The following is a 72,089-nucleotide window of genomic DNA, read 5'->3' as shown; positions in this document are numbered from 1 at the left end:
TAATATGCTTTCCCTGGGGACTGAGCAAAAACATATTCTCTGATTACAGTTTTGTGAGACATTTCTAGAGACATTCAAAACATATCGATTTGTTTAATTAGGTCACTATTATTTTTCATAATTTCACTTTTTGACATTAATATATCAATGTGAAATACATTTGGCTATAATTTTATTAAAGGCAGAAAAGTACATTCTAAATGTCTTATTCTGTTACAAGATTGTTGGTACAATAGAAAGTCACCTTGCAGATTCAGCCCTTTGCACAAATGGAATCATTGTTTTGTTTTAATTTTTTTAATTGAATTTGTTACAGTTGTCGATATTTAAAAACAAGAAGCATCAGATAAAATCTAGGTATCTGGCTTCCTTTGACAAAAGAAAGAGCCAGTGTAACTAGACCTACTTTCTCTCGTTTACTCTCCATGCCAACTGTCTGCTCTTTTTTTTTCATACAGTCTCTCAAAATCTTGAATTCTGTCCACTTCATTCAGAGTTACCTGCATGGATCCTGAAGACAACTGAGTTAGAAAATCTCGCTTAAGTTTTCTTTGAGGAATTACAAATGGACTAGAATTGTGATACTTTCTGAGATTCTTCCATAATTCATAACCAAACAATAACAGCCCATGTAGTGTGCTTTTTTTAAGGTAGCATTGCAGAGAGTGAATCAAGTCACTAAATATATCTATCTAAAATTACATCTAGTATGGCTTTGTACCGATAATTGTAACATGCTCTCTTACTCAAAAATAAATCTCAGCAGTTGACAGGGATAGTTCAACGTGGATAGATAATCACCTAACCTTTTTGCCTACTACACTTGACATTCTTTTTCCTGGGAGTAACGTGAAACCGTATGCCCAAGAAAGAAATAATAAGACAGAGAGTGAATATCATTTTATAACAAAATGGCAGTCATTAAAGCTAATGAGATTACAGCTCAGTATACAGGAAAGAAATAATGATCTGGACCCTGAGGTAAAGCGTTAAAGAAATTCATTTTCCTATCACCCCCAAGAATACATTTAGAATGACAGGTCCTAAAATAAGTTGGCAAAATGAAACCTCTCTGCATATGGTGTTGACTCAGAAGGTGATGAGCCAAAGAGACCTTCATCCACGGCAAGCCGGACCTTCTCTGGCACGAGATCATTTCAAGAGCTGCCCCTGACAAAGGCTCAGGCTTTTGCGCCCATTAGGCTCAGTGTGAAAGGTCTCCGTGCACTTGCCAGCTGGCATACAAGACCGTTATCTAAAGATGTGAGCAGCCACAGCACTGGCCCGGCTGCGACTGGAAACCAAAGCGACAATTAATTATGGATGGAATGTGGCCAGGCAAGGCTGCAATTGTAATCAAATGAGACCACACTGAGGAAAAATAACATTTTATCCCGTACTGGGTACCTCACAGATAGATTTATGACTACACTGCCAGTTAGAGATAAAGTAAAAATCAATCAAATTATTCATAGGAGTAACATAAGCATGAGCCAGTAAAACAAAAAACATGCTTCCTATGACTGTGTTGCAAATACTTCATTTATATACCGCTTCATTCGGCAGAAATGCAGATCCACAACCTTTTTTTTTTTTTTTTTAATGAAAGCTGAGAAATATATTATCAGCTGGCACGATAATGAAGAGATCTGGGAACTTTTATATTCAAAGCCTGGGTTGCAAAAATATATTACAGTATTTCCTGCTTACTGCCTTGCTCATATTTTATTATGATAACTCTATTGCCTTTTGAAATGTGGAGCCTGGAAACTACAGAGCATCTACAGTCAACAAATAAAAAAAGCTTTTTAATTATGTCCATGAATAATCAAAAAGAGTGAAAAAAGTGCTAAATCCGTGCAATAAAAAAGCTAAAGAACTTGTTTCTTTAGAAGCACTGTTTAAATCTCAGTCTAGTTCTGTAAAGGAAGGATCATCATTAGATGAACATTCCCTGAAAGATAATCTTCAGAAGACTAACTTGTCAAGCTAAACAGAGAACCACTACCACAAACAGGTTAATGGAGAAGAGTATCTCATGGAGTAGAATTAGTTTATGATCTAGCAATTTTATTTTAAAAACAAAAAAAATCTATTGCATCATCTATTGATGCAGTGAAGGTATATACTTATCCGTTAGTAATGAAAGTAATACATTCTTTTTTATTATTAGAGATTTATTTATTTATTTTAAAGAGAGTGGGGGAGGGGCAGAGTGAGAGGGAGAAAGGGTCTCAAACAGACTCCAGCATGGGGCGCTGGATCTCATGACCCTGAGTTCACGACCTGAGATGAACCAAGGGTCTGACACTTAACCAACTGCACCACCCAGGTGCCCCAATATATTCTTTTTAAAAATCTCTGAGAATGTGATTGTTTTGTGTAGAAGTTTAAGTAACTTTGGCATTTCAAATGAAAATGTATGACAGTCCAACTCCAAAACTTGTAAAGCATCAGGGCAACTGAGACCTTCACATCAACAGCCTCAGAGATTTTGCAGAGAAACTGGAGTCTCTGCCCAAATCCTCCATTCCATCTTACCTTCTACCCCCTTGCATCACTTGCCAAGCTCTCTGTAGTGTGGTGACTGGAGAGGGTTCCAGCTAAGGAAGAGGGAGGCAGAATGCCACAGCAGGGGCAATCATTCAGTAACACTGCTTTCACTCACCACCCCCTTCCCCTTCCAATCCCCCTCCGCTCTCAACCCCCCATTCCCACTGCAAAAGCCAGAAAAGGGGTGGGGGAGATGACAGGACTTAGCCTGTAGGGAGTCACACTTAATAATTGCTTAACCAGCAAGGGGTCCTCTTAAGAAGTGGAACATTAGGCATGCTAATGGGAAGGGGCATGGGTTGGTGGTAAACAAACGAATCTACAAGCCAAAAGTAGGGTGATTTGCATTTGTGGGTCTCTTTACCTTCCCCACTCCGGAGGAGGCTGCCGCTTGGGAGTGGGTTCTAATGAAACTAAACAATAAATATTGCTATAATGGCAATGCTTTTTTCCCAAGGGTCTCTGTTGGTTTAGCGTGGCACAACTGATTTTGGCTTTTTCAGTTGTCCTGTTCCTCATAATTAAGCAATTAAATAATTTGTCCACCTTTAATGGTTTTTTGGTTTGGGGGGTTTTTTGTTTTGTTTTTTTGCTTTGGTCCATTTGACATTAATATCAATTAAAAAGTACACTACCAAGATTCTAGGAAGCAGATGCTTCAAAGGTGGACGGAGAGAAGCACCATGCAGATTATCTTTTCGATGTGAAGACCAGAGCACCCATTAGCAATAGTATTCCTGAATTCCTTTGTCCATGTAAGTGAAGCCCACCTAAAGGTGAGTAAAGCTTCAAGTTGTTTTCCTGCAAACTGAATTTGTTCCTTCTCTGTGACAGAATGATAGAATATTGGGACACAGTTACTTGTATGTTTTTTCTGATGTAAAAAACAAGGTTGAAAAACAAAATTTTCAGACTGCTGAGGAATGTGTGTGTGTGTGTGTGTGTGTGTGTGTGTGTGTGTGAGTGTGTGTGTGTATGTGTGTGTGTTTGTGTGTATGTGTAAAAGTATGCAGGGAGAACAAAGACCACTGTGCTAGAATATGGTCTCCTCATTTCCTTCATAATTCAGCATTCTGTCTTGATTTTTATAGAAAATCTCTTCACCCCTCTTCAGACTGGGATTTTGCCCTCAGCCCCAAACTTATGTATATAATTCCTACCTGGGTCTATGAAGTTCTCTTTAGAGTCCCAGAACCTGTAGCCTCCCAAGAGGCTCCGTTTCCCACCATGGTTGGCAGGATCAAATAGCTTCCTTATCTGTGAGAAGTGTCTCTACACTGGAACTATGCTGGCATTCACATCATTGAATTCTTAGCTATTTCTGCTTATATTAGGGCCCCAGCATCCCACCCTCCATTTCTCTCTCCCGATTCTCAATGCCGCTGAGATTTATTTGAGGTCAGGAAACATCTCATCTGCTTCTGGGGTCTGAAGTACTGTGCATAAAACCCGGCACCAAATAGGTCCCCAATACAGTTTGTCACATTGGATCAAAGTTAAGAGTTTAACGTATATCTGAAGAGCAATTGCTATGTATGTATAACCTCTTTTAGTTTGTATCATTCCGTCTTAGCAAATAGATTTAAGAAGACATTCTCATCTATTCATCTTATTGTCCCTTCAGCACTGTCTTATCACCACAGCCATCCTACATGGGACCTGTAAACCATTAAATTCTTACATATTCAACTCCAAACTTTGTAAAGTATCTGGAAAACTGCAATCGTCAAAGTAACAATCTAGGAAATAGCGCATGGGAACTGTAGTCTCTGTTCTCAGCCCAAACCTTCTGTTCTCCCTAACCACCTACTCCTTCCTATAAATTACTGAGCTCTCCATGCAGGTAGGTACTGAGTATGGAGGAGAGTCAGGGAATCCAAGGCAAAAGAAGGAGCTATTTTATATGAAGTGTGTTGTGTTAAGTGCCACACATACCTTATTTATTTAATCTCAATGTATAAGTATTAATATCCCTGTTTGACACATAAAGAAACTGAGCCTGGGCGCCTGGGTGGCTCAGTGGGTTAAGCCGCTGCCTTCGGCTCAGGTCATGATCTCAGGGTCCTAGGATCAAGTCCCGCATCAAGCTCTCTGCTCAGCAGGGAGCCTGCTTCCTCCTCTCTCTGCCTGCCTCTCTGCCTACTTGTGATCTCTCTCTGTCAAATAAATAAATAAAATCTTTAAAAAAAAAAAAAAAAAAAAAAGAAAGAAAAAGAAAAAGAAACTGAGCCTAAGGATTTTCAACCACGGATAACAAGGTCACAATTCAAACCTTTTTCTTTCTGTGATGTTACACATGAACTAAACTGTTGCATCCTTTTGTTACATTGCTATTTTTTTAACTAGATGATGAAAAGTATTTCTTATTCCATCAACAAGTATTTATTGAGTGTCCGTGTGATAAACATGCATCTAATAAATAAAATATATTCCTGAAAATCTGCTTAGTGCTCTAATCTCCAGAAACATACTAGGGAAAGGAAGGAAGGAAGAAAAGAGAGAGGGAGAAGGAAAGAAGCAAGGAAGGAAAGAAGGGGGGGAAGGAAGGGGGAAAGAAAAGCAGATACCTACTATTGCCAGCTCTTTCTACCAAGGTATTTCAGAGTGACAATTCCAGGACAAAAGGAGAGAATTTCTTATAAACATACATTTAGGTACTGAGGTGTGACTTAATTCTTTAACGAGTAATGTTTAAAGAATTAATGTATAAAGCATATAAAGAATTATATGTTGTCTATTTAAATCATTTTCATTTCCAAAGGTGACATAGTAAGGTTAGTAGTTCAATATTAAAACCGTATGCATTTTTTTCTCACTAGTATATAATCATAAAGAGCATTTCACTGAAAGAAGATTTTTATGTATTGTGTATATAATAAAACCTAACAGAAATCCTCTACGTGTCTATATTGTCGGTTCATAGACTAGTTCAAAACAACAAACCCTTTGTTTTCAGGGAGACCTGTAACAGCCTCAGCTTTTGAGCTGGGAAACCGAACCCTGGGCCTTGACCTCTTACGGCTGGCTCTTTCCACATGATGTTTATCTTGCACAGAGCACTTTTTGCCTCCTTCTATCATTTGGTTACTTCTTGCTGATTTTTCCCTTAGCTTAGAACAAACTTCCTCCCAGGGATGCTTAACCTAAAATGCATGAACACATAAGGTCTCTGTGGGTAGAACTGTATCTCATTATAATCCATTCCTTTTGTAATGCGATGCACTGTATTTCATGCATATAAAATTTTTTTTCTCAGGAGGGGATCATGCCATAAAAGAGGTTAAAGGAGCCCCTCCTCAAAATTCCCACCATGCTCCGGTCTCCTTCCTAAATCAAAACATTCAGCTCTTATTTTCCACCTCCCCTGAAGGGTAGATGCTTCGAGGCAGGGGAACAACAGTGTTCACACTGTATTCCCTCTACCCACATGCTGCTTGTACACCGAAAGGGAACACAAGATATTTGTGGAAAGGACAGATGAATTATATCAACCCAAAGTGGCAAACCTGGCTATTTTATGACATGCAGTGGCCCCATTTGAAAGTTACAGATGAACAAAAATGGGAACATCCAATTGTGATTCAATGCCGTTTGATAGAAAAAAAAAAATCTTGCAAATCTTGCAGTTTATGAAAAAAAAAAAAATTAGGTTAAGACCTGGCTAAGAGAAGAAAGCCCCTGAACGTGGTCCCCCTAACTTCGTGTCACAGTTCCCTAATCACAGCCTGGAAGTTGTCTCCCACTTTATAGCAGGAGAGAGCAGATATAAGAGACTGAACTTGTAAGGTCCAATTCTTCGTGACCACTGCCTTCCCTATGGCTGGACAAGAATGTCCTTGTCACCCAGGGCAAAGCCTGGTCACTGAACTTAAACCACCGGTCTCAAACACTTGGGTTTGTTTTCCCCACTTCAGATGCCTCATTATTTAAGGAAATACATTTTATAGTGAAAAGAAAGAAGGGAATGGGAGGTGAACTAATATTGACTATGAGTGTTATATGTACAAAGATACTACAGCTATTTGAGATAGGTACAATTCTTTTCAAATTATTTTTAAATGGTAAGTAATTTGCTCAACATCATGCAGCGATTAAATCAAAGAGCCTGAGTAGGACCCAAATCTGCATGCTCCAAAAACTAGTGCCTTCCCTGCCTAGGATAGGGGAGAATTACAGGCATCAAAAGCAGATGGTTGTAAAACCATTTTGATACCAATAAATGCAATGATTCCCAAGTGTGTGCTTGGGTCAGGACTGCTGTCTTCCACAATTTCTTTCTGATTATGCTAGCTCATGGTCCAAAAGATTATAGTGAGAATGAAAGAGTTACTTGAGGCAGAAGAACTATGTGCTAGACACATAGTAGGGACCTAATTAAAAGTGGCTCCCCTTTTAACATCTCACTTTAGCATGATTGGCCTTAATCTGCACATAGCGTACCTTCACAACAGTAGGATGTCCTCCAGACATTTGCAAGGCTACTGGTTTAGCTGCTAGTTCTTTCCTCGGTCCTTTCCTGATTTCAAACAGAAGGTTTTGTTCACTCGTCTACAATCTTTCATTTCAGAGACTAATTCAACATCAACTGTTAGATACACCATTATTATACATACTAAGAAAAAATACTGCCTATTAAAGTATGACAAATCAAGCGTAAGGTACATCTCACTTCAACCACGTAAAGATGTGAAAAGCACACTTCTCAGTCATTTAAAAATTGTGCCTGTGGTAGTCATCTTCAGAGTTCGTCCCACCTTGGAACTGGGCTTTTGCACATGACAGTCAGTCCTTGACCCGGTCCACCCTGGAAAGTGTGAATTCCCAGACCCTTCCAGCAATTCAGTCTCCCAGCTGCTGGGCAAGAGAGCTTAGAAGCCCAAAGATAGTCCTTGGAAGAGGGCTGCAGGTGACAGCTGTTAGTGGCAAAACTGTTAGCAAAGAAGCTGGGGAGTGGGGGAGGTTCAGATTCAGAAAAGGGGACCCAGGGTGATCCAGGAGGGCGGGAACAGCATCCACTGCTAGACATATTCAATGCATGACTAAGACAGGGAGGCTGGTTTTCATGTGTGGGCTATGGAGTCAGATTCCCATCATAACCACATTTTACATAGCGAAGATAACCTTGACCTTATTTTAATCTAAAACAATAATCACTTCATGAAATAGCAGAGAATTTTTAAACAACTCGTGTTTTTATGGTTTCTATTAACACATGAACCACATGTAATTTATTGTAATGTTTACAAATCAATTCTACTTTTTTCTAGTTTATAATTAATCGACATCCTTAATGAGAATTATAAATATTCTGATAATATGCAGGTCAATCTACTTGGCCATCTTGCTTCCCATAGATCAGCTAGATAGTTTGTGTCACCAAACCCAAATCTAAGTTTTCATTAAGATTCTGAGAACCGGCTAGGAATATTTTTGAGCTTGAAGGATGTAGAAATGATCTATTTCTGGTCGTCACTAAAGGATGTATGGGATTTGGCATTAAAACCTCTATTATTAAAGAGTCTTTCCTAGAACTATATTGCTGGGCATGCCTAATAATAGTCTAGCCTCGGGGCAGGGTGTAGCAAGGCCAAACCAGGAGAATGCGTATTAGTTCCAAAGACACAGAGTTCAATTAAATCCAAGAGGGAAAAAGAACCAAGGGGCAAAGCCAAGGTCAATTATGGTGTCAGGCTAAAAGACGCCAACTAATGAATGTGTAAGTGCCCTAGTTAATAGTCATGGATGAAAGCCAGAAGAAAATGAGGAAGCAGGAAACAGGGGTATAAGGAGAATGCCCAACTTAATTCTGGCAAAGAGCACCTTGCTGGCCTACGGTTCCTTTAAAAATATGAGGACACTCTTCCTCTGTTGTACAGAGACAAGAAGGGCACTTAGAAGGCACCGTCTATGTAGGGATATGGCAAACTTTGTGCCTGACCGAAGCACCACCTTGTCGCACATGATGTCTGTATTTCTCCTATCTCTGAAAGATGGTGATTCAGATTCCTGTCATCACTATTTCATAGAATTACACTCTACCTGGTAGGCAAGAGTCACAGGCAATTTCCCTGGGAACCTCCAATTAAAGAGCGGAGACCTACTTAAACTTTGATTTCTTGTAGTTTTTCTTTAGCTTAATACCACTATTAAACATCATCTATTTAATAGCCCAAGGAAGAGTTTTTGGAAAGTGTTAATGAGAATGTAGCTCATTGTCATCTCAGTTTCTCAATGACTCAATTATATGACATTTACTTATGCCCTTTGAATGACAACAGTCCCGCCAGCTGCTGACTGAAGGGGAATTTTCCAGCAGCACTTAAATAGACTGTTTATCTTCATTAGGTCTTTGTTAGAATTCTCTCTGAACAGACTTGGAGGCTGTCATTCAACTGGAGCAGCCCTATCCTTGTTTTCTGTGGTTTTCATGTCTGCTTAGCTCTCTCTTCTTTAGTTATCCGTTCAATGTTTATAATTTTAAACTTATATTGTCAACGTGCTTTCATATATTCCATGCATTAACCTTCATCTAAATTTAATGTTTCTACATTTTCTATCTTAAAATTATAACTGCCACATATGTGCAATTCAATTTTATTCTACACTCTACTTCAAGAAGATAAGTAGAATAAACGGTAGAAAAATCTCTTAACCAGGGTTCCTATCAAAGTCAGATGCCTTTGTTGATGTGTTACAGAAGTGGTTTGTACATTGTTTCCTTGGCATAAGTAATGGTAAATTTTCAGACATGATGGGTGAACAATAGGACAGTGTAGTCACTTAAAAATTTGCCTATACACTATCCTTCATTCGTAATTTTTTAAAAAATGTATACAACACTAAATCTATACTGAGTAATCATTTCTTGATCATTTAAATGATATAGTTTCTATTACTGCACAGAAAATTGCAGAAGTGACTAATAATTGAGATTACCATGAAAGCACAGAAGTTAACAGAGTTTTCCACATGTGGCAGTAGGAATTTTGGACTTCAAAAGATAGTTAACAAGTCTTCATCTTTAAAGGATCTTTGAACCAGTGTTAAGGTTGAGTTGGATTCAAACAATAAGAAAGATAATTGGGGGGAAAAAGAAAAGAAAAATATATTTCCAGAGCTGTTGAGAAGAATATTAATCACATAATTTCCAGTGGGGATTCCTGGCCCATACACTTCGACACTGCTTTAAAGAACTCCTTCCCCATTCCCCACCAACAATTTTATTTATATTCTTAAATATGAAGATACATTTGTAAAGGCAGCAGTTTTTTTTTTAATATTTTATTTATATATTTGGCAGACAGAGATCACAAGTAGGCAGAGAAGCAGGCAGAGAGAGAGGATGAAACAGGCTCCCCACTGAGCAGAGAACCTGATGCGGGGCTCGATCCCAGGATCCTGGGATCATGACCTGAGCTGAAGGCAGAGGCTTTAACCCACTCAGCCACCCAGGCGCCCCAAGGCAGCAGTTTTAAATATTCTTCTGACTACTGTGTATAACAAATGAAAGAGATACTTTGTTAAGCTAGTTTTCCATAGCATAAAATCAAGTAGATACTTCCTTATTTCTAAATATATACCGTTTTTAAAAATAAATAAATACATATAATTTATTATATATTTATTGTGTTTGAGGAACTGCTAAGTGGCTAAGTGAGTACTGCCCTTTGAAATTCTTTCCCACTTGAGAGTCTTTGAATTGGCTCTTCTCTCAGCGTGGAATGCTCTTCCCCCACTGAATAACTGGTCCCGGCTCCCTTCCAAGTTTCAGTGTTTCTTATTACATATCAAGAAGGAGAACTCTTGGGACACCTGAGACTCTAGCCTGCAGTTAAGCCTCTTAATTTTGGCTCATGTCAGGATCTCAGATGCCTGACAGGCTGAGCACTGAGCCTGCTTGGGATTGTCTCTCTCCCTCTCCCTCTGTCCTTCCCCTGGTCATGCACGCTCTCACGCAATTGCTCTCTCTCTCAAAAAAAAAAAAAAAAAAAAAAAAAATAGAGGGGCACCTGAGTGGCTCAGTCAGTTGAGTGTCTGCCTTCAGCTCTGATCATGATCCCAGAATGCTGGGGTGGAGTCCCACATGAGGCTCCTTGCTCGGCAAGGAGCCTGCTTCTCCCTCTCTCTGCCACTCCTGCTGTTGTGGGTGCCCTTTCTCTCTCTCTCTCTCTGCCAAATAAATAAGTAAATAAAATCTTTTAAAAAGGGAGCTCTGGGTGGCTCAGTCAGTTAAGCACGTGCCTTCGACTCAGGTCATGATATCAGGGTCCTGGGATTGAGTCTCCCAATCGGGGCTCCTTGCTCATTGGGGAGCCTGCTTCTCCCAATGCCTGCCTCTCCTCCTGCTTGTGCTTGCTATCTCTCTGACAAATAAATAAAATCTTTAGAAAAAGAGAAAAGAAAATCTTCATTAGCTTCCCTTTAAAAACAATTTTTGTTTTTAAAGTAGAGCTTTCAACATGATCTCTATCATGTCAAAGCGCTTTCAAAGCGCTCTTGCAAATCTATAACTGACTGACTCACTCATCTGTAACCATGTTTATACCTACCTTCCCATTTGCCCAATAGAATTTCCATGGGCCAGAAACTTTGTCCTACACGCCTCTGAATCCCTTACCCAGGTACATCATAGACACTCACAAAAAAGAAATTGAGTAAATGTGTGAATGTTTGGTAAGTATTACTTCATTGAATTCTCCAAACAATCCCATGTAATCATTTCAAAGGAACTGAGGCTCAAATAGATTAAGAAGTTTGTCCAAGGTCATTTGAACAGTCAGGCAGCATGAGGTTTAAAGACGCTCCTAACCTTTACGGATTGTTTGCCTCTCAAACTAATTTCACATAATAATATTACTGCACTTCCAGCATCTGCATTAGAAAGAAACCTGAAGAAAGTTCATTTTTTTAATACGGCCCTCGGAACAATGGGCTACCAGGCCCATCCCGCCTCCAGAGCCAGCCCCCCTCTCCATCCCAGTCTGCACAGGTTTAGGTTTGGCCCTCGCCGTTTCTCACCAACTTTGTCCTTGTCCTCCCAACCAGTCTCTCAGCTCTGAGTGACTCCCTCTACCCTCAGCACTCCCACCAGGATGACGGCGCAGATTAAACACTTCCGCAGAAATTTCTTGGTGGCTTCCCCAACTTTAGGATCCAAGTCACACTTGTTAGCTTTGCAACCTCCTTGAGTGCCCGGCTTCTGCTCTCTTCTCCTGTGCATTTCTCGTACTCCCTGCGCTGGGACCTATGCTCAGTGAGGGAGACAGTGACATTCTTCTCTACCCCGTAGTCTTGTATTTCCTTGGAACGTGTTTCCCTGACTTGTCTACCTGATTCACATCCAACCGTCCTTTAGGACTCAGAACAAACATAATTTCTTAAAGGCCCTACCAGAGCTACTCCCCCTATAAGTGCCCTGGCGCTGGGCTCGGGCTGCCATAAAGCCCCGAACATTTCACAGCGTGTAGCAATCGTAACATGTTGCTGTGTTCTTCTTGTGTGTTATTTCCTTTCTTAAAAATCTGGCAGTCCTTGATGGACTCCTGAGGGCGTGTTCTTAACATAGTACTTGGTGTACAATAATCATTCCAAAGTTATTTGTTGAAGGAATGAACTGAAGGGTGGATACATTTTTTTGACATGATTGCAATTAAGTTCAATAAGGAAAAGAAAGGAAAGTGAGAATTGATGAAATGGTATCAGGAGCCCAGGGGATTTGGTCTCTAACTGTGGTGCCAAAGAGCCACCTTGCCCCTGCACCCCACCCCCACCCCGCCTGTGGGAGCGAATAAGGGGTGCTCTTCACTGCATCAACCCAGGCCCCAAAAGAGCTTTAAGGGGCTACGTTCAGTACAGCGGAAGACACACCAGTAAGACAGTCAGCCTGCTTTGGAACCTTGCAAACCAACGGAGAAACACATCATTTTCCAAAGGAATTCATATGAACCACATGACTTCCTTTCATCCAAGAGGTATGACCCGAAAAGTCATCGGCAGTCACTTGAACTGGCCTTGATTTTCAGCTAATAAATTGTCTTGAAAGGCTAAACTGCCTCTAGTGACCGATTTCACGTATTTGCTCTAAAACTCTCCTCTTTGAGACCTAGTTCAAAGACTTGATCAATTGAAGAACAAGTCCATGTTCATAAATTCAAAAGCTGCTTAAACATATGCTTGATTATTATTTTTTTAATCTCATTGTAAAAAACCTCCAGGTTAGAGTCCTCCTGAGAAATAACTTTTTAGTCAGACTCCTCAAATCCTACTTCGCAGATTTCAGAGATGCATAATGCTATATATAAATTTCAGACAGGGATTCCTAGAGAGCAAGGACAGTGCCAGCCAACCACACTGCTCAGGGGACACAGGACTGCAAACAAAAAGCAGGTGAATTTTTTTTTTCTTGTGGGCCTTGAAGAATTATTTTGCTTTGCCTTTGTCCAGGTTTCCATGGAAACCTCTCTCCTGGAAATGCGCAGTTCTTCAGAGCCCTCACGGAGAATGCAAGCAGAAGACAAACCCGGAGCTGTAATCTATCTTAGTGCCATCATGAGTTGACGGAATAAAGGGATATTGTTATATTCATAAAGAAGTCAGTCAACATGAAAATAAGTATAATGAGCAAAAAATGGGTCGGATGATACCTTTAATTTTCTTTCTGCCTTTGGGTAAATATAATGTAGGGATCTAATGTAGGGTTTTCATTTCTTACTTAATACATGAAATACTGAACGGTATAATAGCAGTCCAAAGGTACCAATAACCTGCCTAATAGTTCATTCTTCTATGAACTGAAGCAAAATGAAATGAGCATTTTCAAAACAATATAAGTAGACTCAGAAATTGCTTTTTTTTTTTATCTCTAAGAAACAATTCAGGAAAAAAGGGCAGGTAAAAGTCGTAGAGATAATGGTTTTAGTTCAGAAAGAATTTGATGTTGACGTTGTTAAGAAGGCCCATGCTACTATGAAGAGCCCCTAGAAAGTGTCAGAAGTAGCCAATAAGTCAGTAATATCATGTTTCACAAAGGGCAGAAGAGAAATTCCTCCAAACTCACAGGAAAAGAACAAGGAAAAGAAAACTGCCAGGTGTCTGTGTATGAGAAAGAAGGGAAGCCATGTTTGTAAATCAGCTGGTACACGTGATACCAGCCATGTTCTGCTGTGGCTTCCCCCCAGCCGCGCGTACTCATGGATGAGGCTGGACACCAGGAACACGGGGTAGCGAGGAGAGAAGTGATTCCTTACCTCAGGAAGCATAGCTCCTAGCAGAAGGCAAAGGAGATAGACATGAAAGAGCTGGTTTTATAACGACTCAATTACAAACTACAAGATCTGGTGAGGAAGAGAAGGGCGAGGTTCCATGAGAGGATGGAAGGCAAGAGCCTAACCTTACATACGTCTTTCACAATAATCCCCTGGGTTCGTTAGATGGTGTAATCCTGATCCACAGGAGCTAACAGAGGCACAGGGAAAGTAAGAAATGACCCTCAGGGGTCAATCAGGAACTAAATATTGGAGTCAGGATTTGAGCCAGTGTGGGTCTGTCAGTTCATGGTCTTTTTCCTATGTCATATGATGTTGCAAAATGGCTGTCTCAATTTCATTCTACATGCTGAATTTATGCATCCGAGAGAGGAAATATGTTTGTCAGAAGGTGCTACAATGTGTGTGATGTCTAGATCCCCAGATCCCCCTAATTTATTTTCTTAAGGGTTTTTCCTTCAAGGAATCCTTTGGAACTCGCCATTCTATCAAAATGACTCATTTAAGTACTTATGAATTTGCCTATCTATAGACATAGACACAGCCACTTAGGATTCTCAAAGCCAACCCCGTGCCTGGGCTGGGAAGTCTACGTGTTCACATCACTATGCAAGAGCTAGTGCGGAAGTTTGAAATCCACAGGCTCCCCCGTCAGCCCTCATTCGAATCTTCTCCCCGACCTGCCACTGCTACCCCTCACCCACTTTATTATCCTAGTGCACGTGTGTCACTCTACCTCAATGATAGACAACTTGGAATTTAGAGGACACATATTACGCATCTTTGTGCCATAGTGACAAGCATAAAACTTTGTCACTATAGGTTTTCAGTTGTTACATAGTTAAAAAGCTAAGATTTCATACTACTTTCATTAAATATTACTATTTCAACCAGACTCAAAATTCATAGAAAACATTCAAATTATCAAGTACTTCTGAATTTTTTTCCCCAAGAATCTTATTTCTGTAGGAAGCTTATTAGATACTGTTGTGATGACATTACTCTGCAATCTAACTTGAAATTAAGTTTCAAGTTTCAAGAGTCAAGTTTCCTTTTTCATGAAAAGCTGTAGAGAGGGACAGAATATCAATTCATTTGATATTATCATTAAGCCTCCTAATTCCCTGGAAATAAAGACTTTCATAATTTTTTATTTTCCTTAGCTATTCTGCCAGTTTTCTCCTCTTTTTCCAGGGATGTAGGCTTTGCAGTCTTGCAGGTGGCCTTCCCTATAAAGAACAACTACAGGGTTTTTTTTTATAATCTGTTTTGGTATCCACTCTGATGAAACATGGTACCAAACACCTTGAAACATCATGTGACAATGTCAACAAAATATCCTCAAAAGTGGTGTGATGCTATTACTCCAGATTACTCACCCAAGGAAGAGGAAGGAGCTATGATCTTGCCATTTTGGTAAAAATGAGCACTCCAAGAACACAAGCCCTGACTCATTTCATTAGATGTTCTTACCTCAATTCAGTTCAAACATTTACTGAGCATCTACTATATGCCACATGCGGTAAGAGATACGCCAGTACAAACGTGAATCATGAGAGACATCCTACCCTTAGGTAGGGGGGAGACAAGCCATGGAAATGGATAATATCTTCTAGCATGAGAGGAGCAAGATCTTTCCCCTCCCTCACCTTCCACCATCATGTCCCACAGACAACTCTTTTTCCCCATGGGAATTCAAGTAGAAGAAATTACATAAACTTTAACAACTCATAGACAATGCAATGACTAAGTATATCTGACTCAGAATCTTCCTCATCCCATATTTTTTTTTTCTGAAAATGTCCTACATTCTCCAAGTTTTTCCACCCTAGCATCCATCTGGACCAGAAATTAACAAAGATTCTTGATTCCTGGTCTCTAATTTCTGGAGATTAACATTAGGAGTACAATGGGGATTCACTAATTCTTTCAGTATTTGTTCTTGAAATCCTAGAAACTCCTAAAATGTCTATTTTCCCCCCAAAAGCACCCCAATCCATCAATATCTTGTTTTGTCCATTGATTTTTATCTGACTCTGTATTCCAATATTTCCTAATATATGTTCTTCAAAACACTAGTCCAGGGGATACTTAGGGAAAGAAACGTGATTGTTGAAGAAAGAGTTCTATGGTCAAAAATCTTGCAATACAGAAACTCGATTAATTTTATTTAATTTAGCACTTCTATAACTTACTTGGTTAAAATACTCTTTGACTCTAAAGCTTAGTATCCTGAGAAATTTGTTTTTCATGGAACACATTTAGGAAACAGTACTATAAATTGATACCTTTGGAATTACTGGCCTAAGAACAGAAGCCTTCCATTCTCTGGAGCTAAAACCTTATCATTCATTCAGCAAATATTTATTGACCATCTATTATCTGCTAAGCCCTTAACTCCTTGTTAGTTTAAGTCTCATCCAAACTCTGGGGTCAATCATGTCCCCAAACATGTGAAATATAAAGAATCTCTGCAGAGTTCCAGAGGTGAGCATCACATCACATCCATTTCGTTATTCACTCTATTAGGACATTATTCCTTCGTTCCAGTAGTTGATATTTAGTCATAATTCCTTTCACCAAGCCCTAATCTCAGCTCTGCAGTCATTGGGTTTCCTACTGTCCCAAACACATCTGAGTTTCTCTTTGGCTTCCTATCCACTTCCTTCAGGACTGAGTCCTACTTATCACTTATCCGACACCAAGGCATCCAGGGAAGTAGAACCCGGTCTGTGAGGAAGAGTGCTCCTATCTGGGTCTTTGATATCCAAGCACCCACCAGAAGGCCCCCATGTTATACTAAGTTCATTTTTCTCAGACCACCCATGATCCACACTGTTACTTCATATGTTGGGCTCCTGGAATGGCTCCCAACCATTTCTGGTTTCCTCTGCTCTACAACAACCAAACCCTAATGGTGAAAATTCTCTCTTCCCTTAGTTTCTTAAACCATGTAGCTCTCTTCCATTTTTTCTCCTTCCTCTCTGAATGTTCCTTTTCCATGTCTTTCTGGGTTTTATTTTTAGCCACAGTTTCTTAAATGTAATCTACATTCAGGCAGAGTCTCAGGCCCCAGGCTTTTCTTTCTCTGCACTCTCTCACTGGCAGCTCATTTACCCTCAACACTTCAATCACATAAGTATGATTAAAGGTTAAAATCGGACTTGTCTTTAATCTTTTCTGAAATTTATAGATTTATGATGACCAAATGTGAATATGAATAAAGCATTTATAAGGAGCATGTTAGATAATTCAAAAACTCTAGGTACAAAATTATGTATCCAGAGAAGAGAAGACAATAATCATAAATATCATTTAAGTTGGCATCAAAATTTAAATCAGCCTTTGTTTTCTATAACAATTTTGAAATACAGACATTCCAAAATATCGAATACATCTTTCCTCCAGAAGATGTAAAAATTTTGATTTCTAGTCTGTCTAGCATCATTAAACATTCATCTCAAAAGACATTAAAATAAATACTCCACATATCATTGGTTAATAAACATCTTCGATCAATCAAGAGTTGAAGTTGTGTTCATATACCAAAGTGGTAATTCACTGACTCAGTAACAGAACAACTGATTCTCTTTTTCAGGAGTAGTGATAGATTGTCACAATAATAACTCCTTACATTTGGGGCACCTGGGTGACTCAGAGGGTTAAGCAATTGATTTTGACTCAGGTCATAATCCCAGGGTCCTGGCATCAAGCCCCACATTGGGCTCCTAGCTCACCCGAGAGCCTGCTTCTGCCTCTCCCCCTACTCATGCTCTCAATCTCTCTCTCTCTCTCTCTCTATCTCTATCTCTCTATCTCAAATGAATAAATAAAATCTTTTAAAAAAATAACATCTTACATTCAAGATTTGTTATACCCCTCAATTACTTTCAGGCTACCTATCCTCAGTAGATCCCAATGAAAAATGAGAAGTACAATTTAGCATCTCCATTTTATCATTTGGCTATTAGGTCACAAAAAGTTTAAGTGACTTGTTCAAGATCACACAGTTGAGCCAGAATCCAAATAAGAAAGCTGCTCTCTCCTGTTCCTCCAGTACAAGACTCTGAAACTCTTGACATAGTCTCTTGTAATCACTTCTATGATAAGCAAGCAATGTAGCTGAGAAAAACAATATTGTAACACACAATAGTGTAGCAATGCTGTCCTACGTCACAGGTAAGGAAAGGGGAGACCAAGTCTTATGACTCGGCCAAGTTCAGGAGATATAAAAACCATTGCACAACCAAAGTCACAGAAATACGCAAGGCATTACACAACAAATCTGAACTCCAGAACCTCCTTTCCATGGAGAATGTCAATATAGATGATATGACTACGTTTCACCTGTTCAGTGTCTGCAGCAGCTTCTGAAAAGGTCTGCCGGCTCATGACTTGTCTCTCATGGTGAAGCTGAATTTGTCCATGAATGCATCTCAGAGCAAATTCACAGAGAATAAAATGTCACAGGGTGAGTTATTTAATGAGGTCAATCACTTAATTTCTGGTACTCTTTTGAGGTTACCGGGCTAATAGTAGCTTTTAAAAGTCTGTCCTTTAGGGTGCCTGGCTGACTCAGTCAGTGGAACATGCGACTCTGATTCTGGGGTTGTGGGTTCAAGCCCCATATTGGGGGTAGAGAGTACTTAAAAATAAAATCTTTAAAAACAACTTTAAAAAATAAATAAAAATAGGAATGCCTGAGTGGCTCTGTCAGTTAGGGGTCTGGCTCTTGATCTCAGCTCAGGTCTTCATCTTGGGGTCATGAGTTCAGTCCCCATATGAGACTTTGTGTTGGATGGGGAGCCTACTTTAAAAATTAAAATTAAATTAAAAATAAATAAAAACAAAAGAATTAATTACGTCTGTCCTTTATAAACTTCTTTTCCCCTTTTGCACAACTACTCTTGGCAACACACCAGTAACATCTGAAGTGAACACAGGCTCATGAGTGGATGTATCCTGCCAAATCCAGGATCATCTTGATGAGGGAGCAGAAGGCTGGCTGAAGATAAAGCAGAAGCTGACGCCCTGCACCCCCACCTCCAACTCCTGGGTGGGACATGTGTGGCATTCTTTCAGGAATCTCCCAACTATCTTAATGTTAATGTCTTGTTAGAAGGGAAAAAACAACCTTAGCTTGACAATGGCAAGGTCTTCTTTAGCACAGGAAAGTTCTTTTGAAACCTCCCTTTGCCTTATGCCTCCAACCCCACAGTATATAACCAGCCACCCCTCACAGCCCAGTGCGATGGATCTTTCTGCCCACAGATCCCGTCCCCATGCTTTAATAAACCACCATTTTGAACCAAAGTTGTCTCAAGAATTCTTTCTTGGTCATCATCTCCAGATCTCACCCCACCGAAACTCACCTATACTCCAAAACCCCATCAGTCTGGTATTTTCTTTAAAAAACAAGACTAGAGGGGTGCCTGGGTGGCTCAGTGGGTTGAGACCTCTGCCTTCGGCTCGGGTCGTGGTCTCAGGGTCCTGGGATCGAGCCCCACGTCGGGCTCTCTGCTCGGCAGGGAGCCTGCTTCCTCATCTCTCTGCCTGTCTCTCTGCCTACTTGTGATCTCTGTCAAATAAATAAATAAAATATTTTTTTTAAAAAAAAGACTAAATAAATAAATGAAATAAAATAAAAATTAAATTTTAAAAATTAAAAGTAGATAAATAAAAATATTATACTTTTCAGATGGCATAATGCTTGAAAATAGTCATACATTGTAGAATACATCTATAAAGCATTTCTTATTTATACTGGTTTCCAGACCTTTGGCTGACATTAATTTCAACTCCTCTTCAGTATACACTCATAGTTATTTTATCTGAGTTGAAAAAAACTGGCTTCTGGATTTCTTAACAGTAAACTAAAATCTTATAATACAGACACATCTTATAAATCTTACAATACATGGGATGCCTGGGTGGCTCAGTCATTAAGCATCTGCCTTTGGCTCAGGTCATGATCACTGGGTCCTGGGATGGGGCCACATCATTCTCCCTACTCAACGGGGAGCCTGCTTCTCCCTCTCCCATTCACCCTGCTTGTGTTCCCTCTCTGGCTGTCTTTCTCTGTGTCAAATAAAAAAATAAAATCTTTTTTGATAAAAATACAGATACAACCACATGAAACGAAATTCCCAAAGACCCACAATAATAATAAGTGATTTTTTAACATATTTAATACACTCATCTCACAAGCAGAAATAATGTAATACATGGAGATGGAAGAGAAATGATCGATCAGTTTTCAACTTCTATTTTAACATATGAATAAATACCCAGCTAGTTTTAATATTTATTCTGCATATGTTTAAAAGTTAGAAATTTAAGCATGTACATGATTTTGAAGTAGTAAAAAGGATGGAGCCAGATCCAAATTGCAATCCAAATTGCAACTCCCACTAACCTGGTTAAGTCACTTACAACTTAGCCTCAGTTTCTTCATTTATAAAAATAATGACCATCGAATCCACTCAGAAGGTTGCCACCAGAATTAAATATGATAAATATGATAACAAATTAAATATAACTAATTGCCTATTTTCCAACAGAGAATGTGAAAACCAGTATATAATTTTCACTTCTTTCTCACTGCATCTTTGCTTTTATACCTCTCCATTAGAACCCTATTAATTTTCTGCTTATATCTCTTAAATTTGAAATGCACAAAGCAATCTCTACCTTGTTGCAGTGCAAATCTTATGCAAGTAAAGACACTTGCTCCAGTGTCAAGCACAAAGGGTATATTTTAAGTTTGTTATTATTGTTCTGGGCCCAGAGGGGGGGAAATGTATTTATTGATTTGTCATCTTTCCGAATTCTATCACACTGTGAGCACAATCTTCTTCATATCTTTATTTAAAATGAAGTCTTTTTTTTTTCTTAACTTAAATTTGCAGGCATACTGTCCCCTTCGGGCATTTGCCCTGTATATTTCAATGCTCAAGTCTCTAGTTTGACACCAGATACTCCTCTCCTGCGAAAGTTGCAACGTAAAACAGATCCCAGGCATCCACTGTCTGGGAAAACTAAGGTGTTTTGTGTCTGACATCAACCTAAAACTCTACAAGTGAATGGAACTCATGGTTCTCACTGACAGTTACTATTTCCTCCCCTAGTAATTAATATCCTTCTTTGAAAATTTTGCCTGGAGCTTCTACTGTTAGAACAAGTAATCACAAATGACACTTCACCTGGAACAAGGCATTTAAGGATTTAGAGATTTGTAATAAACCACACCCTCTCTGTAGGACCCACAGAGTTGTAAGGTTTTACTGTGAGGCTTTTCTGGTTGCCTGGAAGTGAAATTAACCTAAAGACATCATGGGGCCGCCTGGGTGGCTCAGTAGGTTAAGCGTCTGCCTTCAGCTCAGATCATGATCTCAGGGTCCTGGGATGGAGTCCCGCTCAACGGTCTGCTTCTCCCTCTACTGTAAGGGCCTATTTAGCCAGAAGGATTCCATCTTGGATTAAACAGTCATTTTGTTGTTTATGCAGTAAAACTTAAACTGTCCCTGTCCCCCTACCCCCCAAGGGACTTACTTAAAAACAAGTCCCAGAAACCAGTCCCAGGTAACAAAGCCCAAATACAAGGGTGGGTCAGGCCAGGTGGAGGTATCCAATCAGTGGGGCACATACTATTTCCCTAGCTACCAAGGAGTGTGGGTCCTACCTTTTGGGCGCCAATTCTGATCAAGGTGATAGGCTAGTTCAAATATCTACTAGGGTAAATTATAATTCAATTGGTCACTTATTTGTGACCTAGCAGGACTGTGCAGCTTTCTCTGTGTGTTACAATTTCATTGACCACCTGTGCGTGGCCAGGCCCAACTGCATGGCCTTTGCCCTTAAAAGCTAGTCTGTGAAGCAGAGAGAGGTCGCCCTCTCTGTAAGAAGCTCAGCTCCGAATGTTTGGTTTGACTCTTGATGCTTGACGCAGAATAAAACTTTGCTTGACCTTTGCTTTGTATCAGTTTCTCTACTTTAATCACGGACCCATTATTGGGGGACCTTTCACTACCTCTCACTCTCTCTCTCTCTCTCTCTCTCTCTCCGACTCAAATAAATAAATAAAATTTTAAAAAATAAAATAAAATAAACACATCATGGAACACTAGCTCATTTTAGTTATACTGGAGTATTTGCTCAGCATTCATTGGTTTATTTCCATCAGTCTAAGTCCATATTTTTCAAATTCCACACTGCAATTGAATTAGGGCTCTTGACAACAGAATTGTATTGTATACAACATTTTACAAGGTGAAGAGAAAATAGGATAATATGGAATGGACTGAAACAAAACAAAACAGAAAATATCAGAGTATGTCACATGCAACAGGGCACAAATATTAAAATAGTATTTTGTAAAACTTTTATTTATATGTACATATGTGTGCATGTGTGCTTGGCCTGGGTGGTGACAGAAGAGGTATTTCTCATTGTGCACCACAGTAAAACATCTTTTGCGAGTCACTGAGCTGGGGTAATGGACACATAGATCAGCCGTCTAGACACTTCAAGGAAAGGCTTATTGCCCAGCTGTTGAAAGTGCTGTCATCAGACACCCTCGCCTATCAACTTCTTCAGGGACTGCCCCTGCTGCAGAGAGCTGCCTTGCAACTCAGATAATGTGTGGCCATTATCTGGGCCCATCCAACAGTTGACACAGAAGGAAAAAGACCAGGCTATTGTGTTCCAAACCAAGACAACTCCAAAAGGCCACTTTAATTTCACAGCTCCTCATGGGGTCAGTGGAGACTGTTGTTCAGATCTGCATAGCAATTCAATCTCTCCCTCTACCCAGCCCTGTTTCCTCCCTCTCTCTTCTACAGATGTTGATCCCAAAGCAGTTCCTAATGAACATTCTACACACTGAACTCCACTGTAGTGCCTTTATCCGGAGAATCCAAATCATAATATCCAGCTGATGGGAGTAATAAGTTATGTGAGTCAAGTTAGATGAAAAGGCCAACCATATAATAAGCAAAGAATCTTTACATACAATAAAGTCCTTAATTTTTTAATGGCCCTGCAAATTCAAAGGCTCCCATTATGACCATAGTCTGTTTACCCTATTAGCTACTAAAGCATTTGATCAAAATGGGCACACCCATTTATTAATGATCACGTTTGTTACCACTTTTCCCCGTAAACTTGCACAGCTGTCCTATCACATGAAAAATGCTAAAGTGACTGTGAATAATGCTTCATTTCTTCTGCCAGCTGTTCATTCTACCTTAGCAGCTCTTGAGTTATTCATCCTTTGTCTTACAAGTATACCCACATCAATGCAGCAACAAAACAGTGTCAAAACCATTAAAGGGCAAAGGGGACATAGCGGGTATTAAGAGAGAATCCTTCAAGACAAATGCCAGGGCACCTGGGTGGCCCCATCAGTTAAGTGTCTGCCTTTGGCTCAGGTGATGATCTCAGGGTCCTGGAATCGAATCCCCCATTGGGGATCCTTGCTTATTGGGAAGCCTGTTTCTCCCCTTCCCTCTGCCACTCCCTCTGCTTGTGCTCTCTCCCTTTCTCTGTCAAATCAATGAAAAATAAAGTCTTAAAAAAAAAAAAAGACAAATACCATGATTTCACTCATATGTGAAAAATAAGAAACAAAACAAATGAACAAAGGAAGAAAAAACAAACTAAGAAACAGACTCTTAGCTCTAGAGAACAAACTGGTGGTTATCAGAGGGGAGGAGGGTCGGGGAGAATGAGTGAGGTAGGCAACAGAGATTAAAGACCACACTTACTGTGAGGAGCATGGAGTCTATGGAAGTTTTGAATCACTACGTTGTACACCTGAAACTAATATAACACTGCATATTAACTATACTGGAATTAAAATGTAAAATTCTTAAGTTTAAAAAACTTAAAATTTTAAAAAGTTTAAAAAAATTTTTAAGATTTTATTTATTCATTTATTGGACAGAGAGATAGAGAGCACAAGTAGGCAGAGCGGCAGGGAGAGGGAGAGGGAGAAGCAGGCTCTCCACTGAGCAGAGAGCCCAATGCGGAGCTTGATCCCAGGACCCTGGGATCAAGACCTGGGCCACAAGCAGCTGCTTAACCCACTGAGCCATCTAGGAGCTCCTAAAATTTCTTTTAAATAAAAAATTTTAAGAAGTGAAACTTTCAAGCTTATTCAAGGAGAAATGTTGAACAAACTGCTTAATAATCAGGCTGTACTTTCTGAAGCAATCAAATTTCTCCTAGCAGGTGCAATATTCTCTTAAAAAGTTAGTTTTCTAGAATACAAAATATTGGCCACAGAGCTTGACTCGCTTCTTGTGATTAATATGTTCAGGTAAGCAAAAAAAATTAAAAGAATATACTGGTTCTGGTCTTTTTTTTTTTTAAATTAAAATATGAGTTGGCTCAGTTATACAGCTGCCACATAGCATATTTCTGCATCTCGACTCAACTCAGACCTCCCGTTTGTTTCCCTCCTCAAGTATATTTTGATGTGTGTCCTCTAGATGGGAACTAATGGTGGTAAGTGGATTGAATGTAAGGGGGAAATTTTTGTTAACAGAAGATGAAAAAAGTCAAAGAATTTTTAAGTAGAAAAACTCCCAAGTAAGGTCATTAGCAAAACAAACTGGATAAAAGTATGTGTTTAAATATTCCCGTCAAATAAAACAACTATATAAATTTCAGCAAAGACTGACATGCTCCCACTTCTTTTTATTTCAGAGGAAAAATAACGGTCACTTACTGCAGTCATTTCTTTTTTCTCCCAGCAAGTGGAATTTCGAAAAATAGAAAGACCTATAAGTAGCAGTGAATCTGTTGTGCTTTCAGAACAATGAGGTTTATTTTCCTCCATGCTTGGAATACACTCACAGCGGAGATGGAACACCAGGTAGGTTTGAATAAGGGGAATGGAGTAATAAGCTTGGACCTGCGTTCCCAGCCACGACACGAATGAATGAGAGGAAACAGCTGCAGCCTAGGGTCGTTCTCTCAATAAATTGATGCAAGGATTCCATGTGACCTGGCATTCACAGTGTCTCGATGGTCAGGCAGGCTTCTTTGTTTCTCATGCATTTTCTATGCTGGGAATGTTTCCCTGGCTTTTCAGCATCCTCCCAGACCTGTCAGTCCACTTAAGAAGTGGAGCAACTATGGGGGCCCAAAGTGGTCCCACCAGCACCGGGGGTGGGGGGGTGAGGAGGTGGGGTGGGCACAGCCTTTCTTTTCACACTCTAAATAAAGCTATTATCTCTAGTAAAATGCCTGAAGGGGCCCCCAGACACACTGGAGGTTAAAGGAAGGCCCATGAAAGATGCACTAGCAGATGGAACTGGGAACTATCTAGGCAGGGCTAGACAGCCTGTAGGAGGGGAGTTCTTTCATTGAAAACTCAGGGCCTGTGTGCCTGCACTCAAGAATTGAGAAAGAAGGGAGAATTTTAGCATGACTGGACTGTAGCAGTACTCAGACCAGTCACCTGTCCCTGTCATAGCCGGAAGATTCACATTATGCCAGATGAAGGACCATGGCTAATATCCATTATATTGAAGGTCTGACCTCAAGATGAGACACATGATTTCCAGCTTTTATCATATGTATTTCTTTTATCATAAGACCATTCTGTTGACTTGAGGACTTGGAGCAACCCAAGACAATTGAGGATTATCTATTTCTGCAGCGAGCAACCCAAGACAATTGAGGATTATCTATTTCTGCAGCGGGATCAATATCTACACCGAGGATGAGATACAGTGTTTTCAAAGCTTCTCTGTTCAGTTACTCTGATGACAACTGGGTGAGTTTCAGATGGTGAAAGGCTATTGCTGCTACTTCTTTCAAAGTGCAAATTTCGAATCACTCTATATGCTAAGAAGGAAAGGTCTAGGACCAACTCGGGTAGTATATTTGAAGATAATCAAAAATTAATACCCCCCCCAAAAAAAGATCTGAGCAAAAAACTTAAATAATTAAGTCATGTTAACTTTAATCACACTATCTGAATAACTTCTGATGTCCTGTTAATTAATGGAAACACATCCACACACTGGCAGTATGAAAGACAGCATTCTACACTCAGATAAACTCATAAATAACAGATATTTTCTGTCGTGATTTAATTCTGAGACAATTTGGCACAGGCACTGGTGCAGAATGATTATTCTAGCTTTGGTCACATTTATTCTCCTTTTACATAATATCTGGATTCCACCCCTCAGAGTCCTTTGGTGATTTTCTTTAAGCAGTTTCCAAACAGCTAAATGAACCATCCACTCCAAGAGAGAAGAGCTTAATCCTTCTCTAATTATATGACCTAATCATGAACTGTAAAAGTAAATGATGTTAATTAGTACGACAGACTGGGAATAAAAGGGGCAGAAGAAAAGCTTTTTTTTTTTTTTTTTTAATTCCTTTCATCCCCCTTCAGTCACTTTCCTGTGAATAGTTTGTCGTTCAAAAGGAATTTTCACTGTAATTTCTCACATCTCTAAATAGTAAGTGTAATCCAGACTGGACCGTTCCTATTCTCTCTGTTGTTTTGTTTGTTTGCTTGTTTAAAAATGTAAACATTCTCAATGACACTAAGTTTCTCTGTGTAGACAGTTTCTCTATTTACATAGAAAAGGAACTGTAGTAATTACAACACAATTTAGCTCAAGAATACCGTGAAAGAGTATATTCATGTTTTGTCAGTGCATGACAAATTATCCCAAATCTTGACTCAAAACAATAAAAACGTGTATTACTGCACACATTTTCTGAGGGTCAGAATGGAAGCAGTGTCCCCGAATGGTTCTGGCTCAGGGGCTCCCGGGAGGTTACAGTCAAGGCTTAGAACAGGGTTTCAGTCATTTCAAAGCCCCAATAAGGCTGAAGTATTCACTTCCCAGGTGGTTCATTCACATGGCTGCTGGCGGAAGGCCTCAGCTCCTCACCACAGGGACTTCTCCACATGGCTGGTATTTTTGTTTGTTTTTTGTTTTGTTTTAAGATTGTATTGATTTATTTGATAGAGAGAGGGCAAAAGAGAGAGAACAAGCAGGGGGAGCAGCAGAGGAAGAGAGAGAAGCAGGTTCTCTGCTGAGCTGGGAGCCCAGATGTTGGGCTTGATCCTGGGACCCAGGGATCACCACCTGAGCCAAGCCGAAGGCTAATGCTCAACCGACTGAGCCACCCAGTCACCCCTCTACAGGGGTGTTTGACTGTCCCCCTGCCATGGAAACTAATTTTCCCTAGAGAGCACAGGAGTGAGCAACACATCTATGACCTATTCCTGAAAGTCACATACCATCATTTCTGCAACATTCACTTAGTTAGAAGCAAGTCATTTGCTTCTACATTCACTTACATTCAACAATCACCTAGTTAGAAACAAGCCCAACCCATACTCGGTGTTTGGGGCGGCGTGGGGTGGGGGGTAGTGGAGCAGAGACTTTTAGGTTCAACCTTCCGAATGTGTGCACATACTTTTTAAAACCACCACAGAGGGGAATCCTATGTGAAGGACAGCTATCTCAGCAATCTCATATACAATATCTGGAATTTCCACCCAAAAAGAATCACTCCTCAAAAAAGTAGATAGATTATTCAGGCATTAAAAAAAGAAGGAAATCCTTCCATATGCAACAATATGGATGAACCTTGAAGACATGGTGCTGAGTGAAATAAGCCAGTCATAGAAGGACAGTTACTGCATGACTCCACTTATATTAGTTTTAAGAGTAGAACAGTCAAACTCACAGAGGCAGAAAGTGGAATGGGGATTGCCAGGAACTGGGGGATGGGGGTGGGGAGGAAATGGAGAAACACTGTTCAAAGGGTATAAAGTTTCAGTTATGCAAGATGAGTAAGTTCTAGAGCTCCACTGTACAATACTGTGCTTATAGTTAGCAATACTATACTATGCACTTAAAATTTTGTGAAGCAAGTACATTTCACATCATATGTTCTTACCAAAATATAAATCATTAATTAATCAGTTAACTGAAAAAGGAAAGGTGGATGATTCACAAGAAGTTACTCTAGGTGGTTTCCCTATGGTTACATGTAGCCACAGGTAACTTGCTACATATGCTAGCACTTCCAGATGATTAAATTTTTGAACATTTTTAATTAAAGTTATTAACTTGACCTACCGCTTGTGAATTTAGTAGGAAGATTTTCTAATGAAAACTCCGTCATAGAGTCACGTTTACAAGACAAATGTATTCACTTCCTGCCATAGGTACAATGAATTACCACAAACATAATGGCTTAAAACCACAATCATCTATTATTTTACAGCCCTGGAAGTCAAACTATAAAACAAGTCCATGGGGCTATGTTCCTTCTAGAGGCTCTAGAAAATTATCTCTTTTCTTGCCTTTCTGGTTTCTGGGGGGTCACCTACATTTCTTGGCCCACAACCCCGTCCTCCATCGTCAAAGCATCTCTTCTCTCCTCTCTGACCTCCTGCCTCTCTACTATAAAAGTGCTGTCTTCACCTCAGACCCACCCAGATTATCCAGGATAATATCCTTATCCCCAAATCTTTAACTTAATCACACCTGCAAAGTTCCCTTTGCTCTGCAAAGTAACATATTCCCAGATTTCAAGGATTGGGACACGGACAACTATGGAGGGAGGTGTTATTCCGTGTACTGTGATGTTTTTAGGAAGATGTCAAAATTCAAGTAAGTTGAGGGAATACCCCTGATGGACTTAGTTAACACCATGTGGAAAAGATCTGAATTAATTTAACCGGTAAATACATAACTAGTGAACAAAATGACTGACCTATCTACTCAGATCATATTTGGCCATCGTGTCCAAAATCAAGCCCTGTGAGAGAAATCATATTTGCTTTCAAAACTTGTTTATCATTAACATCTTGGATAAACTAGAATGAAAGCCTGAAATTTGTGAGGGTAATACTCTTGAGACATCCGTTTCTTTTGCTAGTAGCTCCAATCCCACGCACTTATCTCGACCATTCCACGAATGATGAAGAAATGCCTTGAGAAATGTTTTATTTGGAAATATATTAAGTTTGCCTAAGAGACTTCAACAGTTTCTTTAGAGACTGGAAAACAGCGTTCCATATACAATGAATCAGAGACCTTACAGAATGTGATGGAACCTAGCAAATGTGAAAATAATACAGGTCTTTGCCACCCTGCATACCCGTCCCACACACCCCATTATATATGTGAAGATTCTAAGGATCAAAGAGATCAATATGCCCTTAACTTCTTAGTAAAGCCAGCAAGTGATAGAGCTTGCCCTAGGGGCCAGGTTTTGAGATCCTCCCCCACCTCATATATTTTTACTTCATCACATACTCATCACATGCCCACATTTATCCCTTGTTTATAAAGATAATAAAGTTATGTAATCTACCCGTGGCATGGGACACTGGGAGGAATGGCTGCTATCCACGGAGAATTTAACACAAGCTGGCTGCTCTAATAGACACCTTCACATCTATTATGTGTCTGTATTTGTCTCAATGAGGTGGGAAGCATTACCCCTGCTTCTAAAATAGAAAATGAGCTGGGGCATCTGGGTGGCTCTGTCAGTTGAGTATCTGCCTCGACTCAGGTCAGGCTCTCAGCTCCGAGGGGAGCCTGCTTCTTCCTCTCCCTCTGCCTGCCACTCCCCCTGCTTGTGCCCAAGCGCGTGCTCTCTCTCTCTCTTTCTCTCTCTGTCAAAAAATAAATAAAATCTTTTTTAAAAACTTAAAATAAATTAAAAAAATACATCTGAAATGAGCTAACAAGGTAACCGGAGTAAGAATGCTAGGATATGGCCTGGATCTCTCCTTTTAACATCAAAGCTCAGAAATAAATTCTCACTACATTCCTGAAGAAAGAATAAAGAAATGTACAAGTTGAACAAACAATTTCAAAATGTATGTAATTGAGACACCTGGGTGATTCAGTCGGTTAAGTATCTGCCTTTGGCTCAGGTCATGATCCCAGGGTCCTGGGATTAAGCTCCCTCTTGTGTTCCCCGCTCCCCTGCTCAGAGGGGAGCCTGCTTCTCCCTCCCCCCCCCCCTCTACCAGGCCCCATGTTTGTTCTCTCCTAATCTTTATCAAATAAATAAATGAAATCTTTTTTTTTAAATGTGTGTAATATAACACTATGAGAGGAGATTCCTACCCATTTCATGCATTAAAAATTACAAAATCAAACACTGTTAATAATTTGTTCATTCAACAAACATTCATTGAGCATTAATTGCATACCAGGTGCTGTCTATATAAGATGTGAAAAAGATAAATTAGTGCCACTCCTAATTAATAAGTAAACCATAAAGTTTCAGGTAGTAACATAAAATATTTTAAAGAATAATATCATTTCAAAGGATAGGAAGAGAAAAGGAAGTTGTAGAGGAAAGATCTCTCAATAAGATAACATTTGAGAGGCGATCGGAATGGTGTAAAGGAGAGAGGCACGAAAGGGCTTTGGACAAGAGTGTCCCAGGTTGTGAGGAAAGCATGGAAGATGGAGAAGTATGACCTGATAACGGCAACAAGAGATCCAATAGGAACTGAAGCCAAGAGGGCTACAGAAAGTAGTAGGACACTGGGCCAGAGCTTGACCCGGTAATGTCTTGCTGTCTGTGAAAACACTTTGGCTTTTACCCTGAATATGATGGGGTGCACTGAAAAGAAGACTAAAATGAATGGACTTAATTTCAATCTATTTTAAACAGATTGAAATCTGCTATAGGAAGAACAGATCGTGGGCAGGCAAAAAGGAAGCAGGGTGACCAACTAGTTAGGCAGCTGTTGAGGAATCCAGGCAAAAGACAGAGCAGTGCCTGGGGGTAAGCTGATGATGGTGGAAGGTGGGAAAAGTGGATCATTCCAGAATATAGTTTATAGAGCTGAAGTTTATCAAGCTGGTGGATCCAATTCTAAAGAAGAAAGTTAAATATGATTCCTAGATTTTTAGCCTAAGCATATGTCAGAATATAAATACCACATAGTGAAGTGACCGAGGGGGAAGCAAATTTTGAGGTAAGAAGGTGAAATTCAGGAGTCCTGTTTTACGAATGTTGATTTTGAGATGTCAGTTAGAATCCAAAATAGAATTGAGGAGTAAGTAAATATAGGTAGTAGCCTGAGACTCGAGAGGAAGGTCAAGAAAGGAGATTAGAACACGGGATCCATCAACATTAAATGGTATATATTTAAAGCCACGAGATTGGATGAGACTGTTATTTCAACATCCTTCATGAGCCCACTTAGCTAGTATAGTTAAGGAAGAGAAAAACATGCCAATATTGAGATGTTGGGGAAACCAAGAAGGCCAGTAGAAAGATGATGAAGCACCAGTCGTTAGATTATTTAAAAAAAAAAAAAAAAAGAAGAAGTATGTTGGGGGTCTGGTGCTTCACAGCACAGTGAAGAAAATATGAATGAACATAAAAGAAATTTTATTTCTGTGGAAAGGTACAGTGGACACAGTGGAGAGATATGAGAGTTAGGCAGGGGTGGGAGATGGGGCCAAATTAGGGGAGCGATGGTATGGCAATGTGAGTAGCATGGGTTTCCAAGGTATCCGAGGTGATCTAGACTGTGTTTTAGTTGAGAACATAACTCGTTAAAGATTATGGAGGGATGATGCTCTATTTCTAAATAAAACTGAATTACTCTGAATATGAAGATTGAAAATTATCATAAAAAAATCCCAGGGTGTAGAATGCTTAAAAATTGTAGTTTTCTGATTTAACTGAATACTCTGGGTAGCTGCCAGCCAGGGTTTCAACTTTCAGATTATTCTGAAATACAGCTGTGCTTTCATATACAGTGTACTTCAGTGTATTAAAATGGACATGGGATACCACTTGCTGAATATTATCTTCATGTTGAATAAGTACAGGTACAATCACGCTATGTACCACCCTCCCATTTAGATGGAGAAAAAAATCAGATTAAAATTGATGTCCAGGACAGCCTTTAGACAAGAGAAAATAGTTCCAACCAGCATACATCAGAATAAACTCTGATGCTCAGAACAGGAAAGAAAATTCCAACCTTCCTGCTTTGCCTCAGTGATAGTGAGCAGCTGGTTGATGCAGATCTATGTAGATCCTTTTAGCACTAATTGGACTGCTTAATCTGGTAGAATGAACTGGTAATGGTACAGGTGTCAGTCATGGCCACAGGCCTATGAAACGGCCTCTGGATCAGAAACTAGACTAGGCAAAAAGAAGTGCCGGAGTGGTTTTTTGTTCTCTACCTTCCTTTTAGGGGCTTTTTCTTTTTTCAATGTTCCCCTATTTTTATTTATAAATAGGTAATTTTTAAAAAAAGAAATTTAAGGGCTGTCCTGCTGGCTCAGCTGGAGGAGCACGTGACTCTTGATATCAGGGTGGTGAGTTTTGAGGCCCACACTGGATGTAGAAATCACTTAAAAATAAAATCTTCAAAAAAAAAAAAAACCCCACAAATTTAAAAGAATATAGGTAATACCAATCTCCCGTTTTGCCAAATATCTTTACATTTTCTTATACCATCCTATAGGATAAAAAATATTTTCTAGCGGCACCTGGGTGGCTCAGTTAGTTGAGCATCTGCCTTCAGCTCAGGTCATGATTCCAGAGTCCTGGGTTCGAGCCCCACATCGGGCTCCCTGCTCAGCAGAGACCCTGCTTCTTCCTCTGCCTGCCACTTCCCCTGCTTATGCTCTCTCTCTCTCTCTTTCTCTCTGTCAAGTAAGTAAATAAAATCTTCAAAAATACAGATTTTCTAGTTATGCATATAGCACAGATGCATCTGAGCTATTAGTCAATTAAACTCTATAACAAGAATCTCTTTTTTGCTTTATAAAAGGAATTTACACAAGATTAGTTAGGACTTAAAATAACATCAATAATGCATAATAGACATTATTGTGTCAAGTCAAAAACTATAGTTATTTTTCACATACAGTTGACCCTTACACAATACCAGGTTTAGGAGCCCTGACTCCCTTCTCCCATGGAGTCAAAATGTGCATTTAATTTTTGACCCCCCAAAACCTTAACTACTACTAATAGCCTACTGTTGAAGCCTTACTGATAACATAAATTGTCAACTAACAAATATTTTGCATGTTATATGTATCATATACTGTATTCTTATAATAAAGTAAGCTAGAAAAAAGAAAATGTTATCAAGAAAATCATAAGGAAGGGGAAGTACATTTGCAGTGCTGTGCTGTAAAAAATCCCCATACAAGTGGACCTACGCAGTTCAAACCTGTGTCATTCAAGGGTCAACTTTAAACTAGACTGTGTTGTAAATAACAATTATAATCTAAAATATTAAGGTGATGCTATCAACATGTGAAAAATACAATTTTTTCATGTTCTTTGAGTTTCGGTTTTTAATAATTTCAGAAAAAAATATATATAATAGTATAATTCATAAGTAAAATAAAGGGCAATACACATTGCCAAAAATACACATTGCCTCTAGAGCATTATTTTCTCTTTGCATTTCCTCTCAAGGATGGATCTCATATACCTACTTACTGACTATTGTCAAACATGGTTTTATTCACTAAAGAGGTATGTTTCTCATATCCTGAAAAACAACATGAAACTATTTATATCCTAGAATATCTGTTTTCTCAAGCAAAGAATAGTAATTTTTTCTTGTAATTATTTCAGCATCCCTCAGAAATGTACTATATTTATGACCATCTTTATTTTTCATCCTCATAAATTAGGGTTCAGAGAGGCTGGACATCTTGGCTATAACAAAAACCAAGACATAAGCGATTTCCAGTTTTCTTTTTGGTAATATAAAAATCAAACACCTGTCCTCTAGAATCTTCACAATAGCCACAAATAACTCACGCAACTCACAAATTCCTTTGAAATTGAACAGAAGGCCCAGGGATGAGTGGATGATAAAGATGTTGGGAAGAATTAGGATTCTTTTTTTTTCCCCCAAGATTTTTTTATTTTTATTTTTATTTGTTTGAGAGAGAGAAAGAGAGAGAGACAGTACAAGAGGGAGGGGCAGATGGAGAGGAAGAGAGAGAAACCCAGCAGACTCCACGCTGAGCATGGAGCCCAACATGGGGCTCAATCTCATGACCCTGAGATCATGGGCTGAGCCAAAATCAAGAGTCGGGTACTTAACTGACTGTGCTACCCAGGCTCCCCAGAATTATGATTCTTAATGTGCTTTCAAAGGCACACTGAATCTATTTTGTGCCAGATAAATATAAACTCTGTAGACTCTCGTGAGAGAGTTGCATTTGTTTTTAGATATGGAAATCTCTGTTTTGTTTTTCACATTTACTCAAGTCACTCAAGAACCTAATTTACTTATAGCTACAAACTTGGTGTACTAGAAATAATTCTCAGTACTTACTTTCCTCGCTGGTTGCAAGTGCAGCTTCCTGGCCTACTATTTCCTACTAACTTACATAATGCCTACTTTTATATGGTATCTCTTAGAAAAGTACCTGACTATTCTTGTTTCTTATATTTACTGGTCCTGATAAAGAGTAACAGTTTGCAACAGAATTTCAAGATACAGTCTGAGGCAGATATAAACGGAGTCCTGCTTTTGCTTCCATGGTTGTTATAAAGTCTGACTTATTTTGGTAGTTGACCAGATTAACTGTGCCGCAGCACATATGTGTGTATACAGGGACACAGAATACAGAAAAAAAAAAGAGAATAAAACTCTTCTCATTTTTTTAGACTGGCTTGCAGGCGATTCTATCCCTAAATTCACTCAGGAATCAGGAAGCAGAAAAGATTATTTTTCATAGACAAGAAGGGGTGACGGGGAAGTATTATCTTGCAGAAATGAAACAAGAGTGTCCCTGAATTTGATTCCAAAGGCCACACAGAAATCTGCGGTGTATAGGCTGCTGTATAGTTTCATGTAACAGGAACATAACAACAACAGCTTACGCAAACAAAGGTTCTTATTTTCACCTAATAGGAGATTCTAAAGTGAGCATGTTACAACTGATGCTTCAACTCAAGGATCCCATCAAGGTGCCCCTCTCCTTCTCTCCTGCTCTGTCATTTTTAATATGCGCCTCTTATTCTCACATGGGTGGCCTCACCTCCTCAAGACATCGCACTTGCTTTGGACATAAAGAAGTCAAAAAGGTGGGTGCAATGATCATACAGCAAAGAGGAAAAAGTCAATCATGTGACTTCCAGTTATATTCCATTGGCACAACCCTATGTTGTGAACTGGATACGGGTCAGAACACTCTTTTAGACAGGGCAAGTTGCGTCTACTGGCCAAGAAAAAAATGTGGTGGTAAGTAAAGGTAAGGTGAGGGGCACCTGGCTGGCTCAGTTGTTAAGTATCTGCCTTCGGCTCAGGTCGTGATCTCAGGATCCTGGGATGAAGCCCCGCATCGGGCTCCCTGCTCCTCGGAAAGCCTGTTTCTCCCTCTCCCACTCCCCTAGCTTGTGTTCCCTCTCTCACTGCCTCTCTCTGTCAAATAAATAAAATCTTAAAAAAAAAAAAAAAAGTAAGATGTCAAGATAAAATATGGAACATCTCTAAGTTTTTGCCTCTAAGACGCAAAACTTTGGAAACAATAAGAAATGGTTCTGGCTGCAGGGGTAAGAGGGTATGGTGAATAGGCAGAGCACATAGGATCTTTAGGGCAGTGAAAACACACGGTATGATATGATGCAGGTAGGTCGTTATGCTTTTGTCCAAACCCATAGAATGTCCAATAGCAAGAATGAATCCCAGGTAAACTATGAACTTCAGGTGATTATGATGTATCAGTGTAGGTTTATCCATAGTAATAAATGTACAATTCTACGGGTATTGATAATGAGGGAGGCTGTGCTTGCATGGGGATAGAAGGTATATGGGAAAGATCTGTGCCTTCCTCTCAAATTTACTGTAAACCTGTTCCAAAGAAATAAGGTTTTTGAATTTTTTTAAAATATATACTTTAAAAATAATAGAAGACATCCAGTTAAATCTGAATTCCAAATAAAAATGAACAAATTTTTTTTAATATTTTATTTATTTATTTGAGAGAGAGCATGAGAGAGGAGAAGGTCAGAGGGAGAAGCAGACTCCCCAAGGAGCTGGGAGCCTGATGCGGGACTCGATCCTGGAAGTCTGGGACCATGACCTAAGCTGAAGGCAGTCACTCAACCAACTGAGCCACCCAGGTGCCCCAAAATGAACAAATTTTTAACATAAGTAAGCGCCTTACAAAATGTGGGACATACTTGTACTAAAAAAGTGTTAACTGTTTACCTGAATCTCAGATTTAACTAGGCATCCCATAGTTTTATATGCTAAATCTGGTAACTCTAAGGGGAAACTACCTGTTGGATAAGCAGCTAATACCTGCCCATGGAACCCTTGGAGAATTTCTCACTGCCATTCTTCATAGAGTGTTCATTAATTCTCTCTTCAGGGAATCTACCTTGAGTATCTAACTTCAGAGATTAAATAAATGGTTTTATCATCACCAACCCCAATAGTTTTATCAAATTTAACCCCAATGGTTAAATTTATGTGTCAACTTGGCGAGACCACAGTACCTAGAAATCTGCTAAAAAAAAACAGTCTGGATGTTGCTGTGAAGGTAATTTTTAGATGAGATTAATATTTAATTCAATAGACTTTGGAAAAAATGGATTAGTCTCCATAACCTGGCTAGGTCTCATCCAATTAGCTGATGGCTTTAACAGATTAGGGTCCCCCAAAGAAGAAAACATTCAACCTCAACACTGCCTTTAGACTCAAGCTAAATTTCTATTCTTCTCTGGGTCTCTAGCCTGCCGACCTCTTAGGCAGATGCTGGACCAGCCTCTACAATCCTGTAAACCAGTTCCATAAAAGAAAGAAAGAAATTTCTCAATAGATAGAGAGTAAATGAGAGCAAAATTTGCTCCCCCAAATTATCTGGATTATCTGGAGCTCATTATTTTTAAGACCCTGCAGACACAGGCAAGGCTCTGAAAATCAAGTGAGAGTTACCCTTTTATGAGAGACGTTTACACTAATAGGGGAAATCTCCATTTGTCTGGGTGTCTCCCAGCTGATGCAGAAGGAGGAAGTTGACTAACTCTCTAGAAACTCTTATCACCGAAGAAGGCAAATGAATTAAGACTGCCCAACAGCCTTCCCTTGAGTTGAGTACTGTGCTTTTCCTGGTGACCTCCCATAACTGACTCTCTGCCCCTAACATCTTTCTTTTGTCTTTAGCTGGAAATGATATTTAAGGAGATGACTCGGGCTATTTCAGGGAAGTTACTCAATTTTCCTGAGTATCTCCCATGTATAAAGGAGTTGCACATGTGATTAAACTTCTGTTTGTTTTTCTCCTGCTAATCTGTTTTATATTACAAGGGAGGGGGAAGGGTTCCCCAAGAACCTAGAAACGTAGAGGGAAAATTATTTTTCCTCTACCATGATAAGATAGATAGCTAGGAAGATACACAGGCAGACAGATATCCTATTTGCTCTGTTTCTCTGGAGAACCCTGTCTGATACACCAACCGAGCCAAAAAGTTGAAGAAAACACTTGATTAAGGAAGTTTAAGAGAATAAGTGGACCTATAAACCTGCTCAAAAGTATGCAGGCTGGATTCATGTACTCTTTTCATGTTAAAATAAAGATTGATTAAAAACGAGCTGCTAACCAGTTTTTTTCCCACTGAATTCATCCTTTTCTTCAAAATCTCCCTCACCGTAGCAACTGCAGGTAAATGTAGAAGCACATTGGCTTTTAATCTACTCTTGCTTTATACTCTAGTCATAGGAGGTGCTTCGAAATTCTTGACTTTGTGTAATTATACATATTTTAATAATGGATCTACTTCACCTGAATGAGGTCTATCAATTTCTTCACCCAAGAATCTACTTGTAGGAGTCAAACCATTTCAGAGGAGTTCAGTGAAGTTGAGTAAAATCAGAAGCTGAAGTGTTCTGGCAATTTTAAAAAGTTTATATTAGCACAATCGTGTGTACATATTTTCTAATGATTTTACTAGACTTTGTACTTAAAGAAAAAATCTTTTTCCATAAAATACCAATTTCTGACACTAGTAATGTGTTGCTATCCTTTTACTGAAGAATATGCCTGCAGTGACAGCTTTATCAATATTTTTAAGAGACTTGCTGGGTGTGGTTGCAGAACCTGCCATCCTCTGATTAAAAAAAAAAAAAATGCTATGAGGGAGGGCCAAAAAAATAAAAAATAAAAAATAAAAAAATCTCCTTCATTTTTATTCACTCTTTTATGTTTATTTTTTTAAATCTCTGTAAATCCAAACACTATTAGTGTCTCTTAAAATCTGTAACAGAAAATTCAGAATTACTAATATTCTAGATCAAATTTATAGTCAGAATGAAACAAGTTAAACTGTAAAAGAAAAAGAAAATGGAAATTAGGAAGATTATACCCAAAAGCAACTACAGTCTGTAAGTTGAAAGCTGAGTGAAAGCAGTGCCTAAAATTTTTGTTTTTGTGTTTTTCTCAAGTCATCCATACCCTGTTTACTTACAGAAAATATCATCTACCTTACATCGCACATGGTGTTTTCCTCCTGGTGTATCAGCCCTGCCTTCCCGCAGCCTGACTCATGTTCACATTATAGAAATCACCTAGGATGGATGTTTCTGTAAAGGTAATAGGATACCCTTCAGTAGGAAATTCAGGATATCCAAGTTAACACACGATGTTGATCATGAGACCCGTAAATGTTTCTCCTCACATCTGCACCCTTAGCTCCAAGTTCAAACCAGCAGACCCAATTTTTCTTTACAAGACTGGGGTAGACAGTTACTCCTTAAAGGCTGAGAAGAGAGAGGATGACAAAGGAGTAAATCTCAAAGAATGAGTGTTTCCCCAGCAGTGGAAAAAGCCATGGGGAAGCATGCGTCAAAACACTGGGATCCTAAAAAACGGAATCCTGTTTTCCTACCTTTGCCAGCAGTGCCCATGTGGGGACTTCGTCCTGTTTGCCTACCCTTTCTGATCTTACTGAGAGGGATGTGAGCCTTCCTTCCTGACCCTCATCAGACTTTCCCAGGCAAAACATAAATTCTGGTCTACTCCGGCCCAGTCTTATTAGGTTTCCCTATTCTTTACTGTTTGCAAAAGAACGAGTTAAAAAACAAAAGGGGGGAGCCTGGGTGGCTCAGTGGGTTCAAGCCTCTGCCCTCGGCTCAGATCATGGTCCCAGGGTCATGGTCTCAGGGCCCTGGCATTGAGCCCTGCATCTGGGCTCTCTGCTCAGTGGGTGGCCTGCTTCCTCCACCCAACCTGCCTCTCTGCCGACCTGTGATCTCTGTCTGTCAAATACATAAATAAAATCTTAAAAAAAAAAAAAAAAAAAAAGAACATCGCAGTAAACAGGTGACATTTGGTATAAAGAGAACCGTACTTGGAAGCATAACATGTGGGATTAATGTTCTAGATCTGTCAGTTAAAAGCTGTGCAACTTTGAGCATGTAATTTTTACACTGTAGGGCCTTCCATTAAAGAAAGAAAAAAAGGGGGGGCACCCGGTGGCTCAGTCATTAATGGTCTGCCTTGGACTCAGGTCATGATCCCAGGGTCCTGGCACTGAGCCCCCCATCAGGCTCCCTGCTCAACCGGGAAGCCTGCTTCTCCCTCTCCTACTCCTCCTGCTTGTGTTCCCTCTCTCGCTGTGTCTCTCTCTGTCAAATAAATTAATTAAATTACATTTTAAAAAATGAAAGCTTCATAAGAACAAGTAGGTTTTATCTGAGCCTCAGTTTACTCACCTGTAAATCGTGATTAAAAAGTTCTAACTCGGTATTGAGAAGGTGGCTGGGAGTGGGAGGGAAGCACTGTTAGGACAAGACATTATGTGTGTAAAGTGTCAGCACAGCTCCTACACATTGTTTCAATGAGTAGATGATTTCTTTCCCCTTTTCCTTTCTGATGGTTTTTTTGTTTTTGTTTTTGTTTTAAGATTTTATTTGTTTGTCAGAGAGAGAGGGGGACACAAGCAGGGAGGGCAGCAGGCAGAGGGAGAAGCAGACTCGGGAGCCCTACATGGGACTGGATCCCAGAACTCTGAGATCATGACCTGAGCTGAAGGCAGACATTTAACCAACTGAACCCCCCAGGCGTCCCCCACTCCAAGCAGTTTTTGCATTGGGGCTGGGGATTCAGCCTCCCCCAGTGGTTGCATGATTAGTAACCCAAGATCCTCACCTTCCCGGATTGTACATTCTAGGAGCTGCAGGGGTGTTGGAGAGGAGTAGCAGAAATAACAGACGATAAACTGAGTTCCTCATGTGTTAGTAGTTTTTTAAATTAAAATGTTTCCCTCAAAAATATAACTTCAGACTTGTACATTGATCACATGTCAGCCCGCTTCACTTCTGGCAATTTCTTGCAGAAACTGATACAAAACTGCTGAGAGCCTATAAGAATTCAGAAATCTAAATATAGAAAGCAGTAATTACTTTTTTATGTAACAAAATACTAATCCTTGCATTTTTCACTGTTTTATTGGACTAATTTAGTCTTCAGACTATAATCCCAAGTATACTGGCAAGTCTTTTGGAAATGAACAAGAAGAAAACAAATCTAAAGGAAGACATCTATTTTTAGCATCCCACTAAGCATTTTCTTGCATGGCTGTAGTTATTCCAAAATTGGTCACAGTTTTATTTGAACTGTTCTAAGAGAGAGAAAAAAATAAAGAAATTTAAAAAATGGATTTTTAAATACATGCTACCAAATTTAATTGATTTTTAATACAACTATAAAAGTAAAGCAGGCCCTGTGAGATATTCATCAGCACCATTTGCAAAACAATCAGTCCAACCCATTCCCAGCCTCAACCTGCTATTGACCCTGTTCAGGGTCCCACAGCCCAAGAACTGCAAGACAGGCTTCCTCCTGCCCTCCCCCACACCCCGGCTTCTGGGCTGGGGCCGCCCATTGTCTGGCTAATGAGATCCTGGAACCCAGCCAGAGCTGTAACCTGCACGGGTGGTTTAGTTTTGTTTTGTTTTGAATGATCACACACATTCTGGCCCAAACTGCAGACAGAAGCTTGCGGGGAGGAAAGGGATCTTATTGTACGGAGCAGAGAAAACGCAGAAAAGTGAGAGTTCTGGATGAAGTTGTCTAATGTTCCAAGAAATAAAGTTTAGGTAAATGATTAAAATAGAGAAGCATGTGAGGACTCTTGATTTTCTACTATTAAAAGAATTTGTGGAAAAACACACACACACACACACATAAAATTTTCAAACCTTGAAAACAAAAATAAAATACAACAGGAAAGCGTGGCAAAAGAAGAAGATGAAGGGAATCAAGCATGTCAAACCTTACAGGAAGACATTCTCAGAAATATAACCAAGGGGCACCTGGGTGGCTCAGTGGGGTAATCCTCTGCCTTCAGTTCAGGTCATGATCCCAGAATCCTAGGATCAAGCCCCGCATCAGGCTTTCTGCTCATCAGGGAGCCTGCTTCCTCCTATCTCTCTGCCTGCCTCTCTGCCTACTTGTGATCTCCACCTGTCAAGTAAATAAATAAGATCTTAAAAAAAAAAAAAAAAAGCAAAGCAATATAACCAAGAAACAGCCAACTTTATGCATAGACACAAATTGAAAAATGAAAACTAAATCAGGCTGCTTTCCTCCTTGAAGCTACAGAGGAAAGAAGAGTAACCTTAAAGTAAATGTACAAGAGCTTAGTGTTTTGTTGCTGTTGTGTAAGCATAAAATCCGAAGATAAAAAAGGTATGTAATTTTGCTGACAATTACATTTCTAGACATTTTTAAGTATTGATCAAGTTACCCTTAAAATTATTTATGTGTGGATACAATTTAATCACATCAAAGAATTCACGAAGACATAAAGTGTAGGAGCCTGCCTTCCAAAGATGATGTTAGCGAGCAAAGAGGCAGTGAGAAGACCTGCTTGTTTTTCAGTAAACTACAATAAAAGAGCTCAGAAAGGCATCAGGCTGGCTGTCAGGAAATGAGCTTAAGCAAAGGAAATGGGAGATGTCTGGTTCAGGGGATTTGAGGAAAGCTTTTCCCAAGGGGTGCTTTTGTTTTCCTTTTTCATGTTAAGTTGGGATCCATGATTTGTCTTTCACATGTACACAAAAGAAATACCAAGGTAGTAAGATAACATCTCCGAGGGTACAAGCCCCGGGTTTTCTCTGCAACACAGAAAGCTGTTCACTCACAGCCCAGTGCCAGTCTTCCTTGACTGGGGCTGGAACACACGCAGGAACTGGAGACAATGAGTAGTAAGAGGTTGAGCACTGATATTTTTTACCCCAAAACACAACCGAAGTTGGGGCCCAGGATTTTGGAACCAAAACCTTGAAAGGTCACACTGCGTCATCTGCCTGTAAGTAGGGGAAGGGTTAAGGTATAGGAGGGAGACAAAGGAGCCCCTTGGCTAGACTCTGAGGGTATTTCAGGTATGAAGACTCTGAAACAAAACAAAGACAGAGACCAGGGAAATTTAGACCGCCCCATCCCAACTACTAGGGTTAAAATGTTTTTCTAATAATTATATTGTAAACACAGTAAATAAAAATAACCGCAAAAACTAATCAGGCCTCAGAGGAAAAGTTCACAATAAAGATTAACCAGACTGAGGGATACATATCTATAGATCATAGATGTCACAAAAACAAACAAAAAAAACCCCAAAAAACCTCTCACACAATGCATAAGCGTCATGTCTAGTTCCAGGCCACTGACCTAACCACCAGCAAGTTTCCTGATCAAGTCCTAATAAAAGGCCAGAGACGAAAAGCCCTTATTTGCAACCCGGTGGGGACCCCTCTCACTCCTGAGAGCTTTTTCTGTACCCTTGTTTAATAAAACTCTATCACTTTGCTCACTTTCCTTTGTCTGCAGGATTCATTCTTTGACTCCCTGTAACAAGAAAGTCACTCTCCAGGTTCAACATCACTCATCATCAGGGAAATGCAAATCCAAACTACAATGAGGTATCACCTCACACCTCTCAGAATGGCTACAATCAAAAACACAAGAAACAATAATGTTGGCAAGGATGTGAAGAAAAAGAAACCTTCATGCACTCTTTGTGGGAATGCAAATTGGCGCAGTCACTGTGGAAAATGTATGGAAGGTCTTCAAAACTTAAAACAGAACTACCCTATGATCCAGGAATTGCACTACTGGGTATTTACCCTCAAAACACAAAAACATTAATGCAAAGGGTTTGTGCACCCCTATGTTTACTGCAGCATTATTTACAAGAGCCAAAAGTATGGAAGCAGCCCAGTGTCCATCAATAGATGAACGGATAAAGAAAAAATTATAAATATATCTCCATACATGGATGGAACTAGAGAGTATAATGTGAGTGAAATAAGTCAGTCAGAGAAAGACAAATACCATATGATCTCACTCATATGTGGAATTTAAGAAACAAAACAAATAAGCAAAGGAAAAAGAGACAAACCAAGAAACAGATTCTTAACTATAGAGAAGAAACTGATGATTATCAGTGGGGAGGTAGGTAGGGCATGAGGACTAATGAGTAAATTCATCATGATGGGAAAAAATGAAATGCAATGCAATGAAATAAAAATAAAAGAGTGAGACCATGTAGTCCTAGAAAGGGAAAAAAAGAGTTGGTTCCTGATAAATATCCCAGCTGCAAGAGGCCAACAATAAGTTCTGCACATTTTTTTGATGAGAGTTCCCAAGATGCTTACGAGAAAAAAATTTTTTTAAAGATTTTATTTATTCATTAATTTGGCAGAGATCACAAGTCAGCAGAGAGGCAAGCAGAGAGAGAGAGTGCGCATGCGTGCAAGGGGGGTGGGGATGGGGAGCAGGTTCCCTGCTGAGCAGAGATCCTGATGTGGGGCTCCATCCCAGGACCCTGAGATCATGACCTGAGCTGAAGGCAGAGGCTTTAACCCACTGAGCCACCCAGGCTCCCCTTACGAGAAAATTCTTAAGGCAAATTTAGTGGGTAGCCTGTAACCTAGTGATTTGTCATCAAGACATATACAGGACTTAGAAAGCATGAAACAAAGCAGGCTTGGATGGAAACCTTTAGGTATGGAGAAACTAGTGGAGGAAAATGGGAATGCACTATCACTTTTCCAGAGTTCAAGGACTGCCCTTATCCAAACTGGGAAACATCTGATTCCCAAGAGTGAGACACAGCCATGCTTCTTGAGTCTCACTCTCACAAGGAACAGATTTTGCCAACTTCTGGTAGTCCCCATTAGAAGAGCATTTGTTCCAGAACTGTTCTCCCTAGAAAGGGCTCTATTCAAAACCGAACTCATGAATACCTTAATACCTGCTTCTATTCATGCCCATCTTCTCCTTCCTCCTCACTCTAAAACTTCCTTCTCACTCTAAAACCTACACTCATGCAGGAAAGTTGATCTCAGTTTATTAGTAGAACAACAACAACAACAAACTATAGACTAAAACATTCGGTTTAAGTTAAACCATGGCAAGAAGTGTTAACTCTCTCAGGGAAATTATGTAATTTTAGGTCACTTAAAGAACAAATTTGTATTAATGGGATTTCTGTGGATATATTTTTCATGAAGGCCTGCCCTCATTTAGTACCTTGTACAAAAACTGACATTTCATTATGAACCAAACCAGCTCTAAGTAAACGTAGCCCTTCACGGAGAGTATTTTGATGATGCATTGCTTGCAAGGAAGGTCACCTCCCAGAGCTGGAGGCAGGTGTAAGTAGTGGAGAAAGCTGACCAAGGAGGAGCCTACGGATTCTGCCTGGTTGGGGAAGGGACCAAGGAGGTACAACAGATATGAAAATGATGGAAGGACCATTTATGAAATCAGCATTGGCTATCATGCCGTTTTGCTCTGTGTGATGAGGATAAGCAGTGAGGTACCCTTGAAAATGAACAGACTACAGTCAGAAAGGTCTGGGGTTGAACAGCTGACCTCACAACTTAATGTACAAGGGAATCTGGGCACATGACTTAACCATGCTGACATGTTAGTGTCTTCATTTAAAAATTATATGATTACAGAATTCAAGATAATACAACCTGTGGCGTATATTAGATGCTCAAAATGGCAATGTGTAAATCACTATTCACTACATGCATCTGGAAGAAGAGCTAATATCCGAGGCACAGAGGGACTGTGTGAAATGGACAATATTAGAGCTGCAGGGATCAAGACTCGTGACAGTATAGAAATAGTCAAGACTGAAGGCTCAAATTTTCTTTCCTTAAAATACCTTCTATCTAGCCGCTGCTTAGGGGTCCAACCAGAATTACATTTCTCACTAAACCTTACTTGTGACCTTATCTACAACAACACTTCATTTTTTTTTTTATACTTAAGTGTAGATAGAAATGTGCTATTTATAGCTACCACCCTGGGCTATAAATCTTGGAGGCAATGTGGGTGCTGGCTTGGTTGCTCAGAGTCCAAGCGAATGACTAACTAAAGGGGTGAGCTCAACTGAGTTATTCTCCCATTTTTTTCAGCTGTGTGGGACAGTGAGAAGATTCTAAAGTAAAGGTGGAATGAGTAATAAAATGAAGAAAGGCAAAGCTATGGGCAAATCTCATGATCTGCTACAAGTCTGGAGGAAGAAAAAGTTGAAGATTCTCTTTGCTATTAAAGAACAATAAATAAATCATAAAACAAGCTAAGGGATCCTGATACTTTTAATACAGTGTACTCAGATTTCCATTATCTTATAAGACCAATCAATTCTGCATTTATAAACTAGTATACTGAAGACTAGAAAAAGTCAAGCCATAATTAAAATACATTTTGTGAAATATTGAGTCTTATCCAAATAAAACCTAATATCCTCCCCCTTTAACCCTTTAACAGATTTTATTTATTTATTTGACACAGAGAGCAAGAGAGGGAATACAATCAGGGGAGTGGGAGAGGGAGAAGCAGGCTACCCACTGAGCAGGAAGCCAGATGCAGGGCTCAGCCCCAGGACCCTGGGATCATGACCTGAGCTGAAGGCAGATGTTTGACTGAGGCACCCAGGCACCCACTAATATCCCCTTTTGAGGCCAAAAATATGTCTAAAAACAGTTTTGTCATATTAAATAGAATAGCATGATCAGGAATTATTTTTTATAATCAAGAACAGTCAATTTTATTGAATGAATAATTTATTGATCATCAAAAATGTATAATGCCTAGGAACTTATTTTCTAAGGGAATTTTGCAGATGTAGACATTTCCTGAAATCTCAGGACTTTCAGAACATTGTTCATTTGTTCTTAATACTCATACAAATCTAATAATCAAAGTTATTACATTGGAGAAATCTAATCTCTAGACAAGAGAAAATAAAATTTGATTTAAGCTTTAAGAGAGAAGAATGATGCAAAGGAGAAATGAGAAATTCACAACACTTTGATCATAATATTCCTTCACTTAGTGAATGTGGAATTGCTGGCGGTCTTCCACACACTGTGCACTAGGGAATGCAACCAGGAAGAAGACAGATAGGTTCCCCATCATCAAAGTGGACCATGAGCATGATGGCCAAAAAAAGAAATCACAGTTGTAATGAACACTACAGGAAGGAAAAACTGAATTCAAAAGACAGAGCCTAACTCAAGAAAGTTGATTTTTAATTTTTTTTTCCCTAAAACCTGATAAGAAAAAGAAGAAGAAGAAGAAGATGACGACGACGACTGATAGACAAGCAGGATTCTCTAAACAATGGAAGGCTGAGGGACGTCGGGCAGAGCGAGTGGTAGGACTGTGTGCCAGACAAGAAAGAACTCTTTAAGTGTGCAAGTCTGCATGCTAAAGGGAGGGCCATACATCTAAGTAATGAAAGAAATCCTGAATTTCTGGGGGGGAAAACCAACAGGGTGAGCAGTAAAAGATGGCATTGGGACTTTTAACCATGACTAGATAGACCATAGAGAACCATGAAAGCCTTATAAAGTCAAAATTTTCTAAAGATGTCACAAAGCCATTGAAGAGTTTTTAGTAGAAATATGATTTGATTTGCTCTGCACTTTTAAAAGACCACTAATGTTGGATGGTGTTATGCTGAAGACGGTACTGATGGATCCGAGTGACAACTAGAACTGATGGTGAGCTTCCCATGGGCCCCTCACAATACAAACACACATTACCTTATGTAACCTTCACTGAAACCCTTTGGGGGAAGTTTTCACTTTTCTGTGGAGTCCCCATGTGTGTAAAATTAAAAATAAAATTGTATGCCTTCTTTTCTATGAATCTGTCTTTTGCCAGTTTAATCTACATGCCTCTGAGATTTAACCTAAGAGAGTAGAGGAAAAGTATTTCTTCCCCTTATGATCAGAAATAACCCAGCAAAATATGTGAAAAAAGAGTAGCCAGAATGATAGAGGGAACATGATGAGAATTATATCAGGAAACTTAAGATAGGAGATGGTACTTTCGAAGGAGAAAGTTAGCAATAGTGTCAAATGCAGAGGACGAGTTCTAGTCCCAGCCCCGAGAATCCCAAGAACATAGTACCCCCACAGTTATGGAAGATCCAACTACATCTACCTATTGTATCAGGCACTATATTTTTAATGCTTTATATACTTTATTTCACTTACAACTTATACAATCTTCATATGGCAGGTATTATCAAAATAATTACAGATGAAAAGCTGAGGGATATTGAGGTTCAGCTACATTTCTGGGTTTATATTTAATAAATGGTAGATCCATAATTCAAACACAGGTCTGTCAGATTCCAGTGGCAATAATCTTTCAGCCACAGAGAATTGCATGGCCCTGTAGTGTTATATTAGAACCTTAGGAAGCATAAAGGAGGGACACACTATTCAGAAAGGTGTACACAGCAGCATCAGAGAGGATTACACAACTGAACCTTGAAGGGGAAGGAACAGGCCAATCACACAAGGATAGGCAGCATGTTTTCAGCAAAACAGTACGGGCAGTGAGTGAAGGGAGGAAAGAGAACATCAACTTAAGGGACCCTTTGAACCACATGGTTCATGTAAGGAAGACAGGGGATCTGATGGGGAAAGAGTAGAGGTAGGACCTTTATTCTAAAGAGGAACCACTTAAATATTGTCAACAGGGGACCCTCTGGGAGAGATTTGTGTAGGAAATGTGTCAACAGTGTGAAGGGTGAATTAGAGGAAGAGAAGAAAAAATGCAGGCCTTCCAAGTGAGAGCCTGGATAGTGGCCTGATGGACAGGGGGGAAAAAGAGCATGGGTCAACGAGATCTGAAAGGCATAAAATAAAGAGAACTGATGACTTTGACCAAGGTGGAGGGGTGGGGAAGAGAAATGACAAAGAGAAAGGTATATGGAATGAATATCTGTTGTTTGAATGGCCTGTGCAACTTCCAGGAGAACATGTTATGAAGATGGCTGGCTGTGTAGTGGCACTTAATAAGAAGCTGGACTGTGGCTGAAATCATGGAGTAGGTGTATAACACAGATTCCCCAAACTCCTCTGACCACAAAATTCTTTATCCAAAGCTAATGTACTTTTTTTTTTAAGATTTTATTTATTTATTTGAGCGAGAGAGAGACAGAGAACCAGTGAGGGGAGGGGCAGAGGGACAGGGACAAGCAGACTCCCGCTGAGCAGGGAACCCAGCTCTCTGCTCTACCCCAGGACCCAGAGATTATGGCCTGAGCTGAAGTCAGATGCTTAACCAACTGAGCCACCCACGTGCCCTGAGTGTTCTGAGAAGAGTTTATAATTTACTCCTTCTGGGGAAATTTTGAAGCAACATCAGTGACTGTTTCTTTTTTTTTTTTTTTTCAGTAAGAAGGAAAAAGGTAGAGCAAGGAACCCATCTGAATCTTCTACATAGCTTATAGTGCTCTACCAAAGATTTTTTTTTTAATCAGTTTGCTTGAAAACTGGTGGCAACATCTTTTGTGAAGATAAATGGATTTTTATCTAACATGAAACATATCTTATGACTCATCCTTTTTTTTTTTTTTAAATACTCCAGTCTTCATTTGCTTGTGAATAGAATATCTTCAGTATCCAATGATGTTTTTCTCAACTTTGGCAAACGATTTGGATTAGCTAAGGGAGGAAAAGTGAGGAAATTGCAGTTGTACCATTTTTCATATTGTGACATTTCAAGTAATCAAAACAATTTCGTTATCATGTGAAGGATTCAGTATTCAAATACACAAAAAGCAGTTCATGAAAATAACAATTGTTAGGTGTATTCTGTGAAGTAATGGGCTCCTAAAATATTATTTTATTTTCTCTCTAATGGAACCATGTACCAGAAAAGCAATCTCACATCATTTATTCCTGCTGTGACCTATGCATTCTATAAGAAGTTTGAGGAGAAACGTTGGGCAATATTTTTTTAAGCAATGCTTTTAGGAGGGAATTTCCATAAGGATTATTTAATTATTAAATGGAAATAGCTGCATTGCTAGAAAGGAAGGCCCATCCCAGCAAAACTACCCAGTAGATTTCCGCTTGAAAATTACTCTTGAGAGACTGATGAGGTAAGAAATAAGATGAATAATTCTAGTTCATGAAGAGAGAGGCTCCTCCCCCTTTGGGGGGGCACGAATGCCACTTTCTTTTGGAAAGATAAAGCTTAGTGTAAAGTTTAGCTTTTCCTTCTGTGATGCACTGACTTAGGATGGATCAAGACTGTGGCCAAAGAAGAGGTGAATATCAGCCATCAGACTTCCTTGAATTGTCAAAATAAGAGTATTTCTTCTTCTTCTTCTTTTTTTTTCCTCTCTCTAGATTTCTTTTCTTTGGGGGAATTCCTATGTTGTGCATCTCCCCTCCCCCACCCCACTTCTATTACTCAGGGTCCTGTTATAAAGGTTATAATTAAATCAATTTTAACAGTCTCTGGTTGAATTCAAGGCTACTTGTCACCCCACCCTTAGTACATCTGATTAACTCTGAAAGGACTACTTGGTAACAGTCTAACTAGGCATGCACATTCAGCAGAGAAATAAGATGAAACAAAACTTACTGGGCTGAACTTGAAAAAGAGCTGATGTCAAGGTGGGCAGGGAAATCATACAGTCCAAGTTCTTTGTTAATCAATAAGGAAAACAAGAAATGATGGAGAACAAAAAGAAGTCTGTGGCCTACAATCATTACTGATAAAAGCATGATTCTTTTCTGATTTTTTTATATGAGTGTTCAAGCCAAGGGGGCCAGGAATGCAAGAAATTATTGAAAATCTGGTAAGGCTGTGAACATTATTAGGAGGTCTACCCATCCTACGCTACCACCACCGTCCTTTTCTGAAAATTGCCCTACTCATCCCCAGAGCGGAGGCCTGATTATAGCATATGACCTTAGTCCCATGCTGGCTGCTGTCAATCAGGGTGGACAGCTAACAAGAGCTTATCCAGATGCCTTTCTTTCCTAAGCCAGGGCTGGCGCTGGTATTCAGAAGCTCTGGTCCCTTTCTCCAGCACTGAAAAGTAATACATGGTGAAAAGCTAGTCTGTAGAGAGAGAAGAGAATGACAGAGATAAGGGAGACGCAAAACATGGAACCCACAAAATAGCTTGAACAACAGGGCACATAATAGCTTAAATAACCAAGATGGACAAGATGAGGAGAGGAATGGTTCTAAGAGAAAATTAAGTCTTTTGTTGTACATGTGACAAACATTGCCATCCATAGGGAAGGAGATGTGAACTAGACATTTGGAACTAGGGGAGACATCACGAGTGGCACAACTGGCCAAACCTCCGACTCTTGATTTCAGCTCGGGTCATGATCTCAGGGTCATGAGATGGAGCCCCCATGTCAGGCTTAAGATTCGCCCCCTCTGCCCCTCCACCTCTCTCTCTCTCTCTCTTTCTCTTGCTTTCAAAAATCAATCAATCAATCAATCGTGCTTCAGGATTTAGCAGTTCAGAAAAAAAAAAAAAAAGACAAACCTAGCAAAGGTGAGCAAGAAGGAACAGCAGATGAGACAAGAGAAAATCAGAGGACTCTGGTGCCATGGAAGCCAGAAGAATCAAATGTTTCCAGAAAAAAGTGACAAAGATTTGACCAATGATTTGCTCATATTTACCAAAACAAAACAAAAACAAAAATACCACTTCTTAGAAATTTGCTTGAGAGCTCACCAAATGAATGATAGTCATACTGTCTTTTGGCTGATACTAAAGTTACATATCAAAATAAAAAAAAAATGAGCATTCATAAACCAAATTTAAAGGAAAAAAATACCCCAGACAGATTTAAGTTTTGTTAAGAAAAAAAGTCAGGGGTAGGTTTTACAATGTTTCTTGGAATGACTGAAATTCATAGGATCAGTCAAAGTGTGAGACTTCGGGAAAATGTCAATAATTAAGTTTGTGTGAGATTCGCTTTGCAGAAGGGTTTAGGCTATTGTTTGGTGGACAGTGGTGAATGTCTGTTCTAGGATAGTGAAGAGGAAGAATTCCGTAAGGTCTATTTGGCTAAAGGAAAAATGATATCTCATATTATTTTACGTAGGTTGCAAAGCCGTAGGAGAAGCAATGATTCTGCCAGGGGTAACTGCTCTGCCATTTGGGGTTCAGGTGTCTAGCAACAGCTACCGATATACCCCAGCCCCCCCACACTAATCATCTCATCTAAGTAAAAATGGCCACTTTCTGGCCTTCCAGTTTGACCAAACTGCCTCTGCAGCCCTCCTTAATTTAATGCAAGGGTTGGTACAAATAATGGGGTGAATTTCTTAAGGGTTCCGACCTTGAGCTCTGGAATCTAGCAGGCGTTTTTAGAACCCCAGTTCTTCTTTTTCTTAACTCTTATTAACGGAGTGACCCTGTCTAGAGATTTAACCACTCTAAGCCTCTTTGTTAGTGAAAAAGGACTACTGAGTTACCTCCAAAAGTTATGTTGAGAATTAAATGAGAACATAGAGCACTTAGCACAGGGCAGGGCAGAGTTCAGGGCATCATCATTCACCAGAAGGTAGTTTCATACTACTGTATTGAGTTGGAAATGTAATAGTATGTGAAATGTACTTGAGCCTGTACCAGAGTTTGAGAATGGGGATGTGACGAAAAGCTCATGAAAATGGTTGCTGCAGGGCGCCTGGGGGGATCCCACTGCTAAGGGTCCGCCTTGGGCTCAGGTCATGATCCTAGGGTCCTGGGATCCAGGCCCACTTCAGGCTCCCTGCTCAGCAGGAAGCCTGCTTCTCCCTCTCCCTCTGCCTGCTGTTCCCCCTGCCTGTGCACTCTCTCACTCTGTCAAATAAATAAGTAAAATCTTTAAAAAAGAACAGAAAATGCCAGGAAGAACCAGAAGCATTAGGTTGCTCAGCCTCTAAGTCCAACCCTCCTTCCCCGTCCTTCCTACTGGTTACCAGTGTAGACCAATGCATCATTTACTACCCGAACAGACAGAAATGGAAACAGTAGCCCCCTCTCATCTGCAGGGTAAATGTTCCAAGATCCCCAGCAGATGCCTGAAACCACAGATGCTACCAAACCCTATAGATACAAGGTTATTTTCCCCCCTCCCCATGCTTCTGATAAAGTTATAATTTATAAATTAGGCACAGTAAGAGATTATCAACAATGACTACCAGTAAAGTAGAACAAGTATCACAATATACCATAATAAAAGTTACGTGAATGTGGTCCCTCTCTCGAAATCTCTTACTGTACTGTCCTCACCCTCCTGCTTGTGAAGATGGGAGGTAAGAAAATGCCTCCGGATGAGACAAGTGAGCTGAGTCACGGGAACACTGTGAGGTAGCATGAAGGCTACTAGTGACGTGGAGACATGATGATTTTTCTAACTGAGGGTCCGAAGGAGGGTCATCTGCTTCCAGACCATGGCTGATGGCGTTAACTAAAACAGCCCATAAGGGGGAAGTGTAGTTGCTACAAATGAGTACGTGCTGCTAAAAAAATAAAAGTAGGGATTTTTCTAAATCAAAACACATTATTCCATTTCTTCCTGTCACTGTACTTTCTTCTGTGTGAGTGTAATAAGCGGATTTTTGAGGCAGTTTTAAGTGACAGTCAATGGCTGTTCAAAGCCTCCACACCCTGGTGAGCCCCTGAGCTCGCACTTGTAAAAACCTGCTTTATAACACAGAGCCACGCACCGGCCTCACACTTTACATCACAATGGGCAAGCCTCTGCGAGGCGGCTTTGAAATCCCCGGGCTGTAGTCAAAGTCCGGACCTCCTGGAAGGACAAAGTGTTCTGTTTGTGTAGCACAAGGGTGTGGCTTTTGTAGCTAGTAAAATAATCTGAACACAAAGGCTCCTAGATCCTGCCGAGCACTCTGCCGTGAACTGACTCAGCGTAAAGTGGTGGGAAAGGAAGCTTGTTCTTAGATTTCAGAACCCTGCAGAGCTACACCCTGGTCACTTAGTTCCGTCCCACTTCAACAGGAAGGGGGGTTTCATCAGCTCGTGCACACACATGTGAGACACATACACACACACACACACACACACCAAGCGGAAGAAAGGATGAGAACCGCCCAAGGGGAACTGGGGGAGCCCACTGCCCACTCTTCACAACCTCTTGCCAGCCTCTAGCTTTTTCCTTGTTTCATTCAAGCAAAACCTAGTTGCTTTCAGGAACTGGCAAAGGGATGCTGCCTTATGCAGAACCACATTTAGCAGCCACTCAGAAAGTAGCAGCAAAATCAGAGATCCCCAGTTAATAATGGAGGGGGTTTCTGAATATCACCATAGAAGCTTTATCAGTGTCCCAGAGAGATCTGTGTTTTGAAAGCAAGATAGGGATGTACATATGCTGCATAAGAGCTAACTGGAGACTCCAATTTTTTTTTTTTAAGATTTTATTTATTTATTTGACAGACAGAGATCACAAGTAGGCAGAGAGAGAAGGGGAAGCAGGCTCCCAGATGAGCAGAGAGCCTGATGCGGGGCTCCATCCGAGGACCCTGGGATCATGACCTGAGCCGAAGGCAGAGGCTTTAACCCAGGGAGCCACCCAGGCTCCAGGAGACTTCAAATTTATTAAAGGTTGTAATCATGTACACTTTCAGGTTCTACACACACACCCACCACCACCGATTTTGACTTCGTGTAAATAAACAGCACAATTTAGAAACCTTTACATAATTTACATAATTTAAAATCTTGATCCTTATATTTGGAATTAAGAACAAGATCCTTATACTTGGAATTAAGATCTGAATTATGCAAAAATCAGTTGATATTGATTAGATTCTCCTCATAATTGCTCAACTCATAATTTTGCTCAGATCATTTTGCCTAAAGATTACTTGGCCAAATTCATCTTTTTGTAAAAAAGATCATATAGGATTTTATTTTTTATCAGTAAGATTAATGTTCCAAGGAACTTATATTCCAAGGAAAAAACTGCCTAGGGGAAAAAAATAATTTACTAAGAGGGTGCCTGGGTGGCTCAGTCAGTTAAGCATTGGCCTTCAGCTCAGGTCATGATCCCAGAGTTCTGGAAAGAGCCCCACATCAGTGTCCTGCCTCAGAGGGGATTCTGCTTCTCCCTCTCCCTCTGCCTGCCACCCCTGGTGCTTGTGCTCTGTCTTTCTCTCTTTCTGTCAAGTGAATAAATAAATCTTTAAAAAAATTTTTTTTAATCATATACTAAGATGAACAAGAAACTATTATTTTACCTTTCTTTAAACTATTAGAAAGCCAATTAACTTAAGAATAAATTTTTTTTTTAAAATTCAAGAGTTTCATATAATGCTACATTTACCAAAAAAGTTCAAAAATCTGTATAGATTACATTAAAGGAAGCTTTTTGGTGAGACTTTTGCCAAAAACCATTTAAAGTTATCCCCAAGACAACCTAATGTGTGGATAATATCATATGAATTTAAATTTGATACATTTTTTATTATTAAAGTTTTAAAAAATTGGTTAAATATGTATATGTATATTTATATTTACCGAGGTAAATATATGACCTCCCTTCCCTTTATCAAGATCACTAAATGTCCTAAAGTTTTGTTTGTTTTAAACAAACTGAAGGGCATAATCGGGAGCAGTAAAGGATAAACTGTCCTATCTAGAATGATGTGACAATGCAATTTTTTGAAGGTGAGTTCCTCACAGAATACAAGGTAGGTAGGGAATATTGCCAGTTTAAAATGGACTCCCCATGAGAATTAACATTTGTCTTCGGAAGATGCGTGTTCATCCCCTGAAGAGAGTGCCATGAGTATCTCCCACATACTAGGCCGCATCCTAGGCTCTGGGACAACAGTGGGGAGTTAAGACAGGGTTTCTGCTCTAATGGACCCTACCTTCCTCTGGAGGAGGACAGGCATCAAACACATAAACACAACTCAATAAACAAGTGATATCATATAGTGGTCAGTGCCAGGACAAAATCACAATGGAGTGTTATACTAGAAAATGAGTAGAAGTAGGGTCGCCAGGCTTAGCAAATAAAAATACAGACAACCAAATTCAGTTTGAATTTCAGATGAATGACTAATTCTTATTATTATTATTTCAGTATAAATATGCCCCATGTGCTATTTGGAACATACTTTTCTGAAACAAACAAACAAAAAACTATTGCTTATCTGAGATTCAAATTGAGCTCAGTCTCCGTATCTTATCTGACAACTCTACCCAGGACACTCCTTATATGGGGAGGTTGGGGGAAGGCCTTGGGGGGAATGTGATACTGACCTCCAGCCAGAAATAAGCTACCAAACGAGCCTGAAAGCAGAAACAGGTGTGTGTGCCTGGTAGCTAGAATGTGTGTACAAATCACATTGTTGAGCTATTGTGACGGTCAGAATGGACCAAGAGAACCCTTCCCCACAGGTACAGAGACCTAGGACAGTAGTCTTCCCCTTCCCCACAGTTTGACTTTCCGTGGTTTCAGTTATCTACAGTCCACAGTGGTCCAGAAGCAGATGATTCACCTTCCGACACACAGTCAAAAGGTCAACAATAGCTTAATGCTAGGTTACCACACCTTCACCTCATCAGGTAAGTGTTCCATCATCTCCCATCATCACATGAAGGGTGACTACAGTACAGTAAGAGAGAGAGAGAGAGAAACCATATTCACATCATTTTTAATACAGTCTATTGTTAAAATTGTTCTATTTTATTTTTGGTTACTGTTGACAATCTCTTACTATGCCTATTTAATAAACTAGAGTTTGTCCTAGGTATGTACAGGAAAAAACAGTATATAAAGGGTTTCAGGCATCCACTTGGGGTCTTGGAATGCTCTCCCATGGATAAGGTGGGGAGGCTACTGTCTATGGGAAACATGCTAATGGAGGCAGGGAGATGGACTTTGGAGGGAAGCTGGACCCTGGAGCAAACTAGACTGTGTGCTAGGCAGGGTTTGGAGTTGCCTGTGTGATATATTAAAAGATGCTTACAGGAAAGGGTAGAGGGAGGAGTAGGCGGCATGAGAGAAATGCATGAAATCGAGGTCGGGAAAACTGACTTAGAAATGGAGGCTCTTGGGCACCTGGGTGGCTCAGTGGGTTAAAACCTCTGTCTCCAGCCCAGGTCGTGATCCCAGGGTCCTGGGATTGAGCCCCGCATCGGACTCTCTGCTCAACAAGGAGCCTGCTTCCCCCTCTCTCTCTGCCTGCCTGTCTGCCTACTTGTGACCTCTAATAAATAAATAAAATCTAAAAAAAAAACAAAAAAAGGAAGAAAGAAAGAAATAGAGGCTCTGCCACTGAGGGCTCCTTAGGAAGGTTTAAAGATTTTAACTGATCTCCTTCTAGCATCAAGAAAGCCCTACAGGGTACAACTTTAAGTTTACTCCCTTTAAAATATAATTCCTTTTTTAAATTGTTTTAATTCTTTAAACATGTAGGGGAAAGGAGAAAATGGAATATGCAGAGCCAGACATAGCAGTTTTGGAAAAAGGGAAAAGACAACTACTAAAGGGGAAGCCCGGGCCATCCATTGCGAACCTCGGAGTGGCCCACGGTACTGGGTGGGAGTCCCCTGAGCAGGCCAGGGAGCTTAAGGGACCAGCACAAAATGCTGTATGTGATGTATGTGTACGCAAAAAATACATATACACTTTGTGCGTGTATCCATTTATGTGTATATACATGTATGGGTCTTGAATGGTATAGATTTAGAGCTACTCCTCCACAAATTTGCAAGTTTTACTTAAGAGCATGTTTTGGAGACCCCTCTGGATCAGTATACACAGATCTATTTACTTCATTCTCTTCAACTCCTCCCAAGTATGCCATCATTTAGAGACACTCTCCTTTTAGCAACCTGCAGGAAATGAGCTCTGGGGTCATTACCAGTGTTTTGCCCTTAAGGTTGCTAAGAGCATGGTTCTCAAAACCGTGCTGGCTGCTGTACACACACAGCAGTATCATAGGACATTTTTAAATGCTGAAGGAAGCAATATCTGTCAAAGCAACATCTGTCAAACACCACTCAAGCCACTACTACAATACTATTAAATTCGTGTATAACTACATTTTTGTTTTTTTAAGATTTTATTTATTTATTTGAGAGAGAGACACACACACACACACACACACACAGTGAGAGAGGGAACACAAGCAGGGGTGTGGGGGGAGTGGGAGAGGGAGAAGCAGACCTCCCCCCTCACCCCCAAGCAGGGAACCTGATGCAGGGCTCTATCCTAGGACCCTGGGATCATGACCTGGGCTGAAGGCAGATGCTTAACGACTGAGCCACCTAGGTGCCCTGGGTCTAATTACTTAATAAACAGACTGTTAGATATTTTTTTCTCCCTGGGGTCACCACAAAAAAACTACTGAGACCCTAGAAGTGCCCTGATCCAAGAAGGTTTGAGAACCTTCAGTCGGCTGAGCGGTGTAGAGCATCTCGGGAGCAAGGTCCTAAGAAATGGCTTGTTGTTGCTCTTTAATTAAATTGAACCCATATTAAAAAGAAATACTTTTAATCTATCTTTACATCTTCTTTTTTCTTGAAAACATTTTACAAACTTATTCCCAACAAATCATCAGCCAGATTTTCATATTTCTGCTATTGCGAGCTGGTACATCTCATGTAATTTTTATTCCTCAGAATTTTTAACTGCTATAACATGTATATGATAGCAGATATTATCATTTAAAAATACATTTACTGGGACGCCTGGGTGGCTCAGTTGGTTAAGCAGCTGCCTTCGGCTCAGGTCATGATCCCGGCGTCCTGGGATCGAGTCCCACATCGGGCTCCTTGCTCAGCGGGGAGCCTGCTTCTCCCTCTGCCTCTGTCTGCCATTCTGTCTGCCTGTGCTCGCTCTCTCCCTCTCTCTCGCTGATAAATAAATAAAATCTTTAAAAAAAAAATACATTTACTTCAGCTACTTCTTGGCAGAAGAAATGCAGAATTCTGTGCATTTTTTTGTGTTACAAAAGTTCAAATGAATGAATGGATTTGCCATTAAGTCATAGTCTTGTTATGTAACACACCAGTAGAGTTTAGTAATGATGAACATAATTTCAATAGGCTTATGAAATTGCTGGATTTCAAAACAAAATTCTATTGTCGGTGCTTCATTTCATCTGCTGAGAGATAGGCGTCCTGGGCCTTCCCCAGAAGTTGAGAAAATGCCAGGAGGTTACTATGAGGGGTTTAAAAGAAAAGGCACCCACTCAAGTTCTCTGTCAGACTTTCGATTTTTAACTATACGTCCCCAAATATTTTAAAATCCGTTGACTGCTATGATTTACGGAATCATTACAGAATATCGTTTGCTAATGAATCTAAGGACAAGGACTCCCTAAACTATGTTACAAGATGTTCCTCCAGTGGTTGCAATGGCTTGTTAATTACACCCGTTGCACAAGAGTCATGGGCATTAAAGAGGCGAGTCTACCCTGCTGTGTTTTTAGTATCACCATCATTCCTGCCGTTGCTTTCTCAAGGACTTTCAGTAAATGCTTGTCAAATGACTAGTTTAGCTGGAATTTAATCATTATTTTAAAATCACCTATTAGTGTCAGCCTTAATGCTTCTATCACTAAACATGAAATAATAATACTTATTATCTATTTCCCGAGACTCTGTATAATAAGGTTAGTATTATAATTTGCTGAATATTATGCTTGATAAAATAATTGTGAAAATGTTTTATCATAGCATTCCTCCGACTCAAGCACTCCAGAAGGGCAATCTCAGAAGAGTATCTTCCTGTGACAGATTTGAAAACAGATTTTCCCAAAAAAAAACCTCATCTACTCACATGACATTTATCTTCTTTTTAAAATCAGAGTTATGAATAAAACCAAAAGGACTAGAAAGTAAGCTCTAAAAAATAAACAAGATGATTGTGCGAGACTTAAGTGACTTTCTGATTTTAAAATCATCCAGATCCAAAATAAGTGATAAGCTATTTAAGTTAACCATACTTAAACCAAAGTGATGACTGCTGAAGTTTCTAGGTATACAGAAATGAACTGTAAACTTAGACCTAGTGCCCCCAAAAGGGAAACAGTCTTTTACCTCGCTACTCAGACATTCTGCGTTTATGTGAATTACCTGTGAACTCTACGAACTTGTTAAGTTATAAGCAAAGTGTCACTGTGCTGTGTCCAAGATAGAATCATAATGGGCCTGTCATGCAGACTCCACCCTGAGTTTCACGCAGCTTGCGACAGACCTGAGATCCCTGTCAAAATGTGACCCATATCACATGCTCCATCTGCTCCAATACAGAAGGACAATTCCAATTGTGATACTAGTATTTAGTTTTAAGGAGTATCTTTATAATGTAAAATATATCATGGCATAATATGCATATAAAATACACAAATAAAATATACTAATACATATATATAATATTTGGAGTTGTCAATTTCTGTACTGCAGGGAGAAAGGTTGCTTCAAATCACTGAGACATATATACTATTCAAAAGAATTATGATATTAAATATGGTAAAATTTTGACCCATTGCAGTCAAAAGCAATACTCAAAATCTGCCCAAGGCCTCCATCATTGGGATTGGAAGACAGGATACCAAGGCCTTTGAGGAAAGGTTTATTTGTTATTACTCAGTGACTATTCTAACCGACCATGGAGGGAGACTTCTTCCTGTCTGACCTTCCCTGGGCCTGCTACAGAATGACTATGGCAGAAGAATTGAGAAAAAAGACAGAATTCAGAAAGCCAACTAGAAATTAACCTTGTGGCTTGCCAATTCCTACTCTTAATGGAGAAGAGAACCATTTAGCTGTTTCTCTCAAAATCTAGTGGTCTCTGGGGCACTTGGGTGGCTCAGTCAAGTAAGCAGCTCACTCCTGATTTCTGCTCAGATCATGATCTCGGGGTCCTGAGATGAGCCCCGGGGTGAGGCTCCATGCTCAATGTGGAGTCTACTTGAGATTCTCTTTCTCCCTCTCCCTCAACAACACACTTACAACCACTCTGTACCCAGATGACTATTCTGTTTGTCACTTTCAGTAGTCAATAAATTACATGAGATATTCAACACTGTATTATAAAGTTGGCTTTGTATTAGGTGATTTTGCCCAACTGTGGGCCAATGGAAGAGTTCCGATGTTAAGGAAGGCTAGGCTAAGTTATGATGTTCAGTAGGTTAGGTGTATTCAGTGCATTTTCAACTGATGGTATTTCAACTTTGGATGGGTTTATTGGTAGGTGACTTCACTGTAAGCTCAAGAAGACCCTATGATGAGTTCTGTGGTGATAGGAAATAGGAATTTGAGGTATGGAGGCTCATAAATAAATGTGTGTGTATACATATAACACATATACATATACAGATATACACATATATCTATATATACATGGAGAGAGAGAGAGGAGAAATAGAGGGATGTGTAGGTATATGTATAAATTTCCTCTTTCCACTAGACTTGCCCAGAAGCAGGAATATCTATCCCAGCAGGGGCATACCTTGTACCCATCTTGATCTTAGTTTCTAGATCTAGTTTAGGAGTCACTCAACTAAAAGAGACAAGGCTTTTTGATGAGATGGCAGATCCCAGGGCTCGTATAAGAACAAGATGAGCTTGGGTCATCTGACTGTGCCCAAAAGTAAGAATGATGGCTACAGGTCAAAAGGACCCAGAATCCAGCCTGAAGGGTCACCTACTAGTCAAATCTGGGATAAGTTGAACATTAAAATAAATAATGATAGGACCTAATTGACCTCATTGAATAAACAAGGAATTCATGGGGGTGCTTGGGTGGCTCAGTCAGTTAAGTGCCCAAGTCTTGATTTTTGCACAGGTTGTGATCTCAGGGTTTTGAGATCAAGCCCAGAGTTGGGCTCTGCACTGGGCATGGAGCCTGCCTAAGATTCTCTCTCTCCCTCTCTCTCAAAAAAAAAAAAAAAAAAAAAGAAAGAAGAAAAAAAGAATTCAGGAGTCCTCAATGATACAGATAAACAGGGAGAAAAGAAAGCTCTTCCTTTACAAAAAAAGAAAACAAGCTCTTCCTTATAGTTTAATACCAAGTAATTAATGTAGAAGGAATAAAGAAATTAGAAAATCACTATTTCTTTTCTTTTTTAAAAGGATTTTTATTTCTTTATTTATTTGACAGAGAGCTAGAGAATGTGAAAGTACAAGCAGAGGGAATGGCTGTGGGAGAGGAAGAAGCAAGCTTCCCACTGAGCGAGGAGCCAGATGTGGGGCTCCATCCCAGGACCCTGCGATCATGACCTGAGCCGAAGGCAGAAGTTTAACCAACTGTGTGACCTAGGCACCCTGAAAATCAACATCTCTCAACCAATACAGTGATAATCAGGTAAGAAATAGCAACAGCTATTATTACTTTTATTATTATTAGTTATCATTTCACAAGGATGCTAAAACTAATCAGTGGATTAGAGGAACAGGATTTTACAGTCTTAAAATTTTTCCCCATCTAATAATTACTAATTCCCAAATATAAAAAACATCATACCTTTATAGTAGAGAAACCTCAGAGACAACATCTTATTTAAGTGATCAAAGTTAACATCTCCAGTAATGAAAAAAATTGACACCACATGCCATATGATTAGACGCAAGAAAAAGAGCAAAGCATCACTTTTGTGAGATTTTGTTTAAAAAAATGCATGACCTGTATATAATTATGAAGAAACATTAGATAAACCCAAATGGAGGGACAACCTCCAAAAACTGGCCTTTAATCTTCAAAAATGATATGGCCGAGGAAGTCAAGAAAAGGGGTGCCTAAGGGGCACTTGGGTGACACAGTGGGATAAAGCCTCTGCCTTCTGCTCTGGTCATGATCCCAGGGTCCTGGGATGGAGCTCCAAGCTCCATATCTGGCTCTCTGCTTAGCAGGGAGCCTGCTTCCTCCTCTCTCTCGCCTGCCTCCCTACCTACTTGTGATCTCTGTCAAATAAATAAATAAAATCTTAAAAGAAAAAAAGAAAAGAGAAAAAGAAAAGGGGTGCCTAAGTGGCTCAATCGGTTAAGCATCTGCCTCTGGCTCAGGTCATGATCCCAGGGTCCAGGAATCGAGTCCCACATCAGGCTCTGTGCTCAGTGGGGAGTCTGCTTCTTCCTCTCTCTCAGCCTGCTGTTCCCCCTGCCTGTGCACACTCACTCTCTCTCTCTCTCTGTTAAATAAATAAGTAAAGTCTTAAAAGAAAAAAAAGTTAAAAACAATTAAGTCAAGAAAGAAGGAATTGTTTCAGAAAAAATGAGATAACCAGGTACCACAATTAATCCTGGATTGCATCCCATGTCATAAAGGACATTACTGAGACAATTGGCCAACCTAGCATGAAGTCTCTGGGATAAGAATGCGCAGAAATACTTTTTCATCTTTTTTAGTTCAATTCTTGTAACTTTTCTCCAAATTTAAAACTGTTCCAAAATTAAAAGTAATAAAATAAAACAAAAAGTATTTAAAGTGTTCTTCCTTGATGATGAATGAATAGCCTGAAAGTTAAGTTCATATAAGAAATTATCTGATACATTTGCATAACCAAATTTAAATACTGAACACATAGTAAGTAGTGAGTCACCATGCCTCACCTGTAAATTACTGGTATTGTTATTATTAGTACTTAACATTCATTAGCACCCACGTTGCTGTCCATAATACAGCAAAAGTAATGGTTCCCTCAAAGAGTTGTTCTAAAAAATACACACTTACATATACACAGGCGCATATCCAAATGCAATGTTTATACAAAGATGGAGGGCCATGGGCCAGCTCTCACAAAGACAAAACTAGACCCAGCCTATTCCTCTCCCTTTTGCTTCAGGTTAAAGGACGTGCAAATCCAGGTGTTCACACATTACCAGATGACTGCTGTGTAGTTTGAAAGGAATGACAATGACATCCTGTTTGCGGTCATGGCCAATTTGGTATTACACTACACCTGTGAAACCTGAGGCCGACACCATTTCGGCAAGGCTGTATAATTAAAGTGGTAACATGTATTACTTAGAAATATTAGTGACTTCCAAGATGTGACAGAAGCCCTTTGTCCACCTGACTTTCAATTACAAACGGGGTCAGAGAAACATAAGAAAGGCAGAGCCTGTGGTTGGCTGCTTGCTGCTCCTCCTTTGGAATCAGACCTCCCAGAACATTCCTCTCTGCAGTAGGAAGCAAACTTTTACTGCTGCCTCTTGAAAAATCTCTTTAATTATCTCATGTTTAATTTGCGTCACAATCTACCCATCCCTCTCGCAACACTGAGTTTTAAATAAACATTTGCTTATTAGTGTAGGGACCACAGATTGCCATATGCAGAATGGTATGGATCTAAATAACATCAGATTGGAGAGAATTCTAGCTCATTCACACCACTGAACAATCTCTGAAAACTACATTAATTGACAGAATATCAGGGATTGCAAAGATCTTCCACACAAACCCTATTATATCTGGGCCACTTCAAAGAAGATTTTATTGCTAAACTAATAATAATAACAATAATATATTACTTACTAAGGGCAGGACAAGATTCCAAATACTTAATATGTCATGATTATTTTAATCCTTATAACAACTCCAAAAGGGCATAGTGTTGGTGTCTGATTTTACAGTTGATAATATTGTGGCCAGAGAGGTTAAGCAATCTGTCCAAAGGTAGACAGCTGAGAAATGGTAAAACCCACATCTAGACGAGTCAGTTTGGTTCCAGAACCTAAGCTCTTACAAGGCATCACCACCACCATTTTGGTCTAACTTTTTCTATTCTGTCAGGTCTGGAATTCTAGTATTTCAAATCCAGGGGATTAAATCAGTCACTCCAGGATCTGCGGGCCTCCATTTATTGCTCAACATATGTAAGCTAGACTTTAGTGATCTCAAGAATTTCAGGTATATTAGAGATGGAACTGAAACTTTAATCTAGTAAGTATAAATGGCAGATACTAGGGCATAGATTAATGAGTAGAACATTAATAGCCATTTTAAGACAAATGACAAAAGCTCTGCTTCCTTACACCCCCCTAATCTATGTCCAGGCTTGTGAGCACATACAAAGCCCAGTATACAGTGAAACAGGTGAATTAAGCATTTGATGTGCTGAAAACCATCCCAGAGTAAGAATATCATAGTACCGAGGAAACATCAAGTTAAAGAAAGAATCTGGAGTCCAGGAAGCAAATTTCTCTGATCCTTAAAAAAAAAATACATATTTAGATTAGATAATCAAAATTGCAAAGCACTAAATTTAATGTCTTATATCCTTCTTAAAATTCTCGGGTATGTGTGTATCTACATGAGTGTCGTGTGTGTGTGTGTGTGTGTGTGTGTGTGTTAACATTAAATCTGTTTATGTATAAATAGAAAGGATTCCTATTCTAAAATACTACTAACAATCATGCTGGCCAATGTTAAACCTCTCAGGAAACAAATCTCCAAACATCTCTGAAAAAAAGCTCCAGGCAAGCAACTCTGGTACCTGTGAGCATCAACAGCAATGAAGATATTAACTTTTTCTAATAATTTCAGTTTTAGCCAAGTTTTGTCTGCAGCAGCAACAGAAGACGAATGCTGCTACAGCAAATACAGTCTGAGGCAGAATCCAAGTCGGTAACAAAACCAGGGCTCTCCCTCCTGAAGTTCAGGAGGCCGATGCCCAACCTGTCACTCCGTCTGGACAGAACAAGCTCCTTAGCCCCCTCGAGCCTCTTGCTCTCCGATAAAATGCCATGACCAAAACTACTTACTTAGGTGAAAGGACTGCATGGCTTTTTTTAGGTTCCAGATCTAGACATAAAAGAAACAGGATCTGAGGAAAAAGAATCTAACCTCGATTTGTTGCATGGCCTTCAGGGCCCGAGAGAGCAAGATAAAAGCAAGACCCAAGCTAATAACTCGAGTTCAGGACAGGATGATAACAGTGGAAATGGAGATAAAAGGCAATTTCAGGGACATTTTAAGGGAAGAGATGACAAAATAATAATTTTAACCATCATCCTAAAATAGGAATCAGATGCCATCAAACCCTTGAATATTTCCCTATTGCTACTGGAGTCAATTTTACGGTTTTTACTTACCAACCTCCCACTTCAGACAAACTGGAAAAGCTAGGTAATTTGTGTTTTTAAATCTATCCGAAGGGATCTGAGGGCTGCAGAGACAGTAAGGATTTGGGAGAAAGAGCCAGAAGAAAAAGGAAGCCCAGAGAGATGGACTGTTGCTAGCTGCCAGCAACAGAAGTCAATTCTTTCTGGAGGATGACAGCCTACGGAGCCTCAAATATCACTGAAGTTTTATTTATGATGTATGGCGGTCAGGAAAAAAAACAGAAATGTAGTTGGGCAAAATTTAATTAAAAAACTCAAGATAGACTCACAGATTACCAGATGCTGGTGTTATCGGACATGCATGAATTGAGGAAAACTACAAATCCCAACCAAAAGAGATACAAAGAAAATTACCCCTAGACACATAGTCAAATTGCAAAATTTGAACACCAAGAAAAACCTTATAAGTGGCCAGAGAATAAAAGACATACTACTCTCATATAAGCAAAACAATTATGTTAACAACTGACCTCCCAACAATAAGAAGACAACAGAATGACATGCTTTTAAAATTTTTATTTTTAAAAGATTTTTTTATTTTTAAGTAATCTCTGCACCCAGTGTGGGTCTCGAACTTACAACCCCAAGATCAAGAGTCACATGCTCCACCAGCTAAGCCAGCCAGGCACCCCTAGAATGACATATTTGCTTTAAAGTGCTAAAAACAATAAGAACCAACTTAAAATTCTATACACAGTAAAAATATCCTTTAAAAATAAAAGCAAAATATGTATGTTCAGAAACCAAACTTGGAAGGATTTGTTGTCAGTGGATCACATTAGAGAAAATAATAAAAGAAGTTCTTCAGGCAGAAGGAAAATGATCCCAGATGATTCAAGAAAAAGCAGAGAGCAGAAAGAATAAGAATGCAATAAATAGCTATGCTTAGAAGCTCTTCATTGTCTATGAAATACACGACAGTAATAGCTTCTCTATTACAAAGGAAGTAAATGCAGTTAAAAGTCCTTTATGTTTTTGTATTGTCCACAAAGTAGAAGTGGCAAAAGTGCTAATTTATATTCGACCTCACTAAATCAAGGATGTATGGTTTTTTTTTTTATAAAGAACTTTTTCTTTTTTTTTAAAGATTTTATTTATTTATTTGACAGACAGAGATTACAAGTAGGCAGAGAGGCATTCAGAGAGAGGAGGAAGCAGGCTCCCTGCTGAGCAGAGAGCCCAATGCGGGGCTAGATCCCAGGACCCTGGGATCATGACCTGAGCCGAAAGCAGAGGCTTTAACCCACTGAGCCACCCAGGCGCCCCAAGGATGTATGTTTTAATTATGGCTTCAAAAAAAGACTTGCAGAAAAATCTGCAATTAGAAAAAGAATAAAATACTCAAATCAAAAGGGAGGGAGGGAAAAAGACATTAAAAAGAAACAGAAATGGTCAAGCAAATGGAAAAATACGATGGTAGATTTCAACACAAATACTAATTTTTATTTAATATACAAAGATTAAATAAAAGCCAACTATTCACACTAAAAACACAGTTGTCAAACCTGATAAAAATGTCTTACCCTGCGTGTCCAACTTCATATGCTGCCATTCTCTCCTTTTCTCAGTAATTTTGACCAGACTAGTTTCTCTCAGTTATCAGCTCCATTTAGTGATTGCCCTTTGGGTCTAATGTTCCCTCTGCCTGAAATGCTTTTCCTTCTAGTCTTCCCATAGTATTTGGGACAGGCCAGAAAAACCTTCTCAAAGGACTGTGTCAAACGAAAGTCTTTCCTACTGTTGTCCCTTCCTTAGCTCTTTGTTTCCTTCATAGCACTTTCCACATTTTATCTTTGCTTTTTTATTACAATTTGTCTGTCTCCCACATCAGCCCTAAGCTTCATTCACTTGCTCCTTGTGCAGATAGGCGAGCGATTAGAAGGTGCCCCTGCTGCCCAGGGTTTTAAGAGCTAGAGATAAACAACAATGGTTATGTTCCCAACCCTGCTGGAGCTTACTTTCTATGCAGGAGACCGAAATCATACCATCTCAGCTTTGCTTACTGCTGTCTTCCAAACACCTGGCGGCAGGAGGCAGTCATTCAAATGCTTCTTGAGTGAATGTCGGATGTATGTGCCTGGGATCATTCCAGATAACTTACAAGCCTTTCAGAATATAACCCTGTAAGAGAGGTAGGATCACCATTTTAAGGTGAGAAGGCTGCCACTCAGGAAAATTAAGTAACGTTCCTTCAGTCACGTGGCTAAAGTATGTCACAAGTATGAATAGAACTCTCTGTAAAATTTGAAACAAACACCAGTTTTCAGCCTGGGGAGTTGCTGACAGACTGACCGAGCAACGGGAACGAACCATCTTTGTCTAGTGAACTGAGAGACTGAAAGTGTTTATTAATCAAATGTGTCAGGGGTTTGGTTATTTAGGTGTTGTTACTACAATACACCTGTGATTCTTCCTGATCATACCTGTTAGTCTCAAAATAATTGGCTGCGAAATGATCACTGAAATCTTTGATATGCAAAGTTCCCATAAGGATTACAGAAAACCAACACTGTAGGCACGAGTTAATACTTTACCTCTAAGTCTCTAACTGGTCTCTATCTTTTCTGAGATGAGGAAGGACTACTTTTAAATTTTTAGGATTCCTTCTATCTCTCAGCATAAAGTATATATATGGTCCATGAAGGAAAAGTGTTTACTCCATATATTACCTTTCCCCTGGGCTCTTTCAGATTACCCTTAGCAGTCAGATCTGAGACATCCCTAAGTCACACGAAGTTCTGAGTTTGATTATTTTGACATCAATGTCAAGTCAATAGAAAATCCCACAATACAGAAAAAAAAAAAAAAAAGAGGGAGGATCTAAGACACCTAGGTCATTGCTCACCTGGCCACCTCTATTTATGATCTCTTTATTCCTGCCACTAAATGTACCATCCCTCTGTCATCCCCAACAAAGCAATTATCTGGCTGTTGGAGGAGTGTTAAAAAGCTAGTAAATAAATTACTGGCTCCATCCCCTATTGATTCACAATGCCAGAGGTAGAGTCTAGGGAGTTTTAAAAGCTCCTTAAGGCATTCTGAAGTATAGCCAGTTTCATAAAATGTTGTTCTAGGAAACAAAAAAAATTTTTTTTGTTACTGACCTATTCAGGGTATCCCAGATAGATAGATGATGGATTAAGGGACAAAAGTATTTCTCATTTTAATATTTAAAAAAAAAATTCATTGGCCCACTAGATACCCATGGCTTCCAAACATGTGCTGTTGGGTTATTCCATTTTTGTATTAAAATGGCAACAAATGACTATTCATATTCATGTTGGCATCATATAGAGCAGGGATAGAAAGGCAAGAGTCCTTTTTCAACCACAGACTGTTCTACGGCAGATGTCTTCCAATGCAAAAAACTTTTAAAAACTTTAATTGGGGAAGTCTAAACATTGAGTGGATATTTGATTGTTTGAGAAGAAGTATTTTCTTTTACATGTGATGATATTGAGATCGTTTTCAAGAAGAGTGCTTATTAGGGCAACTGGTTGGCTCAGTCGGTTAAGTGCCCGACTCTTGATTTCGGCTCAGGTGATGAACTCAGGGTTGTGAGATGAAGCCCCATCTCGGGTTCCATGCCAGGTGTGGACCCTGCTTAAGATTCTTTCCCTGCCTCTCCTCCTGCACCTTGCCCCACCATGGGGCAAAAAAAAAAAAAAAGCTTATCTTTTAGAGACACACACCAAAATGTATATAAATAAAATGGAGTTTTTAGGACTTCAAAATATTACAGGGGATGGGGGAGAAGAACGGTGGCAGAGAAGGCAGTAGGTGGGAATGCAGAGTAAAGGGGATTGGCCAAGAGCTGGTAATTACTGAAACCAGATGAGCGTATTTGGGTGTTCATGATGCTATTCTACTTTCACATAAGTTTGAGATTTGTCATAATAAAAGGATAAGATTTTTATTTAAAACTAGAGCATCGTTGAAATGAATCAACCTTAGCATCTCTCTTCAACCACCCATTTTTAGAATGCTACACTGCTATTCTCAGATTTAGCATACAGTGAAGAAGCAAAGCTCCCTTCTCTTGTATATACATCCCATGTATAAAATAAATATATAAGATATGACACATAAAAGATAGTGTTTCTGATGGCGGCTTGATTAAAGTTCATTCAACTAGGTTTTCCTGGATGCTCCTATAAATCAAACATATTTTTGAAAAAGCATTTTTAAAAAGGTCTGAATCTTATGATATTGGAATTATTTATCTTAATTCAATTTTTTTTTAGCGTAAGGGATTGATTTTCTGTTAACTCAATAGTTACCTTTAATGAAAATCAGAATCACCTGATAGGCCCAATCCCAAACTTTTATACTCATAGCTCTAGTATAGAGCCGGAGAATCTGCCTTTCTAGCAAGTTTCTTGGTAATGCTAATACTTCTGGTTCAGGGACCACATTTTGAGAATCACGGTGTTAACCTATACCAGTTTCAGTCACTTAGAGGAGCACACACGTGCGCAAATGCACACGCGCGCGCGCGCGCACACACACACACGGCTGTACTACCTGTTAGTCGTCAAACAGGAAGGGAAGGGGTGGGGACAATGATCCAGATAATAACTTCTATTTTGGCACTGTTTTAATTTCTTCCTTATTACAGACTCAGAGAAGAGAGGGCCAAAGAAAGTATGGGTTTATTTTGGCTAATAACCCAGGATTTTCCACTCAACTCCTTTATAATCCCACATCTAATGTGGGTAATCTCAGCTTCAGCAAAACATAAGCAGAACACATAAAACCCTGACCCCAAACCGAAAGTAACTGGAAATCAACACAACACGCCTATCCGTCCCTCCAACACAAATCACCACCATCTACCAGATGTGCCCACAAATACTGGCAAGTTTCCACTGAAGAGTCAGGGTACAGACCCCAACTCATCATTGCATAAAATCTGCAAACTGGTAACAATCTTGAGGTATTCTGAACCACAATGTACACAGTTCCAGATTTTTTAATTTCTGCAGTGAAGTGTTCTATTTGTGTCTATACCAAAAAATAATCATGTTTTTAAATTTTGTATCTTAAAAGGGAAGGTGAGACAATATTGTGCTAAAACAGACTGTGCTTTAGAAATTTAAGGAAATGACCCAGACTTCAAGAGAATTTGGTACATTTCATCCTTCCCAAGTTCCACCAAGCTCCCGTTTTGCGCCATGCTGCAGGAAAGCTTACACAACAAAGTCAGAGCTTTTTGTGTCACAAATATTCCCCTCCAAAGTAAGTTTACTTTAAATATATATTAAATATATAAATATATATTAAATATATTAAAAATATATTTAAATATATGTCAAAAAATATTCTGGACATTAATAACAAAGATCCATTAAGTGTTTACTATGTGGCGGGTATTCCCTAAATATCATATATTGTTTCATTTAAGACTTTTAGTAAATTCAACCCACATAGTAGGCATAGGCTTCAGTTTACCAGTGAAGAAACTAAGGCTGAGGGAAAAGAAATCCTCCCAAGCGAAAGTAGTACATGATGGAGCTAAGGTTCAAATTTAAATTTTTCTAGCTATTACCAACTGCCTCTCAACACCTATGGATCCATACTTGTTAACGGTAATAGCTACCATTTATTGAGTTCTTATGATATACTTGGTGAGGCACTAAATAGTTCACATTACTTCACTCCATACCCTCAATATTCTATGTGACAGGCTTCATCTTCCCAGGAGGGCATTCACATTTTTTCTTAAATTTTATTTATTTATTTGACAGAGATCACAAGTAGGCAGAGGCAGGCAGAGAGAGAGGGGGAAGCAGGCTCCCTGCTGAGTAGAGAGCCTGATGTGGGGCTCCAAGCCAAGACCCTGAGATCATGACCTGAGCCAAAGGCAGAGGCTTTAACCCACTGAGCCACTCAGGTGCCCCAGGGCATTCACCTTTTGAGAAGTTTCAAATAACAAGCCAAAAGGTCACAGGTGAATAGCTGGAGAGCCAGAATTTGAACACTAATCTGACTCCAAAGCTCCAGCTGTTTTTAGCCAATACATGCATCCTCCTAAACTAGCCTCCCTTGTAGGCATTCATAGGTTTCTAATTCTCATACACAGATTTAACACATATTTCAGCTGTGGTTTGTTGGGACTATCATGTTTATCATATATTTTAATATTAACTTTACAATTATTAGTTTACCATGCTGTATGTTCATACTAAATTTTTTTTAAAGATCTGAGAGAATGTACCCGCACACTTGAGCAGGGGGGCAGGGAGGGGGGTGGAGGGGAGGAGGACAGAATCTCAAGCAGACTCCCCGCTGAGCACAGAGCCCAACAGGGAACTTGATCTCACAACCCTGAGATCATGACCTGAGCCAAAACCAAGAATCAAAAGCCCAGCCAACTGAGCCACTCAGGCACCCTGTTCATATAAACTTTCAACACTCCAATCTTCCACAAAATTTGCAACTAAATATGATCTCTAAATTAGGATGCTCTCACTCTACTCTTGGCTGATTCTTAGAAACTAAGTGTACACTTAGTATTATAAATTCTTAATTGTGGTAAAATATACAAAAAACTTACAATTTTTAACTACTTTTGAATATATAACTCAGTGGCATTAAGTACATTCACAATGTTATACAAGCATCACTACTATCCATTTAAGAATCTTCTACTAAATTTAAGCCTTAAATGTAAAATTTCAACTTCAAATGATATATTCAAAATTCCAAGGTTTATTTAGTTAAATGTTGACTGTTATATCATCAAAAAGCTGAAAAAAAAATGTTTTGTGTCTTTTGTGATCACTGAAGAAACCACTGTGTTTATATTACTGATTACTGAAATTTTTGTATTAAGTAGGACCTTGAAACACTCTACCAAAGACCTCCTTC

This window comes from Mustela putorius, unplaced genomic scaffold, assembly GCF_011764305.1.
Source record: "Mustela putorius furo isolate JIRA1106 unplaced genomic scaffold, ASM1176430v1.1 tig00003845_pilon_pilon_pilon, whole genome shotgun sequence".
In the NCBI taxonomy this organism is placed as follows: domain Eukaryota; kingdom Metazoa; phylum Chordata; class Mammalia; order Carnivora; family Mustelidae; genus Mustela; species Mustela putorius.
This window is presented reverse-complemented; position numbering follows the sequence as displayed.